Consider the following 72,089-nt stretch of genomic DNA (forward strand, 5'->3'; position numbering starts at 1 on the left):
GTCTATGAAAACAATCATGACACATTGTAACATCACCAGCTTTGGCAATCCCACATCTATCCAACAACATTTACACTGGGTTTGGGGAAGGGGAGGTGGGTGTGGGGTGTTCGATCGCCTGGTTGCTCATTAGACGCAACTCCGGCTACTAGGGGGGGAGAAATTAGTGCTTTTGGTTGTACATCCATTTTCGCTCAGCTTATGGGTTACGCTCTGTCTTCCTCGTGTGCTGCCAGAATGTTACCAGTGATTGGGGTGGCAGGGGGATTTCCACCATTCGGTAGGGAGCTGTACAACCATTCTCACTCAGCTTGCAGGTTACGTCTGTTTTTCTCTTTTGCCGCCAGTATAATGGAGAAGGGAGAAAAAGTGAGCAGATGGAGAGAACACTTTAAGGAATTGTTGAACGTAGAGGATGGAAGTAATGCGAGTATAAGTGGCTGGGGAATGGGTGGGAGAAGAAGGGAGGTGAGAAGACAGGAAGAAATCAGTAGGATACAAGTTGTGGAAGCTATGAAGAAAGTTAAATTGGGGAAAGCCCCAGGAATTGATGGAGTGTGTGGTGAAATCCTGAAGCATGGGGGAGAGATAGTAGTAGAATGGGTGTGGAAGATGTGCAGATTGGCCTGGGAGGAAGGTAGAGTCCTGGAGGATTGAAGTCAGGTTTAATGATTCCCTTGTACAAGGGAAAAGGGGAAAAAGAAGTGTGCGGTAATCATAGGGGCATTTGTCTTCTTAGTATAATAGGAAAAGTGTATGGTAGGATACTTATTGACAGAGTTAGAGAAAGAACAGAGGAATTAGTTGGAGAAGAACAGGGAGGCTTTAGGAAGGGAAAAGGTCATGTAGATCAGATATTCATTCTTAGATCTTTAGTGGAAAAGTTTCTAGAGAAGGGAAAGAAGTTGTATGGAGCTTTCATGGATTTGGAGAAAGCATATGACAGGGTGGATAGACTAGGATTGTGGAAAGTATTAAGAATATATGGAGTAGATGGGAAGTTGTTGAATGCTGTGAAGAGTATGTATGATGGTGCTAAGGCTGCAGTGCGTGTGGATGGTGAACTGAGTAAATTTTTCTCATTGAAGGTTGGGTTGAAACAGGGATATGTCATGTCTCCATGGTTGTTCAATCGATACATGGATGGGGTATTAAAAGAGGTACAAAGTAGGGTAGTGGATGTTGGAATGGTCCTGGTGAGAGAGGGTAGTGTTTGGAAACTCCCTGTACTGTTGTTTGCAGATGATACTGTGTTGTTGAGTGAAGATGAAGGGGAGCTGCAAGGCTTGGTGGATGAGTTTGGGAGAGTGTGTAAGAAACGGAATCTAAAGGTGAGTGTAGGGAAGAGTAAAGTGATGGTCTTTGAGAGAGGTGAAGTCAGTGAATGTACAGCGAGGTTGGATGGTGAGGAATTGGAAAATGTGAGTATGTTTAAGTACTTGGGTAGTGTGATGATTAAGGATGGAGGTTTGGAGGGTGAAGTGCTTGAAAGGGTACAGCAGGGAAGAAAGGTTGCTGGTTCCTTGAAAGCAGTGATAAGAAACAGGGAAGTGAGCATGGAAGTGAAAAAGTTACTACATGACAGTATTGTGATACCAACTCTAATGTATGGAAGTGAAGCTTGGACGTTGCTGGAAGGACACAAGTCATGAGTGAGAGCAGTGGAAATGAGTTATTTTAGAGGAGCCTGTGGAGTCACATGGAGAGATAGGCTGACAAATGAGGATATAAAGGAGCGTTGTGGTGTGGATGTGAATGTGATAGGAAGCGTTAGGAGGAACACACTGAGGTGGTTTGGCCTTGTGGAGAGGATGGAGGGTGAAAGACTGACGAAGAGAGTGTATATGAGTGAGGTGGAGGGGGGAAGAGGGAGGGGGAGGCCGAGGATGAGATGGAGGGATGGGGTGGAGAGGTATATGAGGGAGGGGGGTGTGAGTTGGGAGCAGGGCAGTGAAATAGCGGGGGACAGGGCGACGTGGAGGTGATTTGTTTGTGGCCACCCCGAATGGGATTGAGGCGTCTGGCATTAGATAGATAGAGATGTTTCCGATGATTGGGGGGGCTGAGGAATTTCAACCAGATGGTAGGGATCCATACAACCATTCTCGCTCAGCTTGTGGGTTATGCTCTATTACCTGTGCATGGACAGAGAGGCCGGTGAGCCATCCAACAGACTTCTTTTTTACTGTGTAGGCTGGCCTGGGGATTTTGACCATTTGGTAGAGATCTGTACAGCAATTCTCGCTCAGCTTGTGGGTTATGCTCTGTCCTCCTTGCGCACTGCCGGTATGTTACCGGTGATCGGGGTGGCTGGTGGATTTCAGCCATTTGGTAGGGAGCCAAATAGACATTTTAGCTCAGCATGTGGGTAATGGTCTGTTACCTGCACACGGACAGAGAGGCTGGTGAGCCACCCAATGGACTTTTCTGACTTTCAAGGTCGGCTGGCTGCCAAAGCCAGAACTTTTATGTCCGGTTACGGACAGATAAATCCAGCTTCGGGATTATAGAGCCAAGGCCTAATGAACAGATATGGAGCATGGCCGGATACGGACCTTCTGGTTAATCGAGGGATTACCGTAACTCAAATGGCCATCCCCTGTGGGATTATGGTGTCAGGCTATAGACTGACAACCCACAGTTGAAACATTTTTCTCCTGAATACCTGGAATTGATTGATCAGAATAATATTTACAGTTCGTGTGTCTCACTCAGCTCATATCTCAGGACATGTCCCTGATTTGGTTTTATTCCCTTGTTAGCTGAAGTCACATATGGGATGTGGAAGTTGACGTAGACAACTCATCAATATGTGACGATGTGTTTGCTTTTGATTTTGAAATCGCTAAACCCTTTCTGATAGAGAGATTGGCTGGTCCAGAAATTACTGGAACACTGACCACCATATGATCTGTCGTTAAGTGTAGATCAGCATTTACACAGCACTGATTGTTCTGATCTTTCCTTTGATGAAGACATATGACAAAGTGCTTAAATCTGTCTTTGATCATCATTGTCCTGAATCTAAGAAGACAGTTATTGTGTATGATAATTCATCGTGGCATGTTCCATCCACTAACTTTCCATAGATGTCTTAAGAAAGCAGAATGTGAATAGCACTTCTGTTGAAAAAAGTTGATTAAATTGCATTATTTGCCAGTGAGAAGAGTTGTTGTCCACAATGTAAAATCCCTGAGGGAAAAGTATTACTAATATAAAACTGATGTATGTGGTTGTAAAAAAAAAAAAAAAAAAAAAAATACAGTTATGAATACCTGAATCCTCCTTTATGCAAAAGGGTTGTGTAAAAAAATTCTTTCGGATCTTTTTTTTTTTTTTTTTTATTTTTTTTTATTTTTTATATACTGATGGTTATGTAACATGGGTTCTTTGTAGTTATATCAAGTAGCTATGGGGAGTAACTTTTGTGAGTTTATCCAGCCCCTTCACTTTGTCATAATATTGTAAGTAAACAAGCATTGTAATACCTGCAACAGGTGTCATTCAATAAGCACCCAAAGCAGCACAATACTTGCAACAAAAGTAATACAGTGTACAGTAAAACAACACTCATAACAATAGATTTGAACTCCTATTATTTGCATTGGCATGCTGCCATTTTGATCAGCACTCTGCTGATAACAAGCACTGCCAAATGATTCATCTTTACTCTGTGACCTTACAGTACCTAGTCAGTCAGGTAGTAAGTAGGGTTGCCCATCATCCACTTATTGGATGTAATGCTTCCTGCTTTTTCCCTTCCTGTCTGTCATTCTTTTTCTGTGTCTGTCCTCCTCTCCATATTTCTCCCATTCTTCCTATCACTATTTATTATTTTTTCCACTTAAGGCTGCGCACACTGAGTGGCAAGCCAAATGATTTCTTCTGATTGGGAAACCATTTACAATCCTGGGTGTTAACCATATAACCAAGTAAGTGGTTGATGTGGAGCCTGCAATGGTGTCCCTGTCTGGGTGGAGAGACACAAAAGCGGCATCCACCTAGGACCAAACCTCCACACTAATGCCCACACGGCGAGATGTTGTCAGCCACATGGAAATATAGGTTCACTGTATGGGATGACCCTGTAGGGGCAGATGCTTGTCTGAGATTGATGGGTTTGCTTGATCAGACAGACAAGGGTTGTACAGCAACAACAGCATGCAATGATAACCTAGTAAACACGTAAGGCAGCACAATACCGGCAGCAAAAATCTTACAATGTAAAGTTACATAACGGTAAGAGCTAAAAGCAGGAATGTGGGTGGTGATGTTTTTTTAGTCACAGCTACAAATAGAAATGTAATGTTTTGTTTGGATTAGTCTGTCAATAATTTTGGATGATGTACAAAGCAGTATTAGTCTGTACATTGACAGACTAATGGGTAGTTTGCCAGGCTTGGATAGAGGGGTAATGATTGTTTTCTTCCAGTTGTCAGTGATTTGGTTGTGAATCCATGAATGTTTAAAAATTTTAGTGGGATATTTATGGCAATAGCACCAAGGAGCTTTAAATGGATATTTGTGGTTTGGTCTGGCCCTGATGTTGTAGGGTATTTTGTTCTGTTGATCATTTGCTGAATTTGTTGTGAGGTAACTAGAGGTGATGATTGTGTGATTCCCTCTTTATTTTATGTTTTATATTGTTATTTATTTATTTATTCATGTATTTATTTTTATTTGTTTTTATTTTATTTCATTTTTTTTAAGGAGTAGGTTGTAACAGCCGCTGATCAGGGCAGGACTCTCAAGGAGGATGGGAAAGCTGGTGATAGGGAGAGCTGGAGCTCCTGTTTTCCCAGCCTTCATATTATCTGACCATCCCCCTTTGCTGACCATTTTCATTGTCATTGACATGGAGAGTAGGTCAGCATACTCTCCCAAACATTTTTATCTTACTGTCTTACGCATCACGCTACATGTACTGTACATATTACACACTGTACCCTACTATGTCACAGGAGTTGATGCCAGTAATGGCCTGTGGCCAGAAAACTTTGCCCCTGGTACCTAGTCACAAACATGAGGGACGATGTGGCGCAAGCTCTGTTGGCAGGGCTTTGTGCCAGGATGGGATGAGTCTCAGATCTGTGCTTGAGGGCACATGGCTTTGTGGTTCTGCAGCTGCAGCTTCTGCCCAGTAGACGGGGGGCCCAAATGTGGAAATACATGTAATGCTTCAGGAGGCTGCCGTATCATTGGGTGCATAATAGCTATGCCAAGGCACACTTGGATGTGTCGTTGTGGCTGTCCTGGCAAGGTGCAATGAGGCCACTCCTACACCCACTGGCCACGGCTGGTGGGCAATGGGTCCTTCATCTCCTGTCAGGGCTTGGGGTTGTGAGGGAAGGCAGGACGTGTGGTTGTTTCCTCTTCCTCTTTACCTGACTGTGACTAAGTCAAAGCCAGATGTAAAAACCAACTTGAGGAAATTAAATCGCCTGAAGAGTTCACAGTGGCATCTTGGAATGTGGATAGCTGGAGGGGTAGAGAGGGGAAAGTGGTGGAGACCTTAAGCAGGAGGTGGTTGAATGTCTGCTCCATACAGGAGGTTGGGTTTAGAGGAGAGTCAGCAGGGCTTATTGTTTGGAAGAATTTTAAGTTATTTCAAAAGGGAAGTGTGGAAAGATATGGTGTGATGGGTGTGCCTGTCCAAGAAAAATGTGTAGAATATGTTATGAATGTATTGAAAGTCAATTAAAGTATTATAGCATTGATATTATTGTTTGGAAAACTCCCGGTTACACTTATATCAGCATATGCTCCACAGGTTAGCTTGGGTGATGAAGAAAGAGACAGATTCTGCAGTGATATGATACATATGGTTGACGGTATGGGGTTGATAAGATTGTAGTTATGGGAGGGGATATAAGTGATCATATGGGTGCAGCACCAAAAGGATATGAAGGGTTTCACAGGGGATGCACTTATGGTACATTGAATGTGAACAGTGAGAGGATACTATAGTTTGGAGAAGCAGTGCACATGATTCTGTCCAGCATGCTTTATAGCAAAAAAGAGGGTAAACTGATTACATATAAGTTTGGGGTAATGGAGTACTAATTGTCAGATTGACTATTTCCTGGTCAGGAGGGCTGAGAGGAGGTTTGTATCGTATTGTTTATTGTATTGTTTATAAAAGCTCCAACATGCTTGCATGCATCAGCCCTGGTCACCTAATGGCAGCTCTCCATACTGCTAGATCTCCAGCAGCCTCAGTATTCAATTCCTTATACTTGTGGTGGTGTACTTTGACCTCATCCCAGGTCTTTTTCAGTCTGCCTTTCACAATCCTACCCCCAATATTCACACAACCTCCCCATCCGTAACTCCTATAGGATGTGAAAGTTACTGGAAGTGAAGACTGTGCAATAACACAAATTACAGATACATAACGTGGTACTAAAGAATCGGGTAGCTTAGGAAAGGACCTGCCTACCCAGGAGGAAAATAATAAGTTGGAAAACCAAGCAGCAAGGAATGTCATCTAAAGCAAGATGAGTACAATGGTGGCTGAACAGGAAGCTGTAGACAGAGGTGTTGATGAGCAGTAAAAAGATCTCAAGAAAAATCTCATGAGAGTGATTCATTGTGTGGATGGACAGGGGGGACCCATCAAGATGCGGTAACATGGTCATGAGATGAGAGTGTAGATGCTAAAAGAAGACATCTGGAAATGGAATAGAGCTGGTGACAGAAAGGAATAATTGGCTGCTAAGTGAAGGATCAGAAAGGAGGCATGCAGGGCAAAGTCTGAGTCTCGGAGACTTTTACTGGATAGCCTAAATAGTGTCAAAAGGAGGAATGTGGTGTTTAAGGCAACAAAACAGTGAAGAAAAAACAATGATATCATAGGCGAGTAGTGTGCAAAGAATGTAGTGGTGGACAGGAAGGATATTAAGTATGCTTGGAGAGAGCAATATTGCCACTTCCTGAATGAGGAGAGTGACTGGAACACGGAAGGTTTAAAGGCAGCATATCCAGTGTTTCACACTTGACCTTTGATCAGTGCTGCTACTGTGAGCAGGACTGTTGATGGGATACTGTTGGAGAAGGCAGCAGGTGTGTATGAGTTGACTGAGATGTTGATGGCCTCAGGAGATGCAGGAGTGAGTTTAGTTATTGATTTGATAAATTATACAGTGACCCCTTGGTCATTGCACACATGGTTTTAGCAGTTTTTGTTATTAGTGCAAGATGAAAATCTTAACTCCTGCTGATATTGCACATTTTTTGGCTAAAAAACTTCATTATCATGCACCTGAGCTGGTTTCTGCCTACAGTGATAATGCAAAATCTGTGGTTTCCAATGGCTTTGAGGGATTAAAAGATGAGCTTGTTCTCAAGTTAATCGCTGGTGGTGGAAACCACTAACTCTCCACCCATTAGCCTCAGACCCCCTTACCTTAAGCCCATCACAGGTCTTTATATGGTATGTGTTTCTTCAGTGTTGTGCCCCTTTTCATCGTTTTTTGTTAACCAAAGCATGCTCATGTGTGTGTCTGATACAGAAGTCCTCCAGTCAGACCACCAGTAATCCGAATATCCCAATACTTCAAATTATTCAAAGCAAAATTTTTTGAATTTTTGCTGGGCTTTATGTAAGGATTTATCTGGCTTGGACTTGCCCTTGGATGTGGATGTACCTGCCTGCAACTATTCAGCTGCACTTCTATGTATGTCTGGCGAGTAAAACAATAACCCATATCATTTTAATGTTTATTTAATGATCATTTACATATTAGTTTTCAGAGTTCCTTCCAATAGTCCGAAAAAAGCAATTGTGAGAAAGACCCTTGGTCCCCTGCCATTCGGATGACAGGATTTTTACTGTACTTGCCATAACAGTATGTATGTATTTAGTGGGTCGAGTGTTGTAAAAGGGTAAATTTGAGTTTACAAGTGGGCTGTCTGACACCGGTTTGGATAAATCCCATAGGTTCTGTGCTTTCTTTATTGTGCAATTTCATTATCACACACTAGGCGTAGAACGTATTATGCGCAGTAACCATGGGATCACTGTATATGATTGTATTGTTCCAGGTGATTAGATGAAGAGCATAATTGTTAATGTGTTTAAGGGGAAGGGTGATGCCGTAGAAGGAGGAAATTTTAGAGGTACAGAAGTTTAGGCCAGACAGTGAAGTTAATGGAAAGAGTTCTTGAAAATATGATTAAGGAACAATTGAATATTGATGAGCTGGAGCTTGGGTTTATGCCAGGCAAAGGGACCATTGATGTAATATTAATTGTCCAACAGCTTCAGGAAAAAATATAAGATGGAAGAAAGAGATGTACTTTGTTGATTTGGAGAAGGTCTTTGACAGAGTCCCTAGGCAGATGATACAGAGATCTGGGCAATAAGAAAGTTTAGGAGTGGCTGGTCAGAGTGGTTATGGCAAATGTAGATGGTGCTCACACCCAGGTGAGAGTGAATGGAATGATGAGTTTTCTTTTGATGTTGGCTTGCATCAGAGGTCAGTCTTAAGTCCCTTATTGTTTAGCATGGTGCTTGAAGCTCTCTCACATGACTTCAGAACCGAACTCCATGGGAAATGTATGCTGATGGTTTTGGTGCTGATTGTGGAGAATGAGAGTGTGTTAGAGGAAAGATTCAGGAAGTTGAGAGATTGAGTGAGGCACAAGGATTTGAGAGTAATTGCTGATAACACAAAGGTGATGATATCTAGGGCTGATGGCAGTACTGTGGAAGCAGAGGGAGTGTGAGCATGTACAGTTTGCCATAAGGGTGTGGGAAGTAATTTTTCTTGTGCAGTGTTTGTGATAAGTGAGTGCATGAAAGGTATGGTAGTATTAGAGATAGACTGGAAAATAATGCTGATTTCATTTATGTGGTGTGAAGAGGAGAGCATACAGAGACAGAGCGGTGGGATAGAACTGACTTTTGCTGGAGAGTCTCTGAGTGTGTGGAGGAGTTTTATTATCTGGGGGACATGATAATGTACTGGAGGTGGGCCTTGATGAGGAGTGGTTGGAGGAAGTCAGGAGCTGTTGCCTCTCCTGACATTGAGAGGGCGTTCCCTTCATAAGGGGTCTTTTTATGCAGCATGTGTTAAGAGTGTAATGCTGTTTGGCAGTGAGACTTGGGCAAGAAAGGTAAAGGATATTCAGATGCTTAAGTGTACAGAGATGATAATAGTTAGATGGATGTGTAGTGTATCCTTGAATAACAGGGCAGGGGGATGGATTAGGATTGCAAATGAAGAACGAAGAGGAAGAATGAGACTTGATTGAATTAGTGTTGTGATGAGGAGGGGTAGACTGAGATGGTTTGGGCATGTGGAGAGGATGGAGGAGGACAACTGGTTGCAGAAGGTAAGAGGTGTGAACCCCAAAGACAGGGTTGCAAGAAGCAGACCGATAAAGACCTGGGACGAGGTCATAAAGTGTGACCTCAGGTATAAGGGACTGACTAGAGAGGCTGCTAGATCGAGCAGGACAGAGAGCCGCCATTAACCCGCCACGTCCCGGAGACGTGAATTCACTTCCTCACATGATGTGCACTCATATCCTGGAGACGTGAATTAATGCGGCAACATTGCAAGGTCCCTAATTTGCACAATTTTCAATTTTCGCGAGTGATTTCGCTAGTGATTTTTGGCACGTATACACGGGACACCCTCCTCTATTCCTCTACAAGATGCCGAGCAGGGACAATGCCTTACACCGCATAACCTCTCCCCACCCCCCCTGCATGCCATTGTCTCGGCAATTCACCTGTTACCAGTGACCTGGCCAATAATGACATTCAGGGGCAGAGTGATTCCCCAATCGATGACAATGTGGAGGACAAAGTTTACATAGCATTAGAGGAAGAAACAGTCAGAAATGATGATCAGGTAATGTGGGAAAAAAAGGTCATGAATGGTGATGAGTTAGTGAGTGAAACAATGCTTATAATGCCTATATTACTGTTTGAAAACCAATGTACTCTTGTACTACATATAAATTCGTACCAAGTAAATAAATAAATACTGTTTATGAGTGGATAAAATAGTTACCCTCCCATAGAACTCGTTTTCTTTAGTGCCAGCCTGTTAGAAAACCCAGTCAGGTAAGGAGGTACTCGTACCTAGATCGAGTATTTTAAACCTCAGGTGAGCGATTTCTCTATGAATTTTCGGTTTCTCACCAAAAGCGGATGTTTGAGCCAAAAAAAAAAAAAAGGTCCAAAAATGTCGGGACTGGGGCGTACCACTGCCCAGAAAACGTTGGGATGGGGCGGGTTAAGTGACCAAGGCCGATGCATGCGAGCATGTTGGAGCCTTTATAAATGAATTAAGTTCTGTCTTGAGGTTTGGTGTTTTTATGGCCTGTTGATGCATGATAATTTATTGGAGTGTCTGTTTGTTCCTTCATGCTGCAGGTGGTTCCATCATAGTTCATGAAGGCTTCATGGATAAGAGAGGTTAGTTTTGTATTTGTGTGAATGTTTGTTTTGTTTTTAAAAATTTGCTGCTGTTTGTTCTGTACTCAAGATTGTCCACAAAACTTTTCCAGTTGTCTTGTTTGCATGTTTTAATCAGTTCATTAATGATGTTGTTAAGGTTGTTTATGGACTCCATATCTGCTACGGTCAGTTGATTATTTTTAAAAAATCTGTTACCTTCCAAGAAGAGTTGTTGTATATGAGAAGTTGGGTTTAGGGTTTTTTATGTTGCCGCTTGGAATGTGGCATTTTCTGACTCCAGTAATGATTCTGTTAAAGGTGGTGATTGCTTTGTCAGTGTTCCAGAGTGTATCATTCCTTCATCATGTGAAGCAGTTTTTAACTGATTATGTGACTCTGATTATAACCCTAATTATGTGAGTCACATTATAAGCTCTGTGATGAGAGTCAGATTGTAACATTGATTGTGACAGAGTGTAACCACGATTATTTTGGTTAAAATATAACCTTGGTTATGTGAGTCGAATTCTCTTGTGGATTATATTAGTCAGATCATAATGTATATCACATGAGTCAGGTTATAATTCTTATTGTAAGAGTCAATTTATAACCTTGGTTGTATGTGTCTGTACCCTTCAGTAACCCCCACATTTTTGCAGCTTAGAAGATGCTGGTGTGATACGAAATAGCATTGATTTTCAAGAGCTTGGACATCATTTATTGGTGATGAGTCGGCGATTAGATGCTGATGATACAGTGGCAACCTTGAAGCATCTGTGTCGTCTACAGGTTCCTGCTGACTCCAGGCTTATGCAGACCATCCTTCAGGTAATTATTCATGATAATATCTATCTATCTATCTATTGCCAGACGCCTCAAACCTGTTTGGGGTAGCCACAAACAAATCGCCTCCATGTCACCCTGTCCTCCGCCATTTCACTGCCCTGCTCCCAACTCACACACCCCTCTCTCATATAACTCTCCACCACATCCCTCCATCTCATCCTCGGCCTCCCTCTCCCTCTTACCCCCTCCACCTCACTCATATACACTCTCTTCGTCAGTCTTTCACCCTCCATCCTCTCCACATGGTCAAACCACCTCAGTGTGTTCCTCATAACGCTTCCTATCACGTCCACATCCACACCACAACGGTCCTTTATATCCTCATTCGTCAGCCTGTCTCTCCATGTGACTGCACAAGCTCCTCTTAAATAACTCATTTCCACTGCTCTCACTCTTGACTTGTGTCCTTCCAACAACGTCCAAGCTTCACTTCCATACATTAGAGTTGGTATCACAATACTGTCATGTAGTAACTTTTTCACTTCTTTGCTCACTTCCCTGTTTCTTATCACTGCTTTCAAGGAACCAGCAACCTTTCTTCCCTGCTGTACCCTTTCAAGCACTTCACCCTCCAAACCTCCATCCTTACTCATCACACTACCCAAGTACTTAAACGTACTCACATTTTCCAATTCCTCACCATCCAACCTCGCTGTACATTCACTGACTTCATCTCTCTCAAAGACCATCACTTTACTCTTCCCTACATTCACCTTTAGATTCCGTTTCTTACACACTCTCCCAAACTCATCCACCAAGCCTTGCAGCTCCTTTGTCTTCACTCAACAACACAGTATCATCTGCAAACAACAGTACAGGGAGTTTCCAAACACTATCCTCTCTCACCAGGGCCACTCCAACGTCCACTACCTTACCTTATACCTCTTTTATTACCCCATCCATGTACAGATTGAACAACCATGGAGACATGACACATCCCTTTTCAACCCAACCTTCAAAGAGAAAAATTCACTTAGTTCACCATCCACATGCACTGCAGCCTTAGCACCATCATACATACTCTTCACAGCATTCAACAACTTCCCATCTACTCCATATATTCTTAATACTTTCCCCAATCCTAGTCTATCCTCCATGTCAAATGCTTTCTCCAAATCCATGAAAGCCACATACAACTTCTTTCCCTTCTCTAGAAACTTTTCCACTAAAGATCTAAGAATGAATATCTGATCTACACAACCTCTTCCCTTCCTAAAGCCTCCCTGTTCGTCTCCAACTAATTCCTCTGTTCTTTCTCTAACTCTGTCAATAAGTATCCTACCATACACTTTTCCTATTATACTAAGAAGACAAATGCCCCTATGATTACCACACACTTCTTTTTCCCCTTTTCCTTTGTACAAGGGAATAATTATACCTGACTTCCAATCCTCTGGGATTCTACCTTCCTCCCAGGCCAATCTGCACATTTTCCACATCCATTCTTCTACTATCTCTCCCCCATTCTTCAGCATTTCACCACACACTCCATCAATTCCTGGGGTTTTCCCCAATTTAACTTTCTTCATTGCTTCCACAACTTCTATCCTACTGATTTCTTCCTGTCTTCTCACCTCCCTCCTCCTCCCAGCCATTCCCCAGCCGCTTATACTCACACTACTTCCATCCTCTATGTTCAACAATTCCCTAAAGTGTTCTCTCCATCTGCTCACTTTTTTCTCCCTTCTCCACTAGTTATCTACCATTTTTATCTTTCACTCCCCTGCTAACTTCACTTCCACCCTGTCTTACTCTCTTCACCTCTTTCCAGAACATTTTCTTACAGTCCCTCCACTTTACACTCAAATTCCTTCCAAATTCCTCATCCACTCTCTTCTTACTCTCTCTTACTAATCTTTTCACCTCTTTCTTTCTACATATAACTCTCTCTTCCGCCTCTCAACTTCTTCCACGCCCCTATTTCTCATCCATTCATTGTATGCTTTCTTCTTTTGTGCCACAGCCTGTCTCACCTCTTCAGTCCACCACGCAGTTCCTTGCACCTCCCTCTGTCTTCTCTTCCTCCCACACAGCACATCACATGCTGCACATATTTCTTCTGTAAATATCCTACACACACCTTCCACATCCCCCATCTGCTCCAATTCATATTTGCCCGATATTTCCTCCACATCTCTCTTATACTCTGCCTTTTTCTCATCCTCTTGTAACCTTTCCACTCTCTTTGCCACTACTCCTTTCTCTCATCTTTCCCTTCTTCTATTTTTCCATCTTATTTGGATCCTAATTCTGGCCACCACCAAGTAGTGGTCAGAAAGTCCACGCCTCCAACCTCTATTAGCTCTTGCATCCATTATACATCTTCGTATCCTTTCATCCACACACACATAATCAATCGTTGCCTTCCTTTCATTCAGTTCACCACCCACCCTTCTTATCATTCGCCATGTATACCTGAGGATCATTTTATGCCTGAAGAGGGTATTGGCTATCACCAACCCCCTCCCAGCACAAATGTCCACTAATGCACTGCCATTCTCATCTATCTCAGCAGGCACACCCCACTCACCAACTATTCCATCCACCTTCACATTCCCTACTTTACCATTCATATCACCGATCAAAAACACTCTCATTCCTTCCAAACTTTTCCATGCACACTTCTACATTTGTCTAGAACTCTTCTCTCACTCTGCTAGCACGATCTTGCGTTGACGCATACACTCACACAATCGCCCACATTTGTATTCCAACTTTCAACTTTACCCACACAATCCTTGACCCAACTGATCCATACTCTCTTATATTCTCCTTCCATCTGTTACTCACAACAATACACACTCCTTCATTTGCCCTCTCATTCTCACCTACTCCCATGCATATACCCCATCCATACTCCCATTCTCTCACACTCTCACCTCAGCATTTAGTTTCAGTTAATCCACATACATCCACTTTTGCCCACATTGGTATTCCAACTTTCAACCTTACCCACACAATCCTTGACCCAAGTGATCCATACTGTCTTATGCTCTTCTTCCATCTTTTACTCACAACTATACATACTCCTTCATTTGCCCTCTCATTCTCACCTACTCCTGCATATATACCCCATCCATACTCTCATTCTTTCACACTTTCTCCTCTCCATTTTGTTTCAGTTATTCCACATACATCCACTTTCGCACCTTCAAGCACCTGGACAATCTCACTCTCTTTCACCTCATCATTCGCTCCTCTTACTTTCCATGTTGCCATTACCAAGTCCTTTGTCCGGTCCTGGGTCATCATCGTTTGGTCAGTCCTTGTCCTAGGCTTCTTGTTTGTCTTTTTAGTTAGTTGTTTTCTGGGGAGGGGCACTAACCCTCCACCAACCCTTTTAGTCGCCTTTTATAACATGCAGGGATACTGGGGGAGTATTTTTTATGATTTTAGTAATGAAAATGTTGATAGTGATGACAAAAGCTTTAGTGGAGTTGACACTTATAATGATTGTGATGATGACAGCATTGATGATTTTTGCAGTTATTATATTTTGCTAATAGGTGCCAAAGTGAAGTATGGTGGAGCAGCCTGAGATTCTAACAAAGGTGTCTCGAGTTCCACCCATTCTTCATGCAAATTGCTTTTTGTAGCAGCCATGGCTCAGTGGGTTAGAGTGCTCTGACCAAAGGGTTGGAGGTTCGAGTCCACCTAAGGGTCATTGGTAGACATCAGGAAGGGTATCCGGTCATAAAGTCCTGCATGCTCCAAAACCAAAGTCCTCTAACCAGGGGCAATGCCTCAGCCCTTATCAAAGAAAGGAGACACAGAGTAAAACTCATATATATATAGATAGATAGATAGATATGGATGGAATATTTCAGATTTGTTGTATGCTGATGATACAGTACTGCTTGCAAGTACCGAACAAGAACTTGATAGGCTAGTGCATAGTTTTGCTGATGTCTGTAAGTGTCGTTCCTTGAGAGTAAATGTAGAAAAGAGTAAATTGATGGTTATTGAGAGAGAAAGTGACTCCCAGTGCAAAGTAACAGTGAATGGAGAGAGACTGGAATTGGTGAGAGAGTTCAAATACCTGGGTACAATGATAGAAAAGAGAGGAAAATATGCAATAGAAGTTGAAAGTAGAGTGACACAAGGAAGAAAAGTAGCTGGTGCAATGAAGGCCTTGATAAGAAACAGAGGCTTGAGTGTTGCAGCTGCACGAGGCTTACATGAAGGAGTGTTAGTGCCAACTTTAACATATGGATGTGAGACTATGGTGTGGCATGAAAATGAAAAGTCAAGAGTAAGAGCAGTGAAGATAGGATTGCTGAGGAATGTATGTGGAGTACAGAGGGTGGATAGGATACAAAATAATGTGATTCGTGAAAGATGCGGAGTGAGGAAGTCGGTGGACACCAGAATTGAAGAGAGCGTACTGAGATGGTATGGTCATGCAGAGAGAATGGATAACAATAGAGTGGTGAAAAGGTATATCTGAGCGAATTTGAAGAAGGGAGGAGGCGAGGTAGGCCAAGGAGAAGGTGGAGAGATATGGTGGATGAATGTGTGAGGAAGAGAGGTTTGGAAGTGGGTGAGGCTAGGGAACTGACAGGAGATCGAGCTGGCTGGATGAATTTTGTGAGGAGAAGTGCATGATCAGGGATTTTTGGCACCCCTTTTTAATGTGGCAGCATCTGGATTGACTCTGTCAGATACGAGTATGTGAAGCTACAGAACGTAGTGAATGTTTTTGGCGTATCTGATAGAGCCAAGATTCCAGGGGCTTGAATGATGAGCGAATGGAAGCATGACCCATTGGATTGGGCAATTTTGGGCTGTCTGGACATTGCTACTCCTCACCCTGCCCTAGGGTGGGAAAGGAGGTCCGGATGATGATGATATATAGATATATGTATATACGGTATATATGTATATACGGTATATATATATATATATATATATATATATATACTGTCTATACATATATATATGAGAATGAGAGGGCAAGAGAGGGAGTATGTCTGATGATGAGCAAGAAGTGGAAAAAGAATATAAGAGAGTATGGAACAGTGGGTGCAAGGATTGTATGGGTGAGGATGAAAGTAGGTATACAAGCGTGGGCGATTGTATGTGTGTATGCCCTGACAGAGGATCGAGTGGCAAGAGTGAAAGATGAGTTTTGGACGAGAGTAGAAGCGTGTATGGACAAGTTTGAGAGGAGTGAGAGAGTGCTGTTGATTGGAGACATGAATGGCAAAGTTGGGAATGTACGAGTGGATTGAGTGGTTGGTCAGTGGGGTGTGCCAGCTGAAGTAGATGGGAATGGAAGTGCTTTGGTGGACATCTGTGCTTGTAAGGGGTTGGGAATTGCCAACACCTACTTTCGTCATAAGATGATCCACCGGTATACATGGAGAGTAATGAGGAGGATGGATGGTGAACTTGTTGAACGAAAGGCAATGATAGACTTCGTGTGTGTGGATGAGCGAATGAGAAGACAATTGTTGGATGCAAGAGTGTGGAGAGGGTGGGGGAATGGAGTCTCGGACCATCACTTAGTGATGGCCAAGGTAGAGCTGCAAAGAAAGTGGTTGAGGAGATGAAGGGGAAGACAGGAGGAAGCAGCTCCTGTGAGAAGAGTGGAGAAATTGCAAGATAGTGAGAAAATGAGAGTATAAGAGCATAGTGGAAGAAAGATTGGGAAGGTATGAGCTAGAGCAGATGGAAGGGGTGGAAGACGTATGTAAGATATTCAAGGACGAGATAGGCGCAGCTTGTGAGGCGGTTTGTGGAGTGAGGAGGAGATGCAAGGGTGTGCAAGGAACAGCATGATGGAATGATGAGGTGAAACGAGCTGTGGAACAAAAGAAGAAGGCATATAGTGAATGGTTAGCGAGTAGAGGTAGGGGAGAAGATGAGAGGGAGAAGAGAGAGGTATATGTGAGCAGAAGGGAGGTTAAGAGACTGGTGAAGGAGAGTAAGAAGAAAGTGAATGAAGAGTTTGGGAGGAATCTGAGTATGAAATGGAGGGAAAGTAAGAAATTGTTTTGGAAGAAGGTAAAGAAAGTAAGGCAGTGTGAAAGGGGAAATAGTAGGGGAGTGAAAGATAGGAATAATAGATTGTTGGTGGAGAAGAGAGAGAAATTGAGGAGATGGAAGGAGCACTTTGAGGATTTGTTGAATGTAGAGAGTGAGAGCAGTGCGAGTATAAGTGGTTGGGGAATGGCTGGGAGAAGAAGAGATGAGAGGAGGGAGGAAGAGATCAGTAGGGTGGAAGTAGTGGAAGAGATGAAGAAGATTAAGTTGGGAAAGGCCCCAGGAATTGATGAAGTGTGTGGTGAAATGCTTAGGTATGGGGGTGAGATTGTTGTGGAGTGGATATGGAAGTTGTGTAGATTGGCTTGGGAAGAGGGAAGGGTTCCAGAGGACTGGAAATCAGGTATAATTGTTCCTTTATACAAAGGAAAAGGGGAGAGAGAAGTATGTGGTAACCATAGGGATATTTGCCTTCTTAGTGTGACTGGTAAAATATATGGTAGAATACTCATTGATAGGGTTAGGCATATGACAGAGGAGCTAGTTGGAGAAGAACAAGGGGGATTTAGGAAGGGAAAAGGGTGTGTAGATCAGATATTTGTTCTAAGATATTTAGTGAAGTATCTAGAGAAAGGAAGGAAAGTGTATGCTGCGTTCATGGACTTGGAAAAAGCTTATGACAGAATAGATAGGCAAGGTATGTGGAAGGTATTAAGAATATATGGAGTGGAGGGGAAATTGTTGAGTGCTGTGAAGAGTATGTACGAGGGAGCTGGGGCTACGGTGCGAGTGGATGGTGAGCTGAGTGAGTTCTTTGATCTCAGTGTGGGACTGAAACAGGGTTGTGTGATGTCTCCATGGCTGTTTAATATATACATGGATGGGGTTGCAAAGGAGGTGCAGGGTAGGGCAGTGGATGTGGGGGTGGCTCTAATGAATGAGGGTGAGATGTGGAAGATTCCGGTGTTGCTGTTTGCTGATGATACAGTATTGTTGAGTGAAGATGAATGGGAGTTGCAAGGTTTGGTGAATGAATTTGAGACAGTGTGTAGGAGGAGGAAGCTGAAAGTTATTGTAAACAAAAGTAAAGTTATGGTGTTTGAGAGGAATGAAGTCACAGAGTGTGCAGTGAGGTTGGATGGTGAGGATATGGAGAATGTGAGTGCTTTCAAGTACTTGGGTAGTGTGATGAGTAAGGATGGAGCTTTGGGGGCTGAAGTGCGTGAAAGGGTACAGCAGCTAAGGAAGGTTGTTGGTACATTGAAAGCAGTGATGAGAAATAGGGAGGTGAGTAGGGAAGTTAAGAAGTCACTGCATGATAGTATTGTGATCTCTACCCTGACATATGGAAGCGAGGCGTGGACCTTGCAAGAGGGGAACAAGTCAAGAGTGAGAGCAGTGGAAATGAGTTACTTGAGAGGAGCATGTGGAGTGACGTGGAGGGACAGGTTGACGAATGAAGAAGTGAAGGAATGTTGTGGGGTGGATGTGGATGTGGTTGAGAAGATTAGGAGAAATACACTGAGGTGGTTTGGACATGTGAAGAGAATGGAGAATGAAAGACTGACTAAGAGGGTGTACGTAAGTGAGGTGGAGGGAGGGAGAGGGACAGGTAGCCCGAGGATGAGGTGGAGGGATGGAGTAGAGAGGTATATGAGGGAGGGGGGGTGATTTGGGGGGAGGGTAGTCAAATGGTGGGTGACAGAGCAACATGGAGGCGTTTTGTCTGCGGCGACCCTTTGCGGGAGTAGGGCGTCAGGCTATAGATATATAGAATAGATATATATATATATATATATATATATATATACAGTATATATATGTGGTAGGTGGTGGCGACCATCATCCACTCACTTGATGTAGTGCTGCCTACTTCCTTAGCTTTTATCATTCTTTTTCTGTGCCTGCCCTCCTGTCTTCCTATTTCTCCTATCTTTCCTGTCACTTCTTATTCCTTTTCTTTCCTTTACAGGTGGCTTTACATTGAGTGACAAGCCAAATGGTTCCCTGTAAGCCAAGAAACCATTTACAACGCTGGGTGGTAACCATATAACCAAACCATACGTGCTCCCTACGTGTCAACAATTGGGTTGGTGGAGGGTTGGTGCCCCTCCCTGTAAAACAACTAACTCAGTGTCAAGTGGCCACCCTTTGTGGGATTGTGGTGTCTGGCAATATATATATATATATATATATATATATACATATACACACACTAATCCCCGAAATATCCGGATGCCCATTTTCCGGACATTTTCGTCCCGGGATCCAATATTCCCAAAATGGGCCAAAAACCACAAAAAAATTTTTTAAAAATCCGACTTTTTCCCGCGTGTAATTTGAACTTGGCACGCGCGGCGCAGGCCAGCTGTGTTTTGGTGCATTGTTCCGCCAACGTCCACTAGAGCGCCTCTGCATCCTCCCCACTTACTGCCCGTCTCTCATTGTGTGTGCACGCTCGACGTCATGGCGGCCCACGTGCTCGCTTTTGTGGTGGTGCCTTACCTACTGCAGGCTCTCCTGCTGCTCTCGTGCCTCTTCTTCATGTGTGTGATGATGGCCCCGCCGCCTGAGAAGAGGAAGAGAGTGGTGTTGACTCTGGAGAAGAAGAGGGAGATATTGGAAAAGGTGGATGCGGGATGGTCTTCCTCATGCATCCTTCGTGAATTCAACCTGGCCCGATCTACTTTGTTTGATATCAAGAGATCCCGAGACAAACTCATGCAGTACATGGCTGACTTCTCGTCGAAAAGCAGACACAACGTGGAGAGGAAGGTGATGTTTACTCCGAAGTATGCAGAAGTCGACCGCTCCACATTGATTTGGTATCAACAGCAATGTGCTGCTGGTGTGATGGTGCTTGGCACGGAGCTGAAGGCTTGCTGCTGAGAAGTTCGCAAGGCTTCACGACGCCCTAGACTTCAAGGCATCTGAAGGTTGGCTTTTCGCGTTCGAGTTACTACATGGCCTTACCAACCGTAAGTCTCATGGTGAAGCCTTGGACGCCAACAAGGATGGAGTAGACGAGTTTCGGCACGAGGTGAAGCGCTTGATCGATAGGGAGGGCCTCACTCTCAGTCAAGTCTACATTGCTGATGAAACTGACTTATTCTATCGCTCTTTGCCTATGAACACTCTAGCGGAGGAGACGGAGAAGCGTGTACCTGTCCGTAATCTCTGCAAGCAACGGATATCTGCTTTGTGTTGTGCCAATGCTAATGGCATGCACCGGCTTAAGCCCATTATCATTGGCCGTGCAAAGCAGCCTCGGTGTCTTCGTGGGGGTGATGAATGTCCTTCCTGTCGTCTGGTACCATTCCTTGAAGGCATGGTTCAAAGACTGGTTCTACCACCACTTCGTCAAGGAGGTAATCCATTACCGGACGGGGAAACTGGGAGTCCCACACAACCAGGTTAAGGCCCTCCTTCTCCTCGACAATGCACCTGCTCACCCGTGCAACAAGGAGTTGGTGGCTGAGAATGGGCGCATTAGGTGCATGTTTCTGCCACCTAATACGACTGCTCTCATCCAACCAATGGACCAAGGAGTGATCGTGGGAACGAAGAGGCTGTACCGACAGAAGTTCCTGGACGAGGTGATGATTGTTCTCGAGGACGAGGACGAGAGCAGGGAGGGACAGGACACACGAGGGCAGCGGACTTTGGAAAACCTTCGCCACTACAACATCAAGTCTGCCATCTACAACTGGGCCAGTGCATGGAAGGAAATCCCTGTCAAGACTCTAGAAAATAGTTGGTCTCGTCTGCTTCTTGGAACGGATGTGGAGCACGATTTCCTAGGTTTTGACGTGGATTACTTCCATGCACGTCTACGTGCGCATGGGGACAATGTTGATGTGGACGAAGTGCGTGAGTGGTTGGATGACGACGAGGGAGATCCTGTGTATCAGGCCATGTCTGATATCGAGATCGCATCTTCAGTTGCAGGTGTCAGTACCCAGCTTGGAGATTCCAATGAGGACGGCAACGATGATGCGGACTTCTCTCAGCTTGACACTACTCCAGCCATCCCCAAGCTGAGTGCACTCCAGGAACACCTAGAGTTCATTCTGGACTACCTGGAGCACCCGGACTGCAACAGGGAGATGGGGCCCCTGGGACTTGTGGAGGAAGTGCGCGCTTTCAGGCAGCACATCATTAAACGTCAAAATCATCGTTCCTTGCATCAATTAACCATTGACAGCTTTTTCAGGCCCGTGACCCCCGCCGTGCCCAGCCCTGGCTCCACTCCATTGCCTCCCCAAGACAGACCCTCATGCTCCGAGCCACAGCCAAGCACATCAGGTATGGTGGAGTTACCACTTGATGTGAGTTTGCGCCTCTCTTCAGAGTCATCTGCAGTGGGTACTCCATCACCACAACCCAGCGACGCACCGCTAGGTCACTTGCAAGAGCTACTCTCAAACTCTGACAGTGATTAAATGCCTAGAACTTCTCCACTAGACCACACAGGAATTTATAGTGTTGTGCAGTGAAAAAAACAGTGCATAGTGTTAAGGAATTTGAGTTCTGAGTGAAAAGACAAAGATTTAATTGACTTTAAATGTAACGTAAATTAACTAGAGTTTGTTATGTTTAGAAAATGGTTTTTTTGAGTGGAAAGACTTTAAGTGCAGAGTGCAACACTTATTTCATTAAGGTACAATGGAGCACAAGTAAGACAAGAGTGCACAGTGTTACGAGAATGGAATTCTGTGTGCAAATGACTAAGTTCAGTGCAAGACTTCATGAACAGTGTACTGCAAGTGACTCAGGAACTCCTTCTTACTGTCAGAATCTGAGAGGAGGCGGGTTATTCATCGAGATGGCCAGGGACTTGCTGTAAGTACCCAGAATGTTTCATATTGTTCTGTATTTTCCATACTTACCCCTAACACCTCATTTCACTCTTTTATGTCCCTTATTGGTGTGAATAGTGTCTTAGGTGCTATGCATGTGCAGTAGGGAGGTATTTTTCTGAGTTAGGCTAGGTTAGGGTCCATAACTACCAGTCCAGGAGCCAGGGACTTGTTGTAAGTACCCAGAATGTTTAATATTGTATATACTCACCTCTAAAACATCATTTTTTGGTTCTTTTGCATTTATTTCAGTCTTTTATGTCTCTTATTGGTGTGATTTGGGTCTTAAATAGGTGCATTGCATGTTGAGAGGGAGTTGTATAGGTGTTTTTCTGAGTTAGGGTCCATAAGTACAAGTCCAGGAGGCTGAGGCCCACTATCCGGACAGGACCACTTTCCGGACGGGCCTTTGGCTCTATTACATCGGATGTTGGGGGGATTACTGTATATATATATATATATATATATATATATATATATATATATGTGTGTGTGTGTGTGTATATATAATAAACATATAAATATATATATATATATATATATATATATATATATATATATATATATATATATATATATATATATATATATATATATATATATATATATATATATATATATATATATATATATATATATATATATATATATATATATATATATATATATATATATATATATATATATATATACCCGGTATATACAGTATAATCTCATCCATCATCCTGTCCTATGTTGTTTCATAAGGAGGGTAAGAGCCTGGGACTAGGTAAGTTGGTCCTGACATTTAAGATGAGAGTGACCAGCCTCACTCATCCCTGAGTGACATTACGTGAGCAGTTAACCCCACCCACCCCTTGGATATAAACCTGCACTGGCTCAATCCAGTTGGAGTGCCATAATGACCCACTAAACTACCAGATGCCATCATTTGGTTATATGGGTACCACCCAGTGAGTGTAGTAAATGGTTTCCTGGTGTACAGGAAACCATTTGGCTTGTCACTCCGTGTAGAGTCACCCATGGCCAGAAGATAGAGGAAAGAATGAAGGAATGAAAGACAGGAGATGGAGTGTACAGTCACCTATAGGCAGAAGGAAGAGGAAAGAATGAAGGAAAGAAAGACAGAAGAGGAAGGAAGGAAGAGAGGAAAGGGCAGACACCCAAACAAGCACTACATCGAGTGAGTGGATGTTGAAGCCCCATATATATATATATATATATATATATATATATATCCCATTGGATCCCAGGGGTCCTGAGCGAGGCATGGCACTGGGTGGGTACTAAGCATACCGCCCTCCACCTATCGGCTCATAGTCACGAAGCTCCTAGATCCCTACCCGGGAGTTCCTTGCTTTATGAAGACTTGAAAAATCCCAGTTGTGTCCAATATACCGGACACTGGGCTCCAAAGGGTTAAAGGGACTGATAGGTTTGCCATTCATTAACTCATTGGATCCCAGAGGTGCTGGACGAGGGACGGTAGTGAGTGGGTACTAAGCGTACTGCCCTCCGCTTATCGGCTCATAGTCACGAAGCTCCTAGGCCCCTACCCGGGGGTTCCCTGCTTTATCTATCTATCTATCTATTGCCAGACGCTTGAATCCCGTTTGGGGTGGCCACAAACAAATCGCCTCCAAGTCACCCTGTACCCCGCCATTTCACTGCCCTGCTCCCAACTCACACCCCCCTCTCTCATATACCTCTCCACCCCATCCCTCCATCTCATCCTTGGCCTCCCCCTCCCTCTTCCCCCCTCCACCTCACTTACATACACTCTCTTCGTCAGTCTTTCACCCTCCATCCTTTCCACATGGCCAAACCACCTCAGTGTGTTCCTCATAACGCTTCCTATCACATCCACATCCACACCACAACACTCCTTTATATCCTCATTCGTCAGCCTGTCTCTCCATGTGACTGCACAAGCTCCTCTTAAATAACTCATTTCCACTGCTCTCACTCTTGACTTGTGTTCTTCCAACAACGTCCAAGCTTCACTTCCGTACGTTAGAGTTGGTATCACAATACTGTCATGTAGTAACTTTTTCACTTCCATGCTCACTTCCCTGTTTCTTATCACTGCTTTCAAAGAACCAGCAACCTTTCTTCCCTGCTGTACCTTTTCAAGCACTTCACCCTCCAAACCTCCATCCTTACTCATCACACTACCCAGGTACGTAAACGTACTCACATTTTCCAATTCCTCACCATCCAACCTCGCTGTACATTTCACTGACTTCACCTCTCTCAAAGACCATCACTTTACTCTTCCCTACATTCACCTTTAGATTCCGTTTCTTACACACACTCCCAAACTCATCCACCAAGCCTTGCAGCTCCCCTTCGTCTTCACTCAACAACACAGTATCATCTGCAAACAACAGTACAGGGAGTTTCCAAACACTATCCTCTCTCACCAGGGCCACTCCAGCATCCACTACCCTACCTTGTACCTCTTTCATGACCCCATCCATGTACAGATTGAACAACCATGGAGACATGACACATCCCTGTTTCAACCCAACTTTCAAAGAGAAAAATTCACTTAGTTCACCATCCACGCGCACTGCAGCCTTCGCACCATCGTACATACTCTTCACAGCATTCAACAACTTCCCATCTACTCCATATATTCTTAACACTTTCCACAATCCTAGTCTATCCACCCTGTCATATGCTTTCTCCAAATCCATGAAAGCCGCATACAACTTCTTTCCCTTCTCTAGAAACTTTTCCACTAAAGATCTAAGAATGAATATCTGATCTACACAACCTCTTCCCTTCCTAAAGCCTCCCTGTTCTTCTCCAACTAATTCCTCTGTTCTTTCTCTAACTCTGTCAATAAGTATCTTACCATACACTTTTCCTACTATACTAAGAAGACAAATGCCCCTATGATTACCACACACTGCTTTTTCCCCTTTTCCTTTGTACAAGGGAATAATTATACCTGACTTCCAATCTTCCGGGACTCTACCTTCCTCCCAGGCCAATCTGCACATCTTCCACATCCATTCTACTACTATCTCTCCCCCATGCTTCAGCATTTCACCACACACTGCATCAATTCCTGGGGCTTTCCTCGATTTAACTTTCTTCATTACTTCCACAACTTCTATCCTACTGATTTCTTCCTGTCTTCTCACATCCCTCCTTCTCCCAGCCATTCCCCAGCCACTTATACTCGCATTGCTTCCATCCTGTATGTTCAACAATTCCTTAAAGTGTTCTCTCCAACGCTCACTTTTTGTCCCGTCTCCACTAGTAATCTCTTATTTTTATCTTTCACTCCCCTGCTAACTTCACTTCCACCCTGTCTTACTCTTTTCACCTCTTTCCAGAACATTTTCTTACAGTCCCTCCACTTTACACTCAAATTCCTTCCAAATTCCTCATCCACTCTCTTCTTACTCTCTCTTACTAATCTTTTCACCTCTCTCTTTCTTTCTACATATAACTCTCTCTTCCGCCTCTCAACTTCTTCCACGCCCCTATTTCTCATCCATTCATTGTATGCTTTCTTCTTTTGTGCCACAGCCTGTCTCACCTCTTTAGTCCATCATGATGTTCCTTGCACCCCCCTCCGTCTTCTCTTCCTTCCACACACCACATCACATGCTGCACATATTTCTTCTGTAAATATCCTACACACACCTTCCACATCTCCCATCTGCTCCAATTCATATTTACCCAATCGTTCCTCCACTTCTGTCTTATACTCTGCCTTTTTCTCATCCTCTTGTAACCTTTCCACTCTCCTTGCAACTACTGCTTCCTGTCGTCTTTCCCTTCTTCTATTCCTCCATCTTACTTGAATTCTAATTCTGGCCACCACCAAGTAGTGGTCAGAAAGTCCACTCCCCCAACCTCTATAAACTCTTGCATCTATTACTCATCTTCGCATCCTTTCATCCACACACACATAATCAGTCATTGCCTTCCTATCATTCAATTCACCACCCACCCTTCTCATCACTCGCCATGTATACCTGTGGATCATTTTATGCCTGAAGAGGGTATTGGCTATCACGAACCCCCTCCCAGCATAAATGTCCACTAACGCACTGCCATTCTCATCTATCTCAGCAGGCACACCCCACTCACCAACTATTCTATCCACCTTCACATTCCCAACTTTACCATTCATATCACCGATCAAAAACACTCTCATTCCTTCCAAACTTTTCCATGCACACTTCTACATTTGTCCAGAACTCTTCTCTCACTCTGCTTGCACGATCTTGTGTTGGCACATACACACACACAATCGCCCACATTTGTATTCCAACTTTCAACTTTACCCACACAATCCTTGACCCAACTGATCCATACTGTCTTATGCTCTTCTTCCATCTTTTACTCACAACTATACAAACTCCTTCCTTTGCCCTCTCATTCTCACCTACTCCTGCACATATACTCCATCCATACTCCCATTCTCTCACAATTTCTCCTCTCCATTTTGTTTCAGTTATTCCACATACATCCACTTTCGCACCCTCAAGCACCTGGACAATCTCTCTCTGTTTCACCTCATCATTTGCTCCCCTTACATTCCACGTTCCGATAACCATGTCCTTTGTCCGGTCCTTGGTCATCATAGTTTGGTCAGTCCTTGTCCGAGGCTTATTGTTTGTTTTTTTAGTTAGTTGTTTTCCGAGGAGGGGCACTAACCCTCCACCAACCCTTTTAGTCACCTTTTACGACAAGGAGGGATACTGGGTGAGTATTCTTGAAAAACCCCCCTACCCAGTATTCCGGACACTCGGCTCCAATGGGATATATACAATATATATGTATATATTTATATATATATATATATATATATATATATATACAGGTAACTCGCACGGAACACGTGGGTTTCGTTCCTACCGTGCCGTGTTAGGTGCGAAATCGCGTATATTTAAACTACTCCGTATTTTGCTCCCTAGACCCCCCAAATGTGTTGTTTTGCTGTTATCTGTCACTGGTAACGACTAGAAAGCACTTTAAGTGGTTAGAAGGTTTATTTAATGTTATAACTCACAAATACAGTACTCCTGAGCAAACTTCAACACACAAATACTGTACGTAAACACAAGGAAACATTCCGACGCCGATCATAGGTAATCATATAAATCAGGTTAACTGGTACCAGTGCTTTAACTTACAAGTACATACCAGAACAGTACATATTTAACTTAGAAGTGCAGTACTGTGATATCGAATGATTTCAGTACATAATCTATTAGGAATGGCTGAAAAAAAAAAAAAATGTTATGAATACATTTTCACCTTTTCGATATATATTTATGGCAGTTTCGAGTTATTTTTTACGTTATCGTTGTGCCCATGTTTGGAAAAGGGAGCGAAAGAGTTGAATTTTCAGTCCTAAATGAGAAAACTGCACGTCCTCCTAGGCTAGACTCTGCCACGGGAGAATAAAGTGGAGGGTCAGTCCGATTAGCAATAAGGAAGTTGTGTCACAACTTCCAGCTCCCACACCACGAGAATGGCTAAAAATAGAATCGTAATGCAGTTTCATAACTAACAATAAGTCTAATTATTACGAATACAGATACAAAGCAGAAATAAATACGTTTACAGACGGGGAAAACGTTCTTCTTCCGTCATAACATGTTCATCTTTATCATTTTACGTTCATCTTTATCATTTTACCTTGTTATTTTCGCAATATATATTGCTGTCTCGTAAACAGGGTGGTTGTTTGTGTTTTGCAAGGGAGGAAAAAGATAATATTTTCTGTCTGGGTCGAGATAATGGGTGTACCTAAGCGTGGTTAGGCATGGCCGCGAGCGAAAAAATCGTATATCCACCCATCACGATAGCAGGTGGTGAACTGACAGATGATACATGAGAGGGTGAAGTCAAGGTCAGTCTCATGTCCCAGATTTTCGTTCACTTCCCGAAAGTTTATTCACAGTTTTCTACAAGTTGCATTGCATCAAATGATCCAAACCGTTACAGCAAACTTGAGCAAATAGGTAAAGATACCAAGACAAAAATGTATTTTTCTTTTATTATAAGTCTTTAAGAAACAAACAAAAAAAGGCAATATTCTGACGCTGATCATGGGTAATCATATAAATCAGGTTAACTGGTTACAAGGCTTTATTTAATGCTTAATTGCTTACAAGTACATACCAGAACAGTAAATATTTAACTTACAAATACAGTACTGTAGAAAAGCAGTACAGTAAGAGTTTAACGAACAAACAAAAAAGGCAATATTCCGACGCCGATCATGGGTAATCATATAATTCAGGTTAACTGGTTACAAGGCTTTATTTAATGATTTAACTTTATTTAAGTGCTTACAAGTACAGTACATACGAGAACAGTAAATATTTAACTTACAAATACTGTACAGTATTGTGGAAAAAACTAACAAATAAAAAGGCAATATTCTGACGCCTATCAGGTAAACTGGTTATAAGACTTTATTTCTTGCTTTAACGTTATTTAATAGTACTTTAAGTTGCACATAAACTTACCAGAACAGTACAGTACTGTAAATATTTAACTTACAAATACTGTGCTACTGTACTCGGGAATGTCTCACTCACTGAATAATTTCCCGCCTAGATCGTCACGTAATCAAAACAAACCGCGCGCTGCAATGACGTTCGAGGATTTGATCTTTCAAAGGCCTCTCCTGCGTTAATTTGTAGTTTTCATAATGTTTTTTTAATCTTACGTTGTCTTATATGTATCCCAGCCCTTACCGTGTTTAATTGCGAGCGCGTTCCGTGAGATCGTGTTCCATGCGAGTTACCTGTATATATATATATATGTAGTTATATATATATATATAGTTATATATATATATATATATATATATATATATATATATATATATATACATATATATATATATGTAGTTATATATATAAATATATATAGTTTTATATATATATATATATATATATATATATATATATATATATATATATATATATATATATATATATATATATATATATATATATATATATAGTTATATATATATATATATATATATATATATATATATATATATATATATATATATATATATATATATATATATATATATATATATATATATATATATATATAGTTATATATAGTTATTTATATATAGTTATATATAGTTATATATAGTTATATATATAGTTATATATAGTTTATATATATATATATATATATATATATATATATATATATATATAGTTATATATATATATATATATATATATATATATATATATATATATATATATATATATATATAGTTATATATATATATATATATATATATATATATATAGTTATATATATAGTTATATATAGTTATATATATATATATATATATATATATATATATATATATATATATATATATATATATATATATATATATATATATATATATATATATATATATATATATATATATAGTATATATATATATATATATATATATATATATATATATATATATATATATATATATATATATATATATATATATGCAGTGCACCCTCACACAATACCAGTTTATGGGCAGCATAAACCCTCGGATTCTATGAATTCGCATTGTGTGAACCAATGAACTTATGGGCAAAATGGTATATGGTGGACAGCCCTCCCAAGGCTTGGTCTTTGGGTCCCCTTCCAGCTTAATCTGTCCTGCTAATAATTTGTCTAATAGTGCTTCTAGTTGGACCAACAAATAAAACAACAAACAGAACACCATGTACCTTTGTTTAAGTGACTTCTGGGCTTGTTAAGAAGGGAGGGGGGTAGGTATCCGAGGCTCAGAGTTTCTTCTCTTGCCCTGCGGGGTGGGGCATCCCGCTGTCACTCTCACTGTCACTGCTGAGATGTCCTGGAGGTGTCATGAAGCCTTCAAAGTTGACAGCTGAGACCATGGTGAACAGGTGGGTACTGCTATAATGCTAAAACGGACCACAGGATGCGAGGTACAACATGCGTTCTCATGGCAATCTGGAGGAGAAGTGTCTGTTTACCCAGGAAAGTCGGTAGATGGCATGCAGATAGCTGGGCAGCTGCCCGCCATTTTGAATCTGACTCGTTGCCAGTCACCTGCCTTCATGTGACTGAATCACATTGTCCAGGCCAGCACAGGTAGTAATGGCAGGAAGTACATTTTTTGCCTTAGAATCATACAGCCAATTCGCATGTTGGGAAGTTCGATTCGCAGATTTTGCATTCGATAGAAATAGGCAATTTCTGGGATGACCTCGCATTGTAGGTGATTCACATCATGTGAGTTCGCATTCTGTGGTGGTCCACTGTATATATATATATATATATGATATTCATTCATTCCTTCATCATCCAAATCATTGTTGCCCCATTGGAAACATAGGAGCTTGGGGCTAGGCAAGTTGGTCCTGGCATTTAAGATGAGAATGACCAGCCTCACTCATCCCTAAGTGGCATTACGTGAGTAACAAACCCCAACCATCCCTTGGATATAAACCATATATATATATATATATATATATATATATATATATATATACAGTACATCCCCACAGTATGTGAGATCAGAGTACGCGATCCCCCTTATACGCGTGGACTTATTTTTAAAAATTTTATTATAGTGTATTTTTTATTTGTACGCAAATTGAACTCCTTGTCAGTGAGACGGGCAGCAAAGAGTGGTCCAAATCCGGGGTTACCCCGAGTACACGACATTGCCCTCCCAAGAAGTGTTAATGGGTAAAGGTGAGCAGCCATATTCTTGTTGGTTTAGTTAAGCCATATCCTTGTTGATTTACCTATGGTCCGTCTATTTTATGAAGAGCGTTTGGGCTCCCCTCTTGGGGAGTCCCCGTCCCACAGTGTTGCCATACTTTGTACTGGGCAACTTAATCGGATTAGAATAAAGGCGCTAATGACAACTCTCCCTCCCAGCACACCACTCTCCGCTCTCACTCTCTCTCTCTCTCTCTCTATCTCTCTCTCTCTCTCTGCATATAGTAATTGCATTTTTTTTATAGATTTATTTCTATAAAAAGTCTATACTTTTATGAATTTTTAGAATTTGAGGAAAAGCCTCCAGACTGACTGTCTGTCTGTCTTGTTGTGCTCATATTCACTCCCTTTCTCCATGACCTTTCCCCCTACTCTCTATTTCTGTCTGTCTGTCTGTCAGTCAGTCAGTCAGTCAGTCAGTCAGTCAGTCAGTATATCTCTCTCTCTCTCTCTCTCTCTCTGTTTCTCTTTCTCTCTAACATTATTTTTTATTATGACTGTGATTTTCTCCTTAGTGTGTGATGTTTATTTGTGGTTTATAACAGCTTTTGAGGGATCAATTATAGGTCCTCTGTTTGCCTTCTCTTCTAAAAAATACTTATTTACGTTGTAAATAAGTTCTTTTTCTGTACTGTGGAGCACATGAGAGCAAGTAGCAGGAGTGAGAGCATCCATCTCAGGTGGCAGCCAGAGTGGAAATGACCTGGATTAACACGGTCACTCTACCTTTACAAGTGTGGCAATGTTGGAAAGCAACGTTGCCAAGTGTTGTGGTATTTATAAAAAGTCTATCTATCTATCTATAGCCCGACGCCCTAATCCCGCAAAGGGTGGCTGCAGACAAAACGCCTCCAAGTCACTCTGTCACCCACCATTTGACTACCCTCCCCCCAACTCACCCCCCCTCCCTCATATACCTCTCAACTCCATCCCTCCACTTCATCCTCGGTCTAAAAAAGTAATTGTTATTAAAAGAAAAAAAGAGGCATTTATAACCCTGTGTAGCCTTATTAAAGAATTAAATATATATATACTGTAAATAAACTTAATTTAGAAGTAGTAAATAGCTGACATGAGACAGAGATGTGTACACGTTTGTCAGAGAGGCAGCCTAGGAAATTCCCAAGAGGGACAACGCCCAAACGCGCTTCATAAAATAGACGGACCATAGTAAAGCCATAATCTTGTTGGTTTACTTTATCTTACGTAATATGTCCTAGATAGTTTCCCTTTATAGTACAATACATAGGTCTGAAAGGCGTCTCAAGGGTTGCCCATGAAGGGGGGTGCTGCCCATATGTAATTTTTCCCTTAAGTGTATGTATTCACTGTATGCGAATTCTTAGTAAGTGACATCCTCTGCCGCCCATATAGGTGCGTACTAGGGGGCTGTACTGTATATATACAGTATGTATATATATATATATATATATATATATATATAGGTATATATATAGGTATATATATATATATATATATATATATATATATATATATATATATATATATATATATATATATATAGGTATATATATAGGTATATATATATACAGTGGAATTTTGAATTTTGACAGTTTAGAATTCGACAATTCGAATTTCGATGCGTTTCGGAGTGGTCCACCTACCTCACTTTTCGATACAAAATCACGTTTTTCGATGCTTTCAGGGCCAGACTCCAACCAAAACAAGCAGAGATAATATTTTTGATGGGAACCAAAATGCTAGAAGTGAAGGAAAATCATAAGAAAAGTATGAGCCTAACCTAATATGTGATATTGTCAAGAAGATAATGAAAATCAATATCATTTATTCATAAGTGAAGCATACGAAGATATGGTTCCGAGACAATTCACCGTCAAGTCAATTTGCCATCAGATAATTCCCCATCAAAACATGGACGCAACCAAAGGAGAAATGGCATTAAAAGAAAGGGCAGAAATACACCAAGTATACTTTTGCTGACAAGGCAATATACACTTGCTGACAGTATGGCAATATAATGCAGAACTACAGTTACTTAACCACAATTATAGTTCTTAAAGTTTACAGGGGGTGTGGGCAAAAAATCATGATTTTACCTAGTTAGGTTTGGAGGTCCCAGACCCAAACTAATTTTGCCCATAAGAAGTTCAGTTTAAATTTCAATGATTTGAATTTCGCGATGATTTTTAGGCACCTATGCCCGTCAAAATTTGAAATTCCACTATGTATATATGTATGTATGTACAGCTACTGCAAATTGACTTAGGACCTCCCCCATGAGGTATTAAAAAACACAGAAATCTTATCACAATGTTTGTTCATGAAATGCCATTCATTAATATGAAATCATGCTTCCCTTGTTTTTCAGGACCTGTTGGATGCATTTTGACATGGAATCACTTAGATGTCTAAAGTAATCTAAGGACATTTCTTTGCACGAAACATTTGTCAGTTCATCTTGAGGTTGTCCAAATTGGGTGTCTACTTCTCTGTCCTGAGTTTCTTCATCTTTGCCCAGCAGTTTTCTGTCGGATTTAGATCCGGACTGTTGCCAGGCCAGTCGAGGACCTCAATCCAATTATCCTGAAACCATTTTGTCACCTTCCTTGACTTGTGACATGGAGTTAAATCGTGTATGAAAAAGTCGCAGCCATGAATAGCAAAAAAGTTTAACAAATGATCTTTCAGAACTTGAATGTACCGGCCACCATTCATCATCAAGTTCATAGGAAGAAAGTAGAGGCCTCCCCTTCCCATTTCACCTGAGAAACACCCCCATATCATTACTGATTGTGGGTGCTTAACAGTTGTCACCATGTAAGCAGGGTCATATCGACTACAGGAGGCAGGGCGATGAACCTTGGCAGAACGCACTTGGAACACTTGAAATGTGCTTTCACCGGAAAACATAACTTTTCTCCACTCGTCCGATGTCCAGTGTGCATACTTCTTGGCAAACTGAATGTGCTGCTTCTTCATGCAGTCAGTGAGAAGCAGTTCCTTGACTGCAGTGCAGCTTGGCAAACCCAGCTCCTTCTGTAAGCAGTGTTGGATAGTTCGAATTGAGACGTCTTGTAACAGCTGGGGATGCATTCTCTTCAATTCTGCTGCTGTCAGTTGAGGATTCTTGATTACTTCCCTCTTCAGAACTGTATCTATACCCCTGGAAGTCGTCCTCTTCTTTCCACCACCATGCTTGTGCTCTGGTACGACATCAGGTGGCAGGCCGCACGCTACAGCAAGAATCTTCATGACGGTCGAGTTTGCACTTCCCTCTTCAGAACTGTATCTATACCCCTGGAAGTCGTCCTCTTCTTTCCACCACCATGCTTGTGCTCTGGTACGACATCAGGTGGCAGGCCGCGCGCTACAGCAAGAATCTTCATGACGGTCGAGTTTGCACGTCCAGTACGTTTACAGATCGTGTTGATAGGGACATTATCCTGCCTCCATGCAATGATACGGACCCTGTCATCCCTTGAGCAGTACTTTCCAGGCATGACAACTCGACTCTAGGAAAATAACCAGGCAAACAATAATTCATTCATTCATTCATTCATTGCCAGAAGCCATGTATCCCAAATGGGGTGGCCAAGGGCTTTGAGTTAATTGTTTTACAGGGAGGGGCACTAATCCTCCACCAACCCCACTTAACACGTAGGGAGAACGTTATGCCAACAGCATCTGGTGTTCCCAGGTGGTCACCCATCCAAGTACTAACCAGACCCAACGTTGCTTAACTTCGCTGATTGGACGAGAAGCGGTGTACTCAACGTGGTATGGCCATTGGCAAAAATATTGCGGGGATTCGAACCAGTGCTTGCAACTGCGTGAGTACAGCAGCTTACCAAGTGAGCCATTTAGGCACAATAATGTATACGAAAAAAGAGGGAGGTGCAAACTTGGAGCAACAGGAACACATACTCCCACTCTCACTTCTGGGCAAGCACTGACGTGTTGAGTGTTTCACCACCTCCCGCCAACACCAGAGGAGTTGCCAGTTACTTCATGCCCAAAAAATTCACTTGGTATAGGTGGAAACACAAAGACAGGCAACTCTCCCATAGCAATTCTGTGTGTAGGTCCTAAGTCAGTTTGCAGTGGTTGTATATATATATTGCTAATGGGGTGAAACAGACTCTTTGTCAGTTGTGAGACTCAGATGTGATGATGAATTTTAAGAGCTGTTTCTCCTTTGACAGTCAATATACATGTCCTCAATCTTCATGTGAAAGGAAGTTTTATACATCCTTTATGAGAAAATGTAATTTTATTTGGCAGTGAAATGTGGCCATTTAAAGATAATGGTATCTGCAGATTGTAGGGTACATTATACCCATAAAACTAGCAGGGGTGTGATCCTCAAAAAAATAAAATTACATTTTCTCATTATCCCGTACTCGCCAGCTGATGTGTATAGCCATTACGATTCAGGGCGTGGAGCACCGCCAGCTGACGGGATATGCCGCAAGCACCTTCCCTCCACCCTTTGAACTTGCGACCATTTTCTATGACGCCCATAGGGTAGGTAGGCCCCCAAGGTACCACACAGATGCACGGCTCAGTCTGTACATGGTGCTGGTAGAGTGAGGAGCCACGTCTTCATCATCGTCGTTATCCGATTCCATTCCACCCCGCGCAGGGCCGATTGCATCATCGACCCCCACAAAAGTTCTGCCCTTAATGCTGGGGAAAGGTCTCAGCAACAGTGCCATCGGTCATGCCTTGGATGACACTGTGTCCTCATGGACACTTCGTGAGAGTACGACTTCGAAGGAGAGGAGTTACCATATAGAAGGTGACTTCTCTCCCCTCTGAGATGCCTGAAAAGGCTCTCAAACTCCTGCAGGAGGAGGGCAGGCCTTTTGACAGTGATGAGTACTGAGGAGGAGGATGTAGATGACCCAGCACACCTGGCAGGTGAGCATGGAGTTGGCAATCATCTGCAAAATAAACGTTTAGCTGACGAAAATAAACACTGACAAGCCATTTCACCATCATGCTCGCCACATGCTCGCCATCATCTCACCCTTGAATGTCCACCATTACCTCAGCCGAGTACTTCAAGGATGGAATCATCACAACCGGGCCCTTCAGGAATGGAATTTTCCACATGGGCCCCACGTGGTGTTACTCAGTGGCAAGCGTCTCCCCAGGGAAGGCCCACATCAGGTGAGTCATCATCCCCTTACTCCCCCCACCTCCCACACCTCTCCCTCTCCTTCCCCCTCACTCCTGGCCGTGGGCATGCACGTAGAGGTGCATGCATGCGGAAAAACATGCTGCACATGGCAAGTGGCCTGCTTTACCAGGTGTGAGTAGAGTGGATACCATTGTCTGGGAGGATGGAGCAGGATTTGAGCCCTCTGTGCTGGTGTTTGATGAAGAAGGAGCAGGTGTTCAGGAGGATGAGCTTCCCCCCAGGCCCTGGACTATTAGCAATATTTTCAGGGCAATATTCACGACTGCACTTATGCAATAATTGGTGGAAGAAATAAATTTCCACTAGGGTATGTGTGTGTGGTGGCTGGACATGGCTGCCAGCGAAAGCACTCATATGAAGGACTGGCAACCTGTGGAGGTGGGGGAATTGTTTGTGTGGCTAGCCCTTACCATGTTGATAGCACACATAAGAAAACATGTGCTCCAAAACTATTGGTTGGTAGATGAACAGGTGGCATACCTGTCTTCAGTAAGTATGTGGACCGTGACAGGTACCTGGCCATCTTAAGGTTTCTCCATTTCAATAGAAATTATAGGCCTGCACCAAACAACAGGTTGTGGAAAATGAGACCCATTCTAATAGTGCTCAGGGAGTCATTTTCCAGAGTTTTTTGTCCATTTCAGAAAGTGGTAATTGACGAGTCGCTGGTGTTATTCAGGGGCAGGTTGGCATTTGTTCAGTATGTGCCATCCAAGCATCACCGCTTTGGGCTGAAATTTTTTGTCCTTTGCAAGTGCAAAACTGGATATGTGCTTGATGTGATAGTTTATTCGGCAACAGATGTTGACATACCTAGTGAAGATCCTCACAGTTTCTCCGCATTAGTCGTGAAAGTGCTGATGGAAAGGTATTTCAACAGTTACCACATTCTGTACACCGATAATTATTACACCGCCCCAGTGTTGACCAAGTATTTGCTTGAACACAGTACTGGGTCCTGTGGAACTGTCTGGGCAAACAGAAAGAATTTCCCTGTATTCCCAGCAAATACTGAGAAAGGAGCCATTCTTACCAAGAAATGTGACACCATGTTAGCCCTTCTTTGGCATGACAAGAGACGGGTTGACATGTTGTCAACAGTACATAAGGGTGTTTTTGAGGAAACGGGAAAAACAGATTTCAGGACCAGGGAATCCGTGTTGAAGCCAGATGCTGCCAGCGATTATAATATTTGCATGCAGCTTGTTGTTTAATCGGACATGCAAATTGGTGAGGTTGATTGCCTATGTAAGTCCTGCAGGCGGTACAAGAAGGCGTTTTTACACCTTGATATCGCCGTCCTGAACAGTTCCATACTGTTCAAGGAGCTCGTCAGGAACCTTTCTTTCTACAAGAGTTTGAGAGAGAGCTTGCATGCAAACTCCTTGAAGAGCACTCAGCTGCACAGGTGCCAGGTGCTAGGGGGGAGACAGCGCCTACAGCGGACAGGCTAAGCTGTACCGAGTATTTCCGGCGGCACAGCAGGCAAAGCTATACTGAGTATTTCCGGTGGCACAGCAGGTAGTCAGGCATACAGCCGGAGAGAGAGGACGTCCCAGGCATCGCTCCTAACCTTGAGTAGTTTCAGGAATTTTGTCTGTCCTGTCTCCTAGGGTCTTTCTTTAAATTTAAAATAATGAAAGTTGGTAGACTACCAAAAATGTAAAGATTTGTTGGCAATAGTATACATGAATGTTGTGGCTTATTCGGTAACAGCTGTTTGGGTACTTTACCGGTACGTTAAACATGGCCGAAAATGTAAACAATGAGGGAATGGAATTTCAAGGATTTGATGCTAATACTAATGTCATGGACCTGGTGAAAACATTAATTATGAGGATTAGTGAACTCGAAAAAAAAGTAGAGAATCTAGTGATAAAGGATGTGTCAGGAAATACGGAAACCACCATACAGAGCCTAATCCAGTCCAATGAAACAGCCAATGAAGAAATTAAGAATTTGAAGAGGGAAAATGTTGAACTGAGGAGGAAACTTGAAGAGAGTACTAATAAAACGGAGAAGGTGAGTAATGTACTAGAAGAACACAAGGCAAAGTGGGCACACGTAGAAGAAGAACGGAAGGAAGTGGTCAGCTTAAGAGAGATCATCCAGGAAGAAAGGGAAATGAACAAGAAAGAAATGGAAGAAAATGTAGTGAAAATACTGAAGAAAAAAGAGAAAATAGTGAGAGAAACTGTAGAAAGGAATAGATGTGTGGTAGTATTTGGAAACAGGGAAGAGGAAGAAAAGGTTAGGTTCGCAAGACTCGAGCGAGACACGAACATGGTGAGAGGAATATTAGGCAAGATTGACCCCGAAGGAGACAAGTGGGTAAAAGAAATTGAGGAAGTAAGGAGGATAGGGCCTTATAAGAAAGGGGAAACAAGACCAATGAGAGTCAAGTTTACATCAGAAAGTGTAATAAATGAGATACTTAAAGTGACCTGGAAATTAAGCAAAGAGGCGGGGATGGAGAATATTATAATAAGAAAAGATCTGAATGAAGAAGAAAGAGAAGTTTTAAAATCATTAAAGGAAGAAGTAAAGGAAAAAAATGATAAGAGGACAGAGGAAGAACGTAATACTTTTTTTTGGAGAGTATTGGATATGAAAGTAAGGAAATGGTATTTAAGGAAATAGAAGTGAAGGAAACTAGGGGGGATGGTTGTGAAAGATTAGAAGTTGAGGAAGTGGTACGGACAGAGAGTAGGAGAGAAGAGGGTATTAATAATGTCAAAAATAATTTGAAGGTGATATATACTAATGTTGATGGTTTCATATCGACAAGGATCGAAATTAATGATTTCTTGAGAGAACATGAACCTGATGTCATGTGCTTTGTAGAGACCAAATTAAGAGAAGATATTGATGTTCATTTGGGAGATGGTAAATACAAACTGTGGAGAAAAGACAGAAAAGAAAAAAAGGGAGGAGGAGTGATGATAGCAGTGAAGAAAAACATAAATGTAGATACTGTGGAAATGGGAGAAGGCAGGGCTGAAGTGATATATATGAAATTAGAAACTGGAGAGAATGTTAAGAGAGATATGGCGGTAGTGTATGTTCCCTCAAAGACGAGAGCATGGAAGGATGACGAATACCATGAGATGTTCTCAGATATGGCTAGCTACTTGCAAAAAATAATTGAGAAAAGCAACAATATAATTTTGGTGGGTGACTTTAATTGTAAAGAGGTGAACTGGGAGGAATGGTACTCGGGAGGCGGCGAGGATTCATGGGGTACTATGTTATTAAATATAATAATGAATAATGTGATGACGCAGTGGGTCAAAGAAGAGACACGGTTTCGAGGTGAGGACACACCAGCAAGGTTAGATTTACTGTTCACCAAAGAACCCGATGTAATAGAATCATTGGAATATCTCTGTCCTTTGGGAAAAAGTGATCACGTGGTCATTGAGTTCCAGATGTTAATAGGAAATGTCGAGCCAAGAGACGAGCTTCATAGACAGGGAAGATACAACTTTGGCAAAACAAATTTTACAGGATTGAGAAACTTTTTTGAAAATGCGGATTGGAGAAAATTCAGAGATACAGAGGAAGTGGGATATCTTTCTAGACCTCTATAATTTGGGAGTGGAAAAATTTGTACCAAGAGTAAGAGGGAAAGAAAACAGGAAAAAGGAGTGGTTTAACAGAAGGTGTATGATAGCCAAAAAAGAGAGAGATAAGGCGTGGAACAATTGGAGAAAGAGAGGTAACGACAGAACAAAGGAAGAATATAAAAGAACAAGAAACGAATACACAAGAATACGTAGGGAAGAAGAAAGGAATTTTGAAAAAGGTATAATTGACAAATGCAAGGATGAACCCGAACTGTTTTATAGATTTGTTAATGGCAAACTGAAACAAAAGGAAGGAATCACCAAGCTGAAAGTAGATGGAGAGGTCTTTAAGGATGCGGCAATGCAAGCAGAAATAATGAACAAACGTTTCCAGTCAGTTTTCACTAAAGAAAAGGAGCTTGTGGAAGGGGAGGGAGTGATTAGAAATGTTCCGGTGATGAAAGATATAAAAGTGGAGGTGCAGGAAGTGTATAAATTACTGGAAACTCAAGATGTAAGGAAAGCCCCAGGACCTGATGGAATTTCTAATTGGGTACTGAAGGAATGCAGAGAACAACTGGCGGATAAAATTCACAGCTTAATTGTATGCTCACTGGAAGAGGGGAAAGTGCCAAAAGAATGGAAGAGGGCAAATGTGGTACCAATTTACAAGGGAGGAAACAGGGAAGAACCCCTGAATTATAGACCAGTGTCTCTAACCAGCATGGTCACAAAATTGTGTTAGAGAATCCTGAAAGACAGATGGATAAAATATCTGGAAGAGATGAATATTTTGGCTGAATGTCAGTTTGGATTCAGAAGTGGAAGGTCATGTGTTTCAAACTTGTTGAGCTTTTACTCAAGAGCGATTGATGTGGTACAGGAGAGAGATGGTTGGGTGGATTGTGTGTACTTAGACTTAGAGAAGGCCTTTGACAAGGTACCTCATAAGAGACTAATGTGGAAACTAGAATATATAGGAGGACTAAAGGGGAAACTTCTGGAATGGATGAGAGACTTTTTGAGAGACAGACAAATGAGGACAGTAATAAAGGAAAAGATGTCTGGATGGAGGGAAGTAACAAGTGGAGTCCCTCAAGGCTCAGTGTTGGCGCCAGTAATGTTCCTGATTTACGTAAATGATATGGTAGATGGAGTGAACAGTTATGCGAGTCTGTTTGCCGATGATGTAAAGATCTTGAGGAAGATAGAGGTTGAGGAGGATTGTAAAATACTGCAGGAGGATTTGGACAGGATACACAATTGGAGCCGGACGTGGGAAATGAAATTTAATGTAAAGAAATGTAAAATATTGGAAATGGGTAAAAGTACCAGGAGACCATCACTGAATTATTTTTTGGGTAATGAATTAATCACAAAAAGGAGAGAAGAGAAAGATTTGGGAGTGCTGGTCCAAGATAGTTTGTCACCAGAAAAGCACATTAACAAGATAGTTGGAGAGACTTATAAGCTCTTGACTAACATAAGAGTAGCATTTCATTATATGTATGAGGAAATGATGAAAAAATTGATAGTGGCCATGATCCGCCCCAGGTTAGAATATGCAGCGGTAGTGTGGTGCCCACACAAAAAGAAAGATATAAACAAGATTGAGAGAATACAAAGAACAGCAACCAAGATGGTCCCCAGTCTGACAGACCTGTCATACAGAGAGAGGCTGGAAAAACTGGATTTGCCTTCGTTAGAGGAAAGGAGAAAGAGGGGAGACATGATTGCGGTGTTCAGGACCATGGTGGGAGTAGATAAAATTGACAAAGAAGATCTGTTTGTATGGGATAAGAGAGCAACAAGAGGACATGGAATGAAATTGAAAAAGTCAAGCTGCTTGAAGGATATCAAGAAATATAGCTTTCCTTACAGAAGTATAGACTTATGGAATAGCCTGGACAAAGAGATCGTCCAGTCTAAAAACTTAAACGAGTTTAAATTTAAATTCGACCTATTGAGAAACAGCGACGGAAACCCATGAGCATAGTACATTCCGTGTATATCACAATTAGGTATATTCTTAAATATTTGGAACGACTTAGACAAAGAGGTGGTGTATGAGAAAAACATTCATGTGTGTAAAGGTAGACTTGATAAATGTGGATATGGAGACAGGACAACACGAGCATTGCTCAGTTCCTGTATACTACAAATAGGTAAATTCAAATAGGTAAATACAGGCGGTGCCACGTCTGTCACACGACCAAACGCCGTCCCCCATCACAAAAAGAGACAGCCTACTAATGTGCAGAGTGCAAGGTTCCCCTGTGCCCTAAATGTGTTAGAGAGTATCACTCCAAGTGTGATTACTGAGCAGGTGTGTGGGAAAGTGTAAATAGTATACAGGTATGCACAAGTGTGTGTTTTTTTATGAAGATGTGAAATGTTAGGTATTATAAGTGATTTCTAGTAAAGTGCTATGATATAAGTGTTATATAATAAGTTCTACAAGTGCGATGCAATAAGTTACTGTTTATTGGTTATTGGTGAAAAAATTATTGGAAATACCTTGAGTTAGCCTACCTGTTACATGAAAGAAAACCACTTGTGAGTGGGCCAGAAAGAAAATTACCTTGTAGGCTATAACAAAATTTTTTCCCTCGACACTCAGGAAAATAGTGCTGAATATGTGAGCATAAGCATATTTGTGATGTGAAGTACAAATAATGTAAGTTGTGTATAACATTTGTAAGATTTTCATGATGCCCCTGATTAGTACAAATCACTCTGAATTATACTACAGGTAATTACCTCATATACCTTACTGCATGAAACAGCCACAGCATTTACTTGTCAAAGTGCAATTACCCGTAATCGTGATGTCAAGTGCAATTATAAGTGTCGTAGTAGAGGGAAATAATTATAATTGACGCAAGAAGTGAGTACAGAAAAACAAAGAGCTATTATTTTCCCACACACCTATGGGACATAGTGGCACAATGAAACGTGTGGAAAATCCTTTGGGGAGCCATGTGAACAGGGTGATGACTCATCCATACGACGGTGAGTAAGGAAAAGTTGAGGATCGAGTGGAATTTTCGACATTCCATCCAGGGATGCTCGGTCAGTGTTACAATTATCAATCCGGTCAGCACTGCCAGTGCTAGCCAGCAAGCCCAGGTCACAGCCAGTGGCTCGTGCTTGGAACCAGCCTGCCTAAGCGTGTAAAACCAGTCATCTTCAACTTATCTTTACTCATGACGGGACCACCTGGAGTCCTCGGGATATCTTCATTTTAAAGAGGAAGAGTTGGTGAGTCTTATGTATTTTTTTTTTTTTTTCCTCTAGCTATTATAGTTTGGAAGATATTAGGGTTTGAAGTAAGGGTATTTTTCCCAAAATCTCGGAAATTCCCCATAAGGAGGTGTGGACGATGGCGAGGAACCCCTGGCGGATAAGGGTTAAGGAAGTCTAAAATTTTCTTTCATATGGAGCTGTATTTCCACAGTTCATATGGAGATTTATCTTCATTGTCAAGAGGAGCAACAGTTCTTAAAATTCTTCATCACATCTGAGTTTCACAAGTGACAGAGAGTTTGCTTCACCTCATTAGCATAATATAATCACAAAGGAAAAGGGGAAAAAGTGTGTGGGAATCATAGGGGCATTTGTCTTCTTAGTGTAATAGGAAATGTTTATGGTAGGATACTTATTGACAGAGTTAAGGAAATAACAGAGAAATTAGTTGGAGAAGAACAGGGAGGTTTTAGGAAGGGAATAGGCTGTGTAGATGAGATATCCTTAGGTCTTAAGTGGAAAAATTTCAAGAGAAGAGAAAGAAGTTGTATGTGGCCTTCATGGATTTGAAGAAAACATACAACAGAGCCAGTAGATAAGGAATATAGAAAATCTTAAGAATATGTAGAGCAAATGGGAAGCTGTTGAATGCCGTGAAGGTATGAGGGTGCTAAAGCTGAAGTGGTGTGGATGGAGAATTGAGTTCCATCTGAATGTTGGACATAAACAGGGATGTGTCATGTCTCCATGGTTGTTCAGTCTGTATGTGGATGGGGTTATAAGAGAGATTCAAGGTAGAGCAGTGGATGTTTGAGCAGCCCTAACAAGAGAGGGCAGCATTTGGAAACTTCCTGTTCTGTTGTTTGCAGATGATAGAACTTCAGTGCTTGGTGAATTAGTTTGGGAGAGTGTGTAAGAAACGGAATCTAAAGGTGAATACAGGGGAGAGTACTTATGGTCTTTGGGAGAAACGAAGTCACTGAATGTACAGTGAGGTTGGATGATGAGGAAAAGGAAAATGTGAGTACATTAAATACTTTGGTAGTGTGATGAGTAAGGATGGAAGTTTGGAGGATGAAGTGCTTGAAAAGGTACAACAGGGAAGAAAGGTTGTTGGCTCTTTGAAAGCAGCAATAAGAAATAGGGAATTAAGTGTGGAAGTAAAAAAGTTGCCACATGATAGTATTGTCATACCATCTCTAATGTATGGAACTGAAGTTTGGACCTCGTGGAAGGACACAAGTCAAGAGTGAGAGCAGTGGGAATGAGTTATTTGAGAGGAGCATATGGAGTTACATTGTGAGACAGACAGACAAATGAGGAAGTGAAGGAGCGTTGTGGTGTGGATGTGGATGTGATGGAAAGCGTTAGGAGAAACACCTGGAGGTGGTTTGGCCATGTGGAGAGAATGGAAAGTGAGAGATTAAGAAGTGTATGTGAATGAGGTGGAGAGGGGGACAGGGAGGATGAGGCGGAGGGATGTAGTGGAGAGGTATATGAGAAAGGGGGATGTGTGGTGGGGGGAGGGCAGCAAAATGGCAGGAGACAGGGTGACATGGAGGTGATTTGTTTATGGCCACCCCATACGGGATTAAGGCGTCTGCCAATAGATAGATAGATAGTGATCCTCCCGAGCTCCATGGGTACTAAAGACTGAATACTGACAGTCCTGAATGTACTCAGCAGTTTTCTGATAACCATATTGAATCCTTGTCATTTTATTATACAGTATGTGCTCTGTACTCACTGGCCCACTCTGGGTGAATGCCATGACAGTACATAAAAGGTCTGTTCAGAAAGTACCCGACCTTAGGTTCTAAAAAAATAAATAGCTAGTGTGTTGAGCTAGGACACTAATCCCCCCTCAGAGTAGACCCATTGTAACTTGACACACATAGCCCAGCATTCTTTTCACAGCAACATTTTTCAAAGTCAGTTTTCGATATCTTCTGCAGGTGATTTGTCACAGTCATCATGATTTCTTCTCTCGAATGAATGTTGCCTAAGACATGTTGGAGTATGCAAATCGCGTCCCAGACTTTCTGAAGACTGTTTCCCTATCACAGGAGATGAGACTTGGGTGTGCAGGTATGACCCAGAAACCAAAGCACAGTTTTCCTAGTGGAAGCATGCAGGGTCCCCTCAGCCAAAAAAAAGCACTAGAGGCCTGCAGCAGTGTGAAATGCACACGAATGTTGACAGTTTTTTTTTTCGACTAGCGTGGTATTGTGCATCTTGAATACACACCAGAAGGTCAGATTGTCAGCAAACATAACTACCTTGACATTATCCATTGCCTTCGTTATGCTGTTCAGTAGAAGAGACCAGACCTTTGGACAGTGGCAAGTTGGAAGCTGCACCATGACAGTGCCCCTGCTCATTCTTCTCAACTGATTCAGGAAATTTTGGCCAAGCACAACATCCCACAGGGCTGGCAGGCTCCCCATTCACCAGACATGGCTCCGTGTGACTTTTGGTTAAGCTCAAAACTCCACTGAACGGCTCCCAGTTTGGGACGAGAGAAGAGATCATGACAGATGTGACAAAGCACCTGCAGGAGATATAGAAAACTGACTTTGAAAAATGTTTCAGGTAGTGGAAAGAATGCTGGTCTATGTTTGTCAAGTCAGAAGGGGCCTACTTTGAGGGGAATTAGTGTCCTAGCTCAACAGGTTAGCTATTTATTTTTTTTAGAGCCTAAGGTCAGACATTTTCCGAACAGACATTGTAGCCTCAGTCACCTTCCATTTCCACTGACAGGGGTTCTCTCATGCAAGTCTCCTGGGAGCAACTCTTCTTCTTCAAAGTCAGTCTTGAGTTTTGCAGCCTTCCCCATGGTCACTTCCCTTCCAGGTTGCCTCTTTCAGACATCAATGAGCAGGATCTTTCTCAGGGGAATGTGCCACATGCTCATATAGGTGGAGCTGGCATTAAGAGTGTATAAAAGTAATTGGCCACAACTCAGTCTGTTGAAGTAATCATTCATGACACAACTTGTACAGGTCTCTGTCGTTTTACACTTTGAATTATATTGCTAGAAAACCAATAAAATAACAATCACTCATAAATGAACACATTGATATGTGGGTTCAGTGGAGATACAGTGGAACCTTGCATCATGCAGTTAATAGAGACGCCCAAACTTACTGTGAAATGTGACTCCGCAAAATGGATAAGATTCAAAACAGTAGTTAATAGCAGTCCATTTGAGACACGGGCCATGAGACATTGCATTATTTACCTACTTTTTTCCTATAATTAATAGCTGAATTGAAAAAACAGAGTAAATATTATCATTAATTAATCCATATTTGTATAAAAGAGTACGTTTGTTTGTCTGTCCTCGGTGGAAATCGAGGGGGATGCATACAGAACTCACTAAACAGCTCAGACAGGTGTAATTTATTACAGTGACCTTGATGGTGTCATTATAGTTGCTAAAGTGGTATCCCTGATGGCCAAGATTAAATCTAATTAGAAATAATCAAGTCACCATAGCTGAAATGTAGTAGCCAGTTACCTGAGTTTTTTGCTTCTACAACTGTATCATTATTGCCTAAAATGGGGCAGATGGGTGGACAAATTGGTGGGGTGGGCAGAGCAGGTAGGGTGGGTGGGTAGTGGGAAAGTAGGTCCTTGGTAGGCATAACTCCATTGGAAACATTCCTCCGGGGAAATGTGCTCCAGGAGGACCCTAGTTTCAGTGGGTAAAATGGGACCCCGGGGATCTTCTGCCACATAGGGAGTGGCCCTGAAGAGTCTTGGGCAGTGCAAGTATGCACAATCATGGGTTTTACTCAGGCAGCTCTGGGTATCTGTGCTAGTAATGATGTAAAACACATGACACAATTAATAAGGTGTTTAATGGGATGGAGATGTTTGTTGCTGCATAGAAGTTATTTGCAACCTTCCTCCACCATCCTGCTCGCCTCCTTCATGCCACCATCCTCAGCTGCAGGATGAAAATTAAATGAGAGGGCTTACCATAGGAGTGATGTGGATTTCAGTGCACCAAGATGTAGATTTAAGTTGACAGACTTAGATCCTACAAAGTTACCCTGAGGTTAAGAGAGTGCAAAGAGATGCTGCCATATATCATGTGGCATGGAAAGTCTCCCTTAGGTAAATAAGGCTGACCCACAAGCATGTACAAATCTTTTCATACAAATGAAATAAAAAGAGCCTGCATTTGATTTTCTTGAACGTCAGAGTGACTTGAATCAAAAGGATTCAAGAAGATAATAAAGTCACAACACAAACATGATTTATTTCTCTTTTACCAGATGCTCCGCCACCAAGTGAATGACCTGGAGATCAGACAAATCATATTCCTGGAGTTTATACTGAAGAAGATCCAGCCTCACACTCACCTCACCTCAGCCCTCATCACTGCGATTCCAGTTCTTCTCGAAACTCGTTTAGATCAGCGGCAATTTCCAGAACTCACTTTTTCAGAACTCTCCAGGGTAATGCTTTATTATTACCATTACAGTATTGTTATTACTATTGTGTAGGAAAGGTATACAAGTATTGGATGTTTGATCTGATGACATAGTGTGAAACAGAGATGAGAGGGAGTTGTTGTTGTGTGGGAATGGGTGACATGTGTAAGTTTAGGTTTGAGCATTCATAAATAGAGTAAAAAGGAAGTTCCTGTGTTGATGAATGGTAAATTATTGAGAATAATGCATTATAAATTATTTTATAAACCTTAGCATCATGAATATAAAGTTAAAAGTTTGAGATGATGAAACTGACTGAATGTTATGCATTCACCTTGTTATGACAGAAGCATGAAAGAGAAGGATAGATTTTAGGACCATCTAGATGAAGTGATGGAGCACATTCCAAGCATCAGAGAATGTGTATGGTGGGAAATTTGAGTGGAAGAGTTGGTACAGACCCTGCAAATGGTATTGTGAGCTTGCCTAGAATGTGTGAATTTTGTCAGCATTACATGTTTTTGTCATGGAAGCACCCAATATGTGGTTAGCACTTTCTTCAATGTTACCCATAATGATCCCTTTAAGCCTGTCCAAACCTTCCGTGAATTTTCCTTAAAAGAACTAAAAATTCATTAGGAAGCCAAACAATACATTGATAAATTCTTTTATAGACATATTTACTCTTCAACTGTGATGGTAGGTGTACAGTTTTAAGCAAATTTTATTAAGTCTACCATTATGCTTGAGCTAGCCTAACCATCACAAATTTGTTGGAAGATCGTTAGTTTTTGTTTGAGTGTCAGTACCTTCCTAGGCTATGTTGCAGCAGCAGAAGTCATCAGAGTAACCAAAGCTGCACAGATTTGGAAAATGAAAGCTCAGAGCTGGTAAACATACACTTAAAATGAATCTGAATGTGAGTATGGACATGCTTTGGTGAGCTGCACTGTGATTTGGCAGGCTTATGACACTACAGGTTGTGTAGCATCTCCATGCACTCATTCCTGTAAAGATACAATTAGTTGAGAACTGTTTGTTTATTTTTTTTTCAACAGGTCATTGAGGTATGGGGCATTCAGATACAAGAAAGTTACCTGTATTTTGCATTTTGGTCTTTTACTGTGCAAACAACAGCTCTTCTCACAAACACATAACCCAGATCAATCAGTAAAATCCATTGGCAAGCCCCATTCTCATACTGCTTTCATACATTGTGTATGCAACAAATTGATCAATGAACCATACCATGGAAGATTATTACTGTACATACAGTAATGGATGCAAGAGCATATAGAGGTTGAGGGAGTGGACTTTCTGACCACCACTTGGTGGTGGTGAGAGTCAAGTTTCAAATGAAATGGAGGAATAGAAGAAGGGAAGGACAGGAGGAAGTAGTTCATGCAAGGAGGGTGGTAAGGTTACAAGAGGATGGAAAAAAGGCAGGATGTAAGAGAGAAATGCAGGAGCAATTGGGTAAATATGATTTGGAGCAGATGAGGGATGTGGAAGGTGTCCGCAAAATATTCATGGAAGAAATCTGTGCAGCATGTGAGGTGATGTTTGGGGTGAAGAGAAGACAAAAGGAGGTGCATGGAACAGCATGGTGGAATGAAGAGGTGAGAGGCTGGGTCACAAAAGAAGACAGCATTTTGTGTGTAGATGAGAAACAGAGGTGTGGAGGAAGCTGAGAGATGGAAGTGAGAGTTATACAGTAATCCCTGTAATATCCGGACGCCCATTATCCGGACATCCCCAATAACCGGACATTTTCGTCCCGGGATCCAATATTCCCAAAATGGGCCAAAAACCGCAAAGAATTAAAAAAAAATCTGACTTTTTTCCCACCTATAATTTGAAATTGCCGCATGGCACCGAACAGCTGTTACACCATGCTCCCTTCACCCCTTCCTTCCTCCCCCCTCCTGTTCTGGTGTCAACATCTTTTTCCATATGAAGTTGTAGTATCACACATTTTACATAATAATTTTTAAAGCTGTTTAGTCATAATTAACAGTGTGTAATGAAGTGTGAATGATGAACAACCAAATATCATTTCGCTGTTAGCTGTGGTATAGAAGAAGGTGGATGGCAGACCACAAGTGCCACCCTGTTTCAATTATAAAAAGAAGGTTAGGAGAAGTGAAAAGATATCTGAATAGTGCGTAAGTGTAAAGTCCTGGGGAACCATTTATTATGTTGGCATATGTGAATGTACTTAATGCCATTTTATAGAGGTGTATAACGTGCTAGTAGAGTTGTCATTTATCTCTACTTTTTGCATAAGCCCAGAGTATATGTAAATGCTCAGCACCTCACTTTTTAGCTGACCTCAGCACCGCGCCCTAGTCGGCTCGGTGAGTGTACAGCGTCAGAAGCCGTTTTATAGTTATCAAGGGAGGTGGTATCGCTCTTACATATCTCTCGGGTCGCAGTTATATTATTCTGTACCCAATAAAGAGAGATTTAATCTGCTCATTTCTGTCACCTTACGCTACCACTTAATAACAGACCAGCTTCCACCTTCTCGTGGCAGAGGACCTTTGGTGGGAAGTGTCGGGCAGTGACGGCGAGTAGCTGACGTGTACTATGGTCAGACTCAAATATGAAGTCCGTTTGGGTGGGGCCCAAGAGGGGATTTCCCTCTCTACAGCTCTGCCGCATCAACCCCAGTACCTATCTCTCTCTCTGTCATATGTCAGCTATTTACTATTTGAAATTGTATATTAAATATTCTGTACTTATTAAATATATTAAATAAGGCTATATAGTGCTATGAATGTGTCACTTTTTAGGATAATAGCAATGATTTGTATAAATTCCATACCACGTGACAGCGTTGCTTTCCGACGTTGCCAGAGGTCAAGGACACCCACCTCAGACTACAGGTTACCGGTCACTTCCTGCCTGATCCCCACCCACGATGGCAGCTACTCCGACTCGCTCTCGTGTGCTCCACAGTCGGGAGAAAGAACTTATTTACAATGTGAACAAGTATTTTCTAGAAGAAAGATCAGAGAGAGTACTTATGCCTACTGGGGAAACCTCTATTTAAAAAAAAAAAAAAAAAAAAAAAACGCGCCAAGACTTTTACCTCAGTGGTGGTGTGGAAAAAAGGTCGAAACAATATAGAAGAAAACACAACTTATAAATATATAAAAACTTTCTCAATCAACTGAGAGAGAGAGAGAGAGAGAGAGAGAGAGAGGAGGTTTGGCAGAGCTGCAGAGAGGGAAATCCCCACGCGGGCCCCACCCAAACGGACTTCATATTTGAGTCTGACCATACAGACAGTGTCGTCGATCTCCAACACGGTGGTCTAGTTATACTATAACAGCAGAACACATAATATTTATTGGTGCTAGCGGTGGCACGATATTTAGTGCTAGCCGTGTACCGAAACATTAAATTGGTGGCCAGCGGTGCGAAGCATTAAATTGGTACTCAGTGCTGGGATACGATACGTGCTAAAGGGATTTATGCTGTGAACCAGTAACCCTTGCAATCGCTCGTTCCTGAAGGTGAAACAGAAAATCTTACTCTACTGTTGTAAGGGGACTAATTACCAGTGAGTTAAGTGGAGCAGATAAACTGGAGTGGTGAATATTAATTCCTCCCATTATTCTGCCAGTGCGAGATTCCTATCTTAAGCACAAACTGGCAGTTATCTCGCCCTGTGGTGTGCGAGATATCTCCATCTTCAAACGCAAACTGGCAAGAATCTCGCTCTCGTGTGTGAGAGGCGAGATAAGGAGAGTTCAAGCCAGTGCGGTGAGGAGTGGGTCAACTAGCGACTTCTAGCAACTCCAGAGGCGCGGACGGCCGAAGCGAGCCGAGGGAGAGCGAGAGCGGCCGAGAGGTGCCACGATTGTGTGTGGTGTGTCTGTGGCATCTGCCTGGCGTGTTGCAGGGCGAACCAGTCGCTTGCTAACTCCCACAGCGAGCGGGCAGCCATGTATGGTTGGAGGAGTCTGGTGGAGTGTGGAACGTGGAATGTGGAACATCATCCTGGACTTTCATATCTAGGTAGTGTCCATGCATTTGTAATCCACACACACACACACACTTGAATCAACACACGTTAGTTAGTTAATGTGTGGAAATAAAGGTTTCTCAGAATTCCCTTGAAATAAATATACATTCTGTGTATTTTATATGTGTCCTGTTCTCTGTCACTTACCGTAACTATCCTTTTTTTTATGTCAGTTTATCTTCCTGTAACTGGGAGGGGAATATTACTGACAAGGTTGGATGGATACAGTGAAAAAGTGGGGACGTAGAATTAGGGGAAATAGAGATCAGGCAATCCCACTAGACTCAGAATTTTATGAGTGGGTTGAAACATCAAATAAAAGTGCTCAGACATATAAAATGAGTGAAGGACATATTGAGGATCAAGGTGATGAGGATATTTCTGAAGGACAGGATGAGGATTTGAACGTTTTGCATTTGCGTTCTGGTCATACTTATTCAACAGTCCCAGAGCAATCAGTTAGATCCAAAATGGCCACTAGTCTTGCTAATGAGGGTAATCCTAGTGAGGAGACTGTGGAAGTTGAGACAACAACAGTACCTTTGGTCACTCAGGATATGCAAAATCCAGTCATTAGTGATAGTACTACAACCACTCACATACCTGTGTATACTTCAGATGTTTTCAGTACACCACAAGGTTTTGGACAGAATTTATTTTCTGTTCCTTATTCAAATGCATGGGGTATAAACACAGATGGTATTGGCATGTGAACCCAGAATCCTAATCAGTGGGGCATGAATACTAATATTGGCATGCAAACCCAGGGCCATTGTCCAAATACCTGGGGCATGACTAACAATATGGGCGTGCAAAGTCAGACTAACCCTCCTCCTTTGTGGCAGATACCTGTACCTAATCTGGCTACTGATATAGCACAGCAGCATCCTAACTGTACTGAAAGTCAGGCTTTGGCGATGGCAGGCATATGCTATGCAGAAGCAAGCAAAGCCTTGCAAACTTCGGGCTGGAGAGATACAGTTACTAGTTCTCCACAGCAAAGGACCAAGGCTGTTAAGTCAGAGGTGAAAAGATGGTGTGTCATACATGGGCATTGTCCTCATGAAACGGACTGTTGCCCCTTTGTCATTGAAAAGAGGAAGAAACTAGGGAACCCAGCTAGTTCGGGGGAAGCTCAGGGCCGCACGCAAGGTAATTAAAATAGTACAATCCACCGATGCGTGTGTGGCAGCTATTACTAAGGTGGACTTATTATCTATTCCTTGGATCATAGGGAAAGGCCAAGTGTCCTTGATCGTAGATACAGGGGCATGTACAAACATTATTTCTAGTAAAGCGTTGGAAAGACTTAAAAGAAATGCCTCTAACAAACTGGACATTATCAGCACCTGATGTAATGTTGACAGGTGTGACAGGGAGCAGAATGAAGATTGTAAGCCAGGTGCCGTTGACATTGAGGGCAGATAAACGATCTCCTGTGTTACGTGCTACGTTTTATGTGGTTGAGGATTTTCCTCTGCCAGCTGATGGGCTGTTAGGCTTTGAAACCATGGAGGAGTATGATATAATAATACACCCTCAAAGACATTCCATTTCCTTTAATGGGAAAGAGTTTGTAGGCCTTAATCTCTCAGCGACACGAACTGGAACTGGCATCCAATCAGGAGCCGTCCAACCAGTTGTGACCCCGACAAGTGAAGCGTCAAGGGAGTCCCCGGATGCACACGAAGCGGAGGGTATGTACTGGAAGAAAGTCAGGGCTATAGTGAGTGGTAATCACCACTTACCCAGTCAAACTGTCTGTAAAATTCCTGTCCGAGTACCTGACGTGTCGGTGGGAACTGATGTAGCATGCTTAACTGAGACTGTAAAACATAAGGCATTGTCGCTGGAATCAACTCTGACTAGCGTTGGCCAAAACCAGAAGACGCCCCTCTTCATCGCAAATATGAGTGGTGGCGCAGTTAAGCTCAGAGATGGTTGTTATATAGGCAACTTGATGTGCTATGGTGCCCCCATAAAGGAAGTCGACGACGTGCCGGTGATCTCTCCTGTAGGTACATCTCAAGCAACGACTCAGTCGGAACCCGTACGTCTGGCTAAGGAAGAACAGCTGGAGCAATATGTGAAGGTCACGGATAATGTAGACCATAAAACACGACTCCTAGCTCTCCTTAGAGAATTTTCCGACGTAGTAGCACTTCCAGGAGAAGTGCTGGGTAGGACGGATAGGGTGAAGCATCATATTGGTTTGTGCCCTGGTACAAATCCAGTTTATGTGCCTGCATACTGTCTACCGCACAGCCAAAGGGAAGCAGTGGATGAGGAAGTTGAAAGGATGCTTCTTGATGAAGTTATCCAGCCTTCCTCCTCGCCTTGGAATGCACCACTCTTTCTAGTGCCTAAGCAGGACGGTGGTGTGAGACCTGTTGTGGATTTTCGGCAAGTGAACAAGTTAACAGTACCGGATCGTTACCCGATTCCGCATCTGCGAGTCTTACTTCAATCATTAGGTAAGGGAAATACTGTGTTTACTTGTCTGGATCTAGCATCAGGGTATTGGCAGGTGGAGCTGACCGTAGAGTCGCGTCCCATTACTGCTTTTAGCACTCACCGTGGGCACTTTGAATTTCTCCGGATGCCTTTTGGACTGAGTATTGCTCCTTTAACATTTCAGCGGATGATAAACCAATTGTTTGGCGAGATGTTAGGGCAAGACGTCTTAGCGTATCTAGATGACCTAATCATCGTGAGTAACAATGTTAACAGTCATTTTAACAAATTAAAACGAGTGATGGAAACCTTGAGATCCGCAGGTCTGAAAATTAAGCTGTCTAAGTGTGAATTCCTGAAATCCAGTATTAGATTTTTAGGACACCTAGTTGATGGTAATGGCATCAAGACTGTGCCGGACAAGGTAAGACCAATGTTAAATTTTCGTACACCACAGAACAAGGATCAGATAAGATCGTTCCTAGGCCTCACTGGCTTTTATAGGAGTTTTGTCCACAGGTATGCCATCATAGCATCACCTTTAACGACGCTACTTAAGAAGGACACTGCATGGAAATGGGGACCCTCGGAAGAGAAAAGCTTCAGTGAGCTCAAACAAGCCATGTCAGAAACACCCGTATTAGCATTTCCTGATTATACTCAACCTTTCTATCTGTGCACGGACGCCTCAGGTCTGGGTCTGGGAGCGGTGTTACAGCAGAAGGATGAGCAAGGAAAGACACTTACCATAGCGTATGCTAGTAGGGCACTAAGACCCCCAGAGAAGAACTATTCGACGACACATTTGGAGACGTTAGCAGTCGTGTGGGCGTTAGGACATTTCCGGGATATTATCTTTGGCTACCGGATAATTGTTTTAACTGACCATGCACCCATACACGACTTGTTTAAAGGGAAAAACTTGCACGGTAAGGTTGCGCGTTGGTTTGGCAAGGTAATGGGGTTTGATCCAGAGGTCAGATATTTACCAGGCCGTCAAAATGTTGTAGCCGACGCGTTGAGTAGAAACATTGCTGCTACCTAAGCCGAGGATGTTGCTATTGCTGAGTATTCCTCAGACACGGTAAAGGCGGAACAACGTAATGATGCGATGTGGTCTCAAGTCATCTATGCCTTGGAGTCTGGCAACGAGACTTGTCTACCTGAACTCCCAGTACCAATGACTCACTTCCATCTTCAACAGGGTCTTTTGTATAAGCAACCCCCAGGGAAGGACACTGCATATCAGTTGGTTGTTCCTGCTACCTTACAGCAAGCTGTGCTACAATTAGTTCATGATGTACCTCAAGCGGGTCATCCCGGTCGCGATAGATGCATACGTGAGGCGAGAAAGAAATACTATTGGCTGACCATGAGGAAGGACATAGAAGCCCACGTCAGTCAATGTGTCAAATGCGCGGAAATACGAGGAACGACGGGACTTCCGACTCCCATCTTAGAGTATCCTCTACCGGAAAAACCCTGGGATACAGTCTCCATTGATCTCTTAGCATTGCCGAGAAGTCGTCAAGGTTCAAGTTATGTACTGGTGGCAGTGGACCATTTCTCACGATTCACTGTTTTAGCACCTTTACAGACGAAAACTTCAGAGGAGGTGGCGCACGCTTTTGTGACTCCAGTGATTTGTCCATACTCTACACCCAAGGTATTGCTCAGCGATAATGGCAGTGAATTTCGTAACCAGGTGTTACAAGAAATCTGTCGAATGTATGGAGTAAAGCAAGTTTTTGTAATGCCTTACAGTCCTAAGAGCAATGGCCTGGTGGAGAGAACAAACAGGAAGATATTGGAAGTCTTGAGACCAGTAATAACCTCAAATCAAGAGGATAACTGGGAAGACTGGTTACCACATGTAGCGGCGACCATCAACTCCTCAGAAAATTCATCAACTGGGAAGTCTCCTCATTATATCCTTTATGGAGAAGAGAAAGTGTTACCCTACGATTTGTTGGCTGGACCTCCTACTCCAGTATACAACGAAGAAGACTACGCAAAGGTACAGTTGTTGAAATTCCAACGTACACACAGTGAAGTACGGAAAAGATTAAAAGCCTCAAGAGCGGAGATGATGGCGAAACAACACAAAAGTAGTCAAGAAAAGACGTTACAGGCAGGCCAGAAGGTCATGATCCACAACCCTGAGAGAATTTCCAAGCTCAGACCTAAGTTCCGCGGACCCTATACCGTTGTGGAACGAGTACGTGGAAATACTTATAGAATAAAGGATGAAGCTAATGGAACTCAGGAGGTAGTACATGCTGATAGGATCAAACTAGTAAGTCAAGAGCTAGGCCTATCGTCTGATGTGTTGTCCCCTCTGTCTTCGTCGCAGTCTATGTTGTCGTCCATACCTGTCCCTAACCAAGAGTATCGCAGCAAGCTACGATCCCACAACAAGAGTGATTAAGGGAGTATCTACTCTTGCAGAAAAAAAAAAATGTGGCTGTGGCTCATACTCCTCATGCGTTGCTTGGGGTGGACCTATGGAAAGACGTCGGACATGGACACGACTGCGTTAATGCCAGGAGCACTGAAGAGCCCACTTGGAGAAGTCGTGGTAGTAGAAGATGCATTATGCATCTACTATCCAATGGAAGGCTATCTCCAAATGCCAGATATTGTCAAGGAGGTCTCCAAGGGCTTGTCGAATCTCAGACAGCAACTGTTGGAAGTGGGAAAGATGTTTAATCGAAACCCACGATTGACGAACTCTGACACTGAAGCTTTGGAACGAACCTTGCATGGAATTGTTGAGCTTCAGACTAGGCATATAGACAGGCTCACCGACAGGCTCACTAACTTGCATGTTGCTTTACCTAACGTACACCCTGATTTTTCCAAGCATGTCCATGCACGTACTAAGAGAGGACTTGTGGATTTTCTAGGAATCCTGTCTCAACAACTCTTTGGCACGGCATTAGATAAGGATGTAGTGCAATTGGGTAGACAGATGCATGACTTGACACTGGCCGCTAAAGCCAATAATAGATTAATCATGCATGTGTATAAACAGTTAGATGAGTTCAATAACAAAGCTAACGAGATAATTAGGACTACCAACCATCTAGTAGAGCTTGTGAACAACATCCAAATTAACCTACCAACCCTAGCTAACTTGGTGTTATTTGCTGAGTACTTACATGCTCTCGACGAGTCAACCACTGCTTTGGAGAAGCATGCAGCCAATATGGTGGACGGCTTAATCGATGCAAGTTTGAACAGGGTTAATGCTTTATTTGCTGCCTACTAATATACTATCAAATGCACTTAATATAGCTATGTGGAAGCATGGACTTATGCCACTCTTTGATCTGAGTCAACTGGAATATTATTACCCATTGTTAGAGGCCCAGTTGACCCATGAAGGCATCCTGATATTGGTACCTATGACGAATGCTGTAACGTACCAGGCATGGCGGTTCATTTCCTTCCCTTTTGCTACTGCTAATAATACACTTGTTGTTATTGAAGAGGGTCCAGAGGTGCTAGTTGTCTCAGATGACAAGAAATATGTAGCAGAAACGACTGTGGATGAATTTGAGAAGTGTAAGGCCTCATTTCTTGATCTCCATGTATGTCCTGCTTTCCATTTTGTCTTCGTACCGTTAAAGGTAGAGGAGTGTAAAAGGGCCTTGTTGGACACAAATACTTCCTCTGCTCTGCAACGTTGCACCTTCCAACCCATTCAGTTGAAGTCAGTTTTCCATGCTCATATTCATGCGAAACAGTACTTTTACTTTCCTGAGACAGAGGACGTAACTGTGACTTGTGCCTCGCAGAATCAATTCCTTACAGTAAAGGGGTACTATGTAGCACTTGATTTTTGTGAGTTACACAGTAAAGAGATAGCAGTTCTGCCTAGCAAGCATCATCTAGCTTTGCCAGTGAACTTCTCATCCCAGTTACGCCCCTTTTTACCTTCATTTAGTGTTACTTCCTTGAATGTGAACAGGCTGTCTCATGTATTAAAGGAGCTTACCTTCCTCTCCCACCTAAACAGGACTGATTTAGAGCCTTATGTACTGTCCTATCTTCCTTCATACCTTTCTCCTTCCTATTTTGGTCCTGACGTTGGTCTTCTACTTATTGTGGTCTTGTCCTGTGTTTGTGGTTTAGGCTACTATTTAAGGCGCCAATTAAGGAACCCACTGAGACCACGTGTCCATACTCGCGGATTGCAAGTGGATGTTCCTGAATAGTTAGCTACCCTACACTCTGGTTAGGCTACACGGTAGTTAGGACAACAATGTCGACGAGGACGTCAGTGGTGTGGCCGAGCGATGTTCTGGTGTCAACATCTTTTTCCATATGAAGTTGTAGTATCACACATTTTACATAATAATTTTTAAAGCTGTTTAGTCATAATTAACAGTGTGTAATGAAGTGTGAATGATGAACAACCAAATATCATTTCGCTGTTAGCTGTGGTATAGAAGAAGGTGGATGGCAGACCACAAGTGCCACCCTGTTTCAATTATAAAAAGAAGGTTAGGAGAAGTGAAAAGATATCTGAATAGTGCGTAAGTGTAAAGTCCTGGGGAACCATTTATTATGTTGGCATATGTGAATGTACTTAATGCCATTTTATAGAGGTGTATAACGTGCTAGTAGAGTTGTCATTTATCTCTACTTTTTGCATAAGCCCAGAGTATATGTAAATGCTCAGCACCTCACTTTTTAGCTGACCTCAGCACCGCGCCCTAGTCGGCTCGGTGAGTGTACAGCGTCAGAAGCCGTTTTATAGTTATCAAGGGAGGTGGTATCGCTCTTACATATCTCTCGGGTCGCAGTTATATTATTCTGTACCCAATAAAGAGAGATTTAATCTGCTCATTTCTGTCACCTTACGCTACCACTTAATAACAGACCAGCTTCCACCTTCTCGTGGCAGAGGACCTTTGGTGGGAAGTGTCGGGCAGTGACGGCGAGTAGCTGACGTGTACTACAGACAGTGTCGTCGATCTCCAACACGGTGGTCTAGTTATACTATAACAGCAGAACACATAATATTTATTGGTGCTAGCGGTGGCACGATATTTAGTGCTAGCCGTGTACCGGAACACTCCCCCCTCCCCTGTCAGGGTTGCCATTTGGTATTTTTCATTACCGAATGTGGGCCAATTCGGTAATGAAAAATTCGTTTGGTAATGAATCAGAATAATACTGTACCAAATGGATTTTTCACATGTATGAGGATACACAGGATGGAGATGGTGGATTGTTTGCTGTCTCTGATTAATTTGGTAGCCTATATAGCGTAATAGTAAACAACATGCTGTTAATTATAAGAAGAGTGATTACAAGTACAGTATTTCCACTTGTGTATATAATTAGTGAAGAATAGATGCTAGCTTTACGAATTTGGTAATGAAAGTTAAAAATGGTAATGAATATTAAGGAGTTTGGTAATGTGGCCGTTGCGATCTGGCAACTCTGTTACCCTGCCATCATCAACAGTCACAGCCTAACTCCGATCGAGAGCAGATGCTTATAGCAATGCAAGCCACAGGTGCTCGTTTTTTGTGAATAAATAGTGAATAAACTGCAATACCTCACCAATAGAACACACGGGAATTTACAGTGTTGTGCAGTGTTAAGAAATTAGAATTTACTGTGCAAAGGATTAACTGTGGACTGCAAACTGGCAGTTCAAACTAGTCCAGGAGCCAGCGACTTGTTGTAAGTACCCAGAATGTTTAATATTGTATAAACTCACTCAATGTAGTGCTGCTCTCAGGTGTCTGCCCTGTCCTCTCCTCCATCCTTCTTTCCTTCCATCTTCTGTCTTTCTTTCCTTCATTCTTTCCTTGTCCTTCTGCCTATGGATAACTTTACACTCCCTCTTCTGTCTTTCATTCCTTCATTCTTTCCTCTTCCTTCTGCCCGTGGGTGACTCTACACTGAGTGACAAGCAAATGGTTTCCTGTACACCAGGAAACCATTTACTATGCTGGGTGGTAACCATATAACCAAATTTTGGCGCCTGGTGGTTTAGTGGATAATTATTGTGCTCCAGTCGGATTGAGCCAGTGAAGGTTAATATCCAAGGGATGGTTGGGGTTTATTGCTCACTTAATGCCACTCAGGGATGAGTGAGGCTGGTCACTCTCATCTTAAATGTCAGGACCAACTGCCTAGCCCCGGGCTCCTACGCTCCTCATGGGGCAACGTAGGATTGGATGATGGATGGTTGGATGGATAAACTCACCTCTAAAACCTCATTTTATGGTTCTTTTGCATTTATTTCAGTCTTTTATGTCTCTTATTGGTGTGATTTGGGTCTTAAGTAGGTGCAATGCATGTCCAGAGGGAGTTGTCCAGGTGTTTTTCTGAGTTAGGGTCCATAAGTACAAGTCCAGGAGGCTGGGGCCCAATATCCAGACAGGATCACCATCTGGACATGCCTTTGGCTCTTTTACATTGGATATTGGAGGGATTACTGTACGTAGAGAAGAAGGGAGAGGTGAAAGATTATTAAGAGAGTGTAAGAAGAGAATGGATGAGGAATTTGGAAAGAATTTCAGTGTAAAGTGGAGGGAGTGTTAAGAAAATGTTCTGGAAAGAGGTAAAGAGAGGGTATTAAAGAAGTTAGGCGGGGAGTGAAAGATAAAAATGTCAGATTACTAGTGGAGATGGGAGAAAAAGTGAGCAGATGGAGAGAACTTTTTATGGAATAACTGAACATAGAGAATGAAAGTAATGTGAGTAGAGGTGGCTGGGGAATGGCTGGGAGCAGGAGGGATGTGAGAAGAGAGGAATAAATCAGTAGGATGGAAGTTGTGGAAGCAATGAAGAAAGTCAGAATTGAGAAAGCCCCAGGAACTGATAGAGTGTGTAGTGAAATACCGAAGCATGGGGGAGAGATGTGGAAGATGTTCAGATTGGCCTGGGAGGAAGGTAACGTCCCGGAGGATTGGAAGTCAGGTGTATTTATTCCCCTGAACAAAGGAAAAGGGGAAAAAGAAGTTTGTGGTAATCATAGGGGCATTTGTCTTCATAGTTTTATAGGGAAAGTATATGGTAAGATACTGACAGAGAAAAATAAGGGAGGAATTAGTTTGAGAAGAACAGGGAGGTTTTAGGAAAGGAAGAGGTTATGTAGATCAGATATTCATTCTTAGGTGTTTAGTGGAAAAGTTTCTAGAGAAGGGATTGAAGTTGTGTGCGACCCTCATGGATTTGGAGAAAGCATGTGACAGGGTGGATAGACAAGGACTGTGGAAAGTATCAAGAATATAATGAGTAAATGGGAAGTTGTTGAATGCTCTGAAGAGTATGTATAAGGGTGCTAAGGCTGCAGTTCATGTGGACGGTGAACTGAGTGAATTTTTCTGTTTGAAGATTGGATTGAAACAGGGATGTATCATGTCTCCATTGTTGTTCAGTCTGTATGTGGATGGGGTTATAAAAGAGATACAAAGTAGGGCAGTGAATGTTGCAGCGGCCCTAATGAGGACAGTGTGTGGAAACTCCCTGTACTGTTGTTTGCAGATGATACTGTGTTGTTGAGTGAAGATGAAGGGGAGCTGCAAGGCTTGATGAATGAGTTTGGGAGAGTGTGTAAGAAACAGAATCTAACGGCCGTGGTCTTAAACTATGGGCAGGCGTTCACCTTGCCCTGTCCGTATCTTTTGGTAATCTTAACGTACGAAAGGGAGAGCTTTCCCCTGTGAATGGCAGAGGATTACCGCAGCATAGTACTGGAATCCATGGGGAGTCATATAGCTCTCATTCACATGCCTCTTCGTCATATTTATAGCAGGCTTGTGCAATGACAACTATGTAGATTTCGAAGGACCCTATGGTGTGTGTGATGTGAATTTTAATTTAGTGATAAAAACATTGTTAAAATAAAAAGTGTTTAATATTTTTATCATTTTAAAAGACTTCACCACTTCTCCGAAGATGGTTAATTTACGACAAGACGAAAACAAAGATGAGATACTGTGTCCACTTCCACTTCATTTTTCACCATTTCTACCAAGCTGTTTATCAGATATGGTGCATGATACTTATATAATTAGTTTGATTAGTTCATTAAATGATCCCTACAGTAAAAAATGGCCGAGTACTACCTGAACAGACGAATCGTGCACAGCCAGTTAGTTTGAATTACGATGTCACATGTTTGCGTTCAGTAAACTTTTGTAAGTCCACACTATTTTGTTTTGGCTTGGCAATATATTTTCCTGGTGTATTTTGGTGTGGTTTGAATGAATTTGACCTTTATTTTCAGTGCTCATGATGGGTTTTCAAACTAACTCCCCTCCCACGAGTCTTGGGGGACTGGTGGGATTTCGGGATTCTAGATGGGAAAAATGGCAAAAACAACATTAGCAACAGAAATGTAGTTAAAATCGATATGACCAGCCAAGTTCTATTCGTAGAGTTATTACTGACCACATGACCCCTTTGAAAGTATGTCTGACACCTAGTTTTTTCTACGGTACGGATTCTCCAAAGCCTTTTTGCACACTCTTACACAGAGTATTTGAGAACAAATGCCAGTCTTTAATAATAAAAGAGGTAAGAATTGCTGACATTAAGAGACTAGATTGTATGTCAATCTCAGAAACTGTCACATGCTTTTTTATATTTTAAAATTTTACATTTTAAATTTATTCTGTGTTACCAACTGTTTGCCGTTCTTACCCACACGAAGGGGTGCACGCTTATGCTTACAAGATTACCACTTACATTGAAAGTGTGAGCTACCACTTTGGGGTGCAGAAAGAGTAACCCCTGCCCTCAGTTTGAAGACTGTGGGCATAAGGGTGAATAATAGGGAAGAGTAAAGTTATGGTCTTCGAGAGAAGTGAAGTCAGTGAGTGTACAGTGAGGTTGGCTGAGGAGAAAATGGAAAATGTGAGTGCGTTTAAGTACTTGGGCAGTGTGATGAATGAGGATGGAAGTTTAGAGGGTGAAGTGCTTGAAAGGGTTCAACAAGGAAGAAAGTTTGCTGATTCTTTGAAAGCAGTGGTGAGAAACATGGAAGTGAAAAAGTTACTACATGACAGTATTGTGAACTCTAACGTATGGAAGCGAAACTTGGACTTTGTTGGAAGGACACATGTCAAGAGTGAGAGCAGTGGCATTGAGTTATTTGAGAGGAGCATGTGGAGTCACATGGAGAGACAGACTGACAAATGAGAAAGTGAAGGAGCATTGTGGTGTGGATGTGGATGTGATAGGAAGCAATAGGAGAAACACATTGAGGTGATTTGGCTATGTGGAGAGGATGGAGAGCAAGAGAATGACAAGGAGGATGTATGTGAGTGAGGTTGAGGGGGGGAGAGGGAGGAGGAGGAGGCCAAGGATGAGATGGAGGGATGGAGTGGAGAGGTATATGAGGCAGGGGGTTGTGAGCTGGGAGCAGGGCAGTGAATTGGCTGGGGACAGGGCGACATGGAGGCGATTTGTTTGTGGCCATCCCTTGTGGGATTAAGGTGTCTGGCAATAGATAGATAGATAGACAGACAAACAGTAATTGCTTTACTACTTTGGGACAGTGATGGTGAAAGATAAACCTATGCTCATCCATATACAGATTGAACAACCATGGAGACATGACACATCCCTGTTTCAGTTCAACCTTCAGATAGAAAAACTCACTCAGTTTACTATCCACGTGCACTGCAGCCATAGCACCCTCATACACACTCATCACAGCATTGAACATCTTCCCATTTACTCCATAAATTCTTGATACTTTCCACAAACCTAGTCTGCCCATCCTGTCATATGTTTTCTCCAAATCCGAGAAGGCTGCATACAATGTCTTTCCCTTCTCTAGGAACTTTTCCGCTAAAGATCTAAGAATGAATATCTGATCTACACAGCCTCTTCCATTCCTAAAACCTCCCTGTTCTTGTCCAACCAATTCCTCTGTTATTTCCCTAACTCTGTCAATAAGTATCCTACTATATACTTTTCCCATTATGCTAAGAATGCAAATGCCCCTGCGATTACCACACACTTCTTTTTCCCCTTTTCTTTTGTACAGGGAAATAATTATAACGGAGTTCCAGTCCAGGACTCTACCTTCCTCCCAGGCCAATCTGCACATCTTCCACATCCATTCTACTACTATCTCTCCCCCATGCTTCAGCATTTCACCACACACCCCGTCAATTCCCGGGGCCTTCCCCATTTTGACTTTCTTCATTGTTTCCATAACTTCCATCCTACTGATATATTCCTCTCTTCTTCAATCTCTCCTTCTCCCAGCCACTTATACTTGCATTACTTTCATTCTCTGTGTTCAACAGTTCCTTAAAGTGTTCTCTCCTTCTGCCTACTCTTTCTTCCTTCTCCACTAGTTATCTACCATTTTTATCTTTCACTCCCCGACTAACTTTTTGACACCCTGTCTAACTCTCTTTTCCTCTTTTCAGAACATTTTGTTACATTCACCCCGCTCTACACTCAAATTCCTCCCAAATTCCTGATCCACTCTCTTCTTACTCTCTTACTTATCTTTTCACCTGTCTCTTCCTCTGTACATAAAACTCACTCTTCCATTTCTCAACTTCTTCCACACCCCTGTTTGTCATTTGTTATTCACTCACTATATGGTTTCTTCTTTTATGCCACGGCCTGTATCACATCTTCATTCTATCATGCTGTTCTTTACACCCCCTTTCATTTTCTCTTCACCCCACACACCACATCACATGCTGCACAGATTTCTTCTGTAAATATCTTGCACACACCTTCCACATTCCCCAACTGCTCCAATCCATATTTACCCAATCGCTCCTCCACTTCTCTCTTATATTCTGCCTTTTTTCCATCCTCTTGTAACCTTTCCATCCACCTTTTATGAACTACATCCTCCTGTCCTTTCCTTCTTCTATTCCTCCATTTTATTTGAACCTTGCTTCTCACCACCACCAAGTGGTGGTCAGAAAGTCCACTCCCCCAACCTCTATATGCTTTTGCATCCATAACACACCTTGTCATCCAATCATCCACACACACATAATCAATCATTGTCTTCCATTCATTCAGTTCACCCCCCACCCTTCTCATAACTTGCCACATATACCTGTGGATCATTTTGTGTCTGAAGAGGGTATTGGCTGTAAACAACCCCCTCCCGTTACAAATGTCCACTAGAACACTGCCATTATCATCCACTTCTGCAGGCACACCCCACTCACCAACTACTCCATCCACTTCACATTCCTTACTTTTCCATTCATATCTCCATTCAAAAACACTCTCATTTCTTTCAATCCTTTCAGTGCATGCTCCCACATTTGTCTAGAACTCTTCTTTCACTCTGCTTGCATGATCTTGCGTTGGCACATACACACACACACAATCGCACACATTTGTAGTCCAACTTTCATTCTTACCCACACAGTCCTTGATCCAACTGATCCATACTCTCTTATATTCTCCATCCATCTCTTGCACACAACAATATACATTCCTTCTTTTGCCCTTTCAATCTCACCCACTCCCATGCATATACCCATCCTTACTCCCATTCTCTCGCTCTCACCTCCTCATTTAGTTGCAGTTAATCCACATACATCCACTTTTGCACTCTCAAGCACCTGGACAATGTCTCTCTCTTTCACGTCATCATTTGCACCCCTAACGTGCCATGTCGCAGTCCATACCATGTTTTTTGTTCGGTCCTTTATCGTCATAATGCCTATCTCATAGATCTGTTCCTGACAAATAATCCAGATCAATACATGATAGAGGTTCTGTCACCACTTGGATCATCTGACCACAATCTCATCAAAGCCTCATTAGTTAGCCCTCCCAAACCTCCTTGTTCTGAGGCTGTCAGGGTGACCCGATGGCACTTTGATAGGGCAAACTGGGATGGATTTAGAAATTATCTTGCTGACCTTCCATGGCAGTCTTTCTTCTCTAGTGATGCAAATTCTACCCAGTCCCACATTTGTGACTTAATACTAGCTGGTATGGATTTATTCATACCAAGTCAGCAGGTCAGTAAAAGACTGAACTCTCCAAAATGGTTTGTATAGCAGCTGTGCCAGAGCAACAGCCCGGAAGTCATTAGCATATAACTCTTACTTAAAGTAAAAAATATCAGAATCACTCTCTCAATTTAAAATTGCTAGAAACCATGCAAAACCAGTATTAAATCTTGCTAAATCAAACTTTCTTCAAAATCAAGCATCAAAATTACTAATAACCCTAATGACACTAGAATATTCTGGTCAGCTCTCAATTCTTTCAGTAATAACTTTTTCATCATCCATTCTCCCACTAAAGTCTTCAGATAGCAACATTACAAATGACCTGCATGGGAAAGCAGACATCTTTGCCAGTACATTTGCCAGAAATTCTACCATAGAGGAAGTCAGCCAGTACGTCCCAGTACTAGAACTTGACTCCCCCGAAATTGTTTCACTTATAATAGAGACAAGATACGTAAAATCCATCCTAGACAATTTACCTACCAACAAAGCTCCAGGCCCAGATGGAATTCCTCCAATTGTTTTGAAAAAGTTCTTACCTAATTGTATCTTTACAGGAATGAGTCAAGCTTGTATTGTCCCGTGTCTTAAACCATATTTATCGTACATATCCTTAAATTTGTGGATTGTTTTGGAACACACTATTTCATTCGGTAGTGCATTCCACTGATCAATTGCTCTATCTGGGAAACTAAATTTCCTTACGTCTTTATCACCTCTCTTCTTATGCAGTTTTTTGCAGTGTCCCCTTGCTGATGCTTCCCCATAGGTTAAGCAATCATTTATGTCTATTTTCTCCTTCCCTGATATGCATTTATATAGCATAATCATGTCACCTCTTTTCCTTCTCTCCTGTAGTGTTGGTAGATTCAGTTTATTTAGTCTTTCTTCGTAGCTTAGATCCCTTAAGCTTGGTATCCATCTTGTTGCGGCCCTTTGAACTTTTTCAATCTTGTCTATGTGTTTTTTGAGATGAGGACTCCAGACTACTGATGCATACTACAGGGTTGGTCTGATGAATGATGTTATTATCTTTCTTAGCATGTCTTCATTTATGTATGTGAACGTTATTCTCATATTGGCAAGGAGTGTATACATGTTCCGTACCTTCTCACTGATGTGGTCAGCCGGAGATAGTCTGTTATTGATAATCACACCTAGGTCCTTCTCTCTTTCTGATGTGAGTAGGGTTTTATTTCCTAACGTACAATCCTAATCAGGTCTTTTTCCACTTTTACCAAACTTGATTACTTGACACTTGTCCACATTGAATTCCATTTGCCATGTATTACTCCATTCATGAAGTTTATTTAATTCTTCTTGTAGCTCTTTACAAGACTCTGTGTTAGTAATTCTCCTTTGTATTTTTGCATCATCTGCAAACATATTCAGATAGCTTTCATTTCCAATGTTACTGTCTATATCATTTATATACACTAGAAACATGATTGGTGCCAGCACTGAGTCCTGTGGAACTCCACTAGTCACTTCTTTCCATGATGAGTAATTTCCCCTTAGTCTATCTATCTATCTATTGCCAGACGCCTCAATCCCGTTTGGGGTGGCCACAAACAAATCGCCTCCAAGTCGCCCTGTCCCCCGCCATTTCACTGCCCTGCTCCCAACTCACACCCCCCTCTCTCATATACCTCTCCACCCCATCCCTCCATCTCATCCTCGGCCTCCCCCTCCCTCTTCCCCCCTCCACCTCACTCACATACACTCTCTTCGTCAGTCTTTTACCCTCCATCCTCTCCACATGGTCAAACCACCTCAGTGTGTTCCTCATAACGCTTCCTATCACATCCACATCAACACCACAACGCTCCTTTATATCCTCATTCGTCAGCCTGTCTCTCCACGTGACTCCACAGGCTCCTCTTAAATAACTCATTTCCACTGCTCTCACTCTTGACTTGTGTCCTTCCAATAATGTCCAAGCTTCACTTCCATACGTTAGAGTTGGTATCACAATACTGTCATGTAGTAACTTTTTCACTTCCATGCTCACTTCCCTGTTTCTTATCACTGCTTTCAAAGGAACCAGCAACCTTTCTTCCCTGCTGTACCCTTTCAAGCACTTCACCCTCCAAACCTCCATCCTTACTCATCACACTACCCAAGTACTTAAATGTATTCACATTTTCCAATTCCTCACCATCCAACCTCGCTGTACATTCACTAACTTCACCTCTCTCAAAGACCATTACTTTACTCTTCCCTACATTCACCTTTAGATTCCGTTTCTTACACACTCTCTCAAACTCATCCACCAAGCCTTGCAGCTCCCCTTCGTCTTCACTCAACAACACAGTATCATCTGCAAACAACAGTACAGGGAGTTTCCAAACACTATCCTCTCTCACCAGGGCCACTCAAACATCCACTACCCTACCTTGTACCTCTTTTATTACCCCATCCATGTACAGATTGAACAACCATGGAGGCATGACACATCCCTGTTTCAAACCAACTTTCAAAGAGAAAAATTCACTTAGTTCACCATCCACACGCACTGCAGCCGTCGCACCATCGTACATACTCTTCACAGCATTCAACAACTTCCCATCTACTTCATATATTCTTAACACTTTCCACAATCCTTGTCTATCCACCCTGTCATATGCTTTCTCCAAATCCATGAAAGCCACATACAACTTCTTTCCCTTCTCTAGAAACTTTTCCACTAAAGATCTAAGAATGAATATCTGATCTACACAACCTCTTCCCTTCCTAAAGCCTCCCTGTTCTTCTCCAACTAATTTCTCTGTTCTTTCTCTAACTCTGTCTATAAGTATCCTACCATACACTTTTCCTATTATACTAAGAAGACAAATGCCTGTATGATTACCACACACTTCTTTTTCCCCTTTTCCTTTGTACAAGGGAATAGTTATACCTGACTTCCAATCCTCCGGGACTCTACCTTCCTCCCAGGCCAATCTGCACATCTTCCACATCCATTCTACTACTATCTCTCCCCCATGCTTCAGCATTTCACCACACACTCCATCAATTCCTGGGGCTTTCCCCATTTTGACTTTCTTCATTGCTTCCACAACTTCTATCCTACTGATTTCTTCCTGTCTTCTCACCTCCCTCCTTCTCCCAGCCATTCCCCAGCCACTTATACTCGCATTACTTCCATCCTCTACGTTCAACAATTCCTTAAAGTATTCTCTCCATCTGCTCACTTTTTCTCCCTTCTCCACTAGTAATCTACCATTTTTATCTTTCACTCCCCTGCTAACTTCACTTCCACCCTGTCTTACTCTTTTCACTTCTCTCCAGAACATTTTCTTACAGTCCCTCCACTTTACACTCAAATTCCTTCCAAATTCCTCATCCACTTTCTTCTTACTCTCTCTTACTAATCTTTTCACCTCTCTCTTTCTTTCCACATATAACTCTCTCTTCCGCCTCTCAACTTCTTCCACGCCCCTATTTCTCATCCATTCATTGTATGCTTTCTTCTTTTGTGCCACAGCCTGTTTCACCTCTTCAGTCCACCACGGTGTTCCTTGCACCTCCTTCCGTCTTCTCTTCCTTCCACACACCACATCACATGCTGCACATGTTTCTTCTGTAAATATCTTACACACACCTTCCACGTCTCCCATCTGCTCCAATTCATATTTGCCCAGTCGTTCCTCCACTTCTCTCTTATACTCTGGCTTTTCCTCATCCTCTTGTAACCTTTGCACTCTCCTTGCAACCACTCCTTCCTCTCGTCTTTCCCTTCTTCTATTTTTCCATCTTACTTGCATTCTAATTCTGGCCACCAGCAAGTAGTGGTCAGAAAGTCCACTCCCCCAACCTCTATACACTCTTGCATCCTTTACACATCTTCGCATCCTTTCATCCACACACACATAATCAATCATTGCCTTCCTTTCATTCAGTTCACCACCCACCCTTCTCATCACTCGCCATGTATACCTGTGGATCATTTTATGCCTGAAGAGGGTATTGGCTATCACCAACCCCCTCCCAGCACAAATGTCCACTAACGCACTCCCATTCTCATCTATCTCAGCAGGCACACCCCACTCACCAACTATTCCATCCACCTTCACATTCCCAACTTTACCATTCATATCACCAAACAAAAACACTCTCTCATTCCTTCCAAACTTAGTACTGTTCTCATTTCTCTTTTCATGAGAAAATCTTGCATCTAATAAAACAGTTTGCCTCGAATTCCTCCTTGATGGCATAGTTTCCATAAAAGTCTTGGTGTGGTGCTGTGTCAAATGCTTTCTTGAAATCTAAATAGATACTGTCCACCCATCCTTCTCTTTCCTGTAATGTGTCTGTTACTCTGTCATAGTAGCTCAACAGATTAGTAACACATGATTTTCCTTTTCTGAAACCAAACTGTCTTTCTGTTATCATACTGTACCCCAGAACTTGCCTCTGTTCTAGCTAAATTATTCAGACTATGCATACATACTTCTTCATTCCCTAATTCATGGAAAGAAGCCAATATCCACCCAATTCTGAAGAAAGGAAGTTCCTCAGACCCCTCTGATTACAGACCAATAGCTGTGACATTTTCTGTTGGAAATGTATTTGAAATTTTAATTAATAAGCACGTAGTTAAACATTTGAATCCTACAACTTAATCAGTGATAGACAATATGGTTTTCGCCATGAAAGTTCCACCATTGACATACTCAGTTTCCTGACTCGTACCATCCATCAGTCAATCAACCTACTTAGAGAAACTCAAGCAGTAGCCCTTGATTTTTTTAAAGCTTTTGATAGAGTATGGCACCATGCTGTCCCAACTCCCTAGCTATGGGCTAACATCTTTTGTTCCTCTGCTTTCCTCTTATCTCAGCGACAGAAAAATAAAAGTAAAAGTAGATGATGTATATTTCAATTTCCACTCAGTTAACACCGGTGTGCCACAGGGATCAGTTCTGGTGCCAACTCTGTTCCTGGTTAAAATTAAATATCTCTTATCTGTCTACCCTCAATCCCATCCACTGATGTGCAGATTATTCAACGCTTCATAGTTCATTCACACTCAGACACCCTTTTACAAAGTCTGATATCTCTAACTCTGAACTCAGTACAGCCATCTCCATAAATCAAGAATTATCTACAGTCAGTGAATGGGGACAAAACAACCTTTTCTCATTTAATGCTAGTAAAACCAAATATATACAATTTACTAATAGACAGATATTGCCAGATACGTATATTACCTTCGATGCTACTAATATTCCTGTCTCCAAAAGTATAGAATTCTTGGCATCTCACTTAACCATGCCCTCAGCTGGACCTCTCATGTCAGATCACTTGCTAAAACCGCCTCAAAGAAACTTGGATTATTGTAGAGTCCGTAACTTCTTCACTGATGAGCAGTTAGCCATAATTTATAAGAGTCATGTGCATTCTCAGCTAGAATATTGCTCATCCTTGTGGAATGGATGTGGAGAGGTTGCATTAAAACAACTAGACAAAATTCAGAACAAAGCTGTTGGAATTATTAATAACCTTGCTATTATAAATAAACTACCTCCCCTACAAGTAAGAAGGAATGTTGCCTCCCATGCATTATATTACAGATATTTTTAAGGCAATTGCTCAGATGAAGTTACATCCATTGTGCCACCTCTCCATGCCCTCCCTTGTGCTACATTGGCATCTGTTAGCGCTCATGACTGGAATGTCACTCAGCCACATTGCAGAACTTCTGCCTATCAGAATTCTTTCATTCCCCGAACTGCATCTCTCAGGAACTCGCCTCCCCAGAGTTGTTTCCCTCTAAACTTCAACCAACAGCTGCTCAAGTCCAACTGTTACAGATATTTTATGAATGGAGGACACCAGGAATCTGTTGTATGGATTATTTTTGTTTTATTCATTTGTTTTTCCTTCCTCTTGTGTTGTAAAAAAAAAAAAAAAAAAAAAAAAAAAAAACTTGGTCAGTCCTGGTCCAAGGCCTCTTGTTCGTATTTTTAGTTAGTTGTTTTCCGTGGGGGGGCACTAACCCTACACCAACCCACTTGTTGTCACATAGGGAATGCGTGTTGTTTGGTTATAAGGTTACACCCAGCGTTGTAAATGATTTCCTGGTTAATAGGAAATCCTTTGGGTTGCCACTCAGTTTAGAGCTGCCCTAAAAACAGAGTACCGCTACTCATAGTGGGTGGATGATGGGTGCCCCCACCTGTTATTACATTTTAGGGCATGTAGTGGTAGGTGGTGGCGACCATCATCCACTCACTTGATGTAGTGCTGCCTACTTCTTCCTTAGCCTTTGTCATTCTTTTTCTGTGCCAGCCCTCCTCT

General features: G+C 42.2%; 1 non-coding gene across 1 annotated transcript; it reads right to left on the bottom strand.

Annotated features, from left to right (window-relative positions):
- Nucleotides 1-34,530: 34,530 nt before the first annotated feature.
- LOC145393074 (5S ribosomal RNA) lies at nt 34,531-34,649 on the bottom strand. Its single transcript, XR_013896092.1, has one exon. It is a non-coding gene; the product is annotated as a 5S ribosomal RNA (ribosomal RNA).
- Nucleotides 34,650-72,089: the final 37,440 nt, after the last annotated feature.

This window comes from Coenobita brevimanus, chromosome 23 (genome assembly GCF_032717465.1).
Source record: "Coenobita brevimanus isolate Jiangsu-jjx chromosome 23, ASM3271746v2, whole genome shotgun sequence".
Lineage (NCBI taxonomy): Eukaryota > Metazoa > Arthropoda > Malacostraca > Decapoda > Coenobitidae > Coenobita > Coenobita brevimanus.